Source organism: Stegodyphus dumicola, chromosome 4 (genome assembly GCF_044657685.1).
Source record: "Stegodyphus dumicola isolate Sdum_Otavi_A_Nest chromosome 4, ASM4465768v1".
Classification (NCBI taxonomy): Eukaryota; Metazoa; Arthropoda; class Arachnida; order Araneae; family Eresidae; genus Stegodyphus; species Stegodyphus dumicola.
This window is the reverse complement of record NC_140771.1, coordinates 234,637,309-234,709,397: the sequence shown is the minus strand read 5'-3', so window position 1 is coordinate 234,709,397 and position 72,089 is coordinate 234,637,309.

Below are 72,089 nucleotides of genomic sequence, written 5' to 3'. Positions count from 1 at the left end.
CGCTTGAAGATGTGTTTCGCAAAAGCATAAAAATTTCTTCTGATTCCTTAAGTTACATAAATTTACCTTTGTATGCATTTATAAATGAATTAATTTTCTCTTCGCAAATCGACATATATATATATATATATATATATATATATCGACATATATATATATATATTAAATGTTATATAAGATTTAATCTACTCTTTTAATTATTCTTTGCTATTTCTGTAATTTAATCTTTCAGTCTCTTGCCAACACTAAAATAAAATATCTGATGTAGACACCAAATGACTTGCACGGCTTGTCAAATTATGCACATTTTTTGCTGCATTTCTTTAAAATTATATCCCCGAATTTCATTAGAGATGTATTTTTCATTTCGCGGCAAGGACCAAATACATAAAATCTCGACATATATTCATTAAATATTGTAAAATATAGAAAAACCTCAAACACCAAATAGAGTTACAAACCGTTAAATAATTTTTCAAAATAAAATTAGAGTTTCTCTCAATTAAAATTTGGCAGAAAGACAAATTTTTCGGTGCACAAGTCTTTTGGCCCCAATCGGCAAATATACTTTAAAGTTAGTGCAGAAACTGAATTCAATTATCAGATGACTTAATTCTATTAAGTTTCAAATGTAAAAAAGCGGTGGCGTCGTTACGCTTAGCAGAACTTAAAAAACTTTTAAACTGGTGATAATTCTACAATTGTTGCATGCGGATTACCTAAAGCCATAAAAACGTTAACCGGAACATATGAACAATGTAATTCAATAACATTTAAAGCAAAAAATATATAATTTACTAACATATAAGAATAAAAATACTTAGCTCACTAAGCCGACTAACAGAGTGGATGCGTATATTACATATATAAAAATTGTCATGTTTACATTTTGTTTTCAAAAGAATTTTTATATATATATATATATACACATACATATATATATATATATATATATATATAAATTTAAACAAACATTTATATACGTAAAAAAGCAAATTTAAAGTTAAAATAATTAAAAAATGTGCAAACATATAAAAGATTTAATTTTAGGACTAATCTACAATATCATTTAAATTCAGATAGCATAAGTAAATCAAGTGCAAAACCAAACCATGAAAATGAATTCACCAATTTAGCAGTTTAAAATTAATCTAAAAAAATTTTTTTAAAATGCATATCTGAATGACTATTTAGCAGGTAGTACTTATCAAGGGTAAGTTGCCTCCACACCTAACTGTCCAATCATTCAATTCGTGTTTCGTCAAAAAAAAAAAAAAAAAAAATCTGATGTGTACACCACATGACTTCCTTGTATTGGAATATTAAATTATATGCATTTTTTCTTGCATTTCATTTAAACTTATTGGATTGAATTAAATCTACTTCCCCGACAGCGCATAAAGCACAATAGAATAAATGCATTCTTTAAAATTCACTCTAGTATTTGTTTACCATAGCGACACTCTGGCACTAGATTCACTTAACAATATTATTAATTATATAACATTCAACTTATATAATAATTATATAACGGAAACTAAGTTAACTATTATATAATCCAGTAATTGTATAACAGTTAACTTATATATTTCATTCATATCATAACTCATAATGCACAAAATTTATATCATTTAAAGAATAGAATTATCTTATCGTTGCCACATGTTCTATTCAAATACTATAATAAAGCTAGAAAGATGTATGAAAGAAGGAAGCAAACAAAACAAAAAAGAAACAGTTTTTCACAGACGATTGAGTATTTCTCATTCAATTAATTCAGTTCTCACTTCGCGAGAAGACAAAAATACATAAAAACTTAAAATATCTATAGTAAAAATTACGAAGTAAATCTCAAACACTTATTTCCTCGAAAATATTTCAGAAAGAATTAAGCATGATTTAATTGGCAATAATAAATGAATGCGTTATCTTTGTTGTTGGGAAGCTAAGTTTCTCTAGATTGGCAACAAATCCACTAGTCTCCTGTTTCAAATGTAAACATCAATGGCCGCCATTGGAAAAAGGCTTAGCGGCAATTAAACAACTATAAAATTGCTGATAATTCTAAAAATATTGCACACAGATTTATTAAAGGCATAAAATCCTTATGTCTTTAATGAATCTGTGTGCAATATTTTTAGAATAAACCGGAAGATAAAAACAACATAATTCAATCATTTTTAAAGCAAAAAATGTACAATTTACAAACATAAAAGAATAAAGAAACTGAGATCACTGAGCCGGGTAACAGAGTGGATATATATATAAATATATTTATATATGTTTGGGTGCGGCCGATTACAACCAAAATACGAGGTGCACATCTACATGTTATAGCAGTCCTATATACAAAATTTCAAAGTTCTGAGGCTACTCGTTTTTGAGTTATGCGAGATAGGTACATACGTTCGTACAGACGCCACGAAAAATTCCCTTCAGAATTAATTTTAAAGTAGTTTTATAATTTTTTTGAAGGAAACAAGTATTTTATTCTGTCCTTACGTACAGATATCACGCAAAAACATCGTTAAATTGCATTCGATAGCGGTCAAAATGGATATTTTCGTTGAAATATGCTGCGTGAAACTTTTCGCGATTACAATACTTCCTTTTTACTTCGTACAAGGAAGTAAAAAAAAAAAAATTTGATTAATTTTAATGTGCTAAATTGGTGAATTTATTTTCATGGTTTGGTTTTGCACTTGATTTATTTATGCTATCTGAATTTTTAAATGATATTGTAGATTAGTTCGAAAATTAAATCTTTTATGTGTTTGCACATTTTTTAATTATTTTAACTTTAAATTTGCTTTTTTACGTATATACATGCTTGTTAAAATTTAAATTTGTTTAAATTTAAATTTCATTCCTTGAAGCAATGGAACAAAGAAATAATTAAATTTGTATTTAAATTCAATTTATTTAAATTCAATTTATTCTTATATATATATATATACTTTCGGAGCTGCCAATTGCAACCAAAAAGGGAGGTGCACATCTACATGTTATAGCTGTTCCACATACAAAATTTCTGAGTTCCACATAAAAGAGTTATGCGAGATATATGAATACGTACGTAGAGATGTCACTAAAAAAGCATTTTACCATAAATTCGCTAAAAACCAGAGTTGATATGAATCTGTGCTTCTGGTTTCTGCCACGAAATTAGCAGTAGAAAGTTTATTATTGATTTTTCAGGATTAATGCCCAATTAAATTGTAAAATATATATCCATTCATAAATATAGATTTAAGAAATCTATATTTATGCACGCATGGGTGATTGCGCTACTACGTAAGTACCCAATTTTGTAATTAATCGAATGAAATAATGCAGTTACTACATTATCAGTTAAAACAAAAGAATGTTTCTTTTTTTTGCTTAGACAAAACATTACTAAATACAAAAAAAAAAAAATCAAGATTTTATGCATAACTTTACACACTTTGTTCCTTCATCTAATAAAATTCGTAGTTCAATTATTCAAGACACCATTTCAGCTATAAAGTTCTAGGTGTCTATAATATTTCTCCTCAGTATGGGTGATAATATTTGGTGGCAACAACTTAAAAAGTCATTCACCGTTTATAGTGAAATGCTAGAAAATGCCATTTTGATATTCATAGCCGTGCTGAGCTGACGCTCCTTTGAGCTAATAATAAATCACTAAGGTATAAAATTTAAAAACTAATGTAAACATTAATAGGTGCAAAATTTATCATTTCCTTTCCTAGATTTCAAAGATCCGATTTTTCATGACAGTTATTCTCTTCATATCCAATTCGCCTCCCAAGAATAATTTAGGAAGTTTTATGAGCGAGTTTGTGAGTGAACTTTCTATTATAAATGTTCAGAGTTGTTGCAATATAGCTTATGAGATCAAGGTGTAGACCTAATTTCGAATTCCTAGTAAAGGAAAAATGTTAGTCCTTATCTGGTATTTTGCAAGGAAAGAAGATTTTCTTAAATAACATTATTTTGGCCGTAATGGCTCGGAATAAAATGGCGTTAGGCAAAGACGTCAAATCTCCACAATTAGTGCTCGAAATCTGTGACCAACAAGAAACACACCCACTCAATCAGATTAGGATTCTAGATGGGTTTCTCGTTATATGAGCATGAGCTACTGCAGCAGTAAAAGCAGCAAAATTGTAATGCTGTAGTTATTTATTATTTGTTATTCTCTCCACTGCATTTAGGAAACGAAACCTCTATAGATTAGTGTTCAAGTTTTAACATCCTTACGTTACCGAATTATTTATCATACTAATAAATGAGTGGTGTTTCCGGCCGGCTTTTAAGTCGATACATTAACAGCCTTAATTTGTTTATAAGATCAAAACTAGGCATTGCTTAACAAACTCAGCGATTTAGAAGCAATTTACAATAGACATACAACTTATTATGCATTTGCTTTATTTTTTTTGAAACTATATGTAAATGATGTAATTGATAAATCATATAAATATAATAAAAAATTTATCTTATTTATGTTAATTTACAAGCATTTGTTTTTATGTTGATTAGTGAAATATTTTTAGAATAAAGTATATTATATATTTATAATTACAGTAATTTTTCGTTCGCCTGACACGACACAGGTTTTTATGTCAATAATTAATTCATAGTTAATTTGAAATTGTTAAATTTTCAGTTTATCTATAATTTGTAAATTATGTTAGCTTTTTACAGTATCATTTAAGTTTCTAACCAGTTATACCAAAGGGCATTAGCCCAGTAAGGCTATTAATTTCGTTTTGGCATTTTACGTTTTTTCACTGTAAGTGTCGGTTCCCTTTTCAAATTGTTGCTTTGTTGTTAATTTAAATCCTAGCTTTAAAACGTTTGCTTAACTTGTTTAGCAACTAGTTTACTAGTTTTTATCTAAATACAGTGTCTCAAAAAAGTGATGGGACACTTGTGCTTTAAAAAAGAAAACTACAATAAAATAAATTTAAAAAACATGTAAATTTTTTGTGGGTGTGTTTCATACTTAAATTTAGTAACAGTTATTACATATCATACATTTTCTCAAAATATTAAAATATTAATTTAATAAAAATACAATTGTTTAGAACGGAGCAGAAAATGGCTCACTTAAGTGATGGGACACTACGTACTATGCAACAAAAATCGTCTGAAGTAAGCAATAAAAATATCTTTTGGGGTATTTATTTTTACTCAAAAGCAATTGCCAATAATTTATAAAATCGTCTGCAGTATTTCTCTCCAGTTTGTTTTGGAATTTTTGTGTTTTTTAGCTCTGTGCAGCCATGAATGCTAAGCGAAAAGAAACTTTGCCTGGAATTCGAATATTAAAAATAAAATTAATTTGCATATTATAATATAAATTTAATTTGCATATTGAACGTAACATAACATATGAACATGCATATTATAATATAAATTTAATTTGCATATTGAACATAATATAAAATTAATTTCCATACTGAACGTGGAAAATCTATTAGAGAAACTACTGAAACAGTTAACTTCAGTCAATCAACAGTTTTCAATATCATTAAACGATATAAAAAGAATCATATGATTCAGGATAAAAGAAGACCAGTCCGACCATCAAAGCTATCCAATGGAATAAAGCGAATTATCGTTCGAAATATTTAAAAAAAATCCAAGAATGAGTGCTCCTAAAGTTGCTGCTGATTTACAAGCATTATATGGAGTAATTGTTAATTCTGAGACTATTAGAAGAGTAATTCGATCTACTGGATATCACGGTAGAGCAGCCAGGAAAAAATTCTTCGTAAGTGAAAAGAATAGAAAACTCAGACTGGCTTTCGCAAAATCCAACATAAATAAGAATTCTGATTACTGGAATGAAGTTATATTTGCTGAGAGTAAATTTAATATATTTGGTTCTGACGGTAGAATCTTGGTGTGGAGAAAACTCAGGGAAGAATTTCGCAAACAGAACTTGGTGCCAACAGTAAAACATGGTGGAGGAGGAGTTATGGTATGGGGGTGTATGTCGTCCGCTGGAGTTGGTAATCTTGTTTTTATTGACAGTATAATGGATCAGTACAAGTATATTGATATTTTAAATCAAAATTTGAAATCTTCAGCACGAAAATTGAACCTTCATAACGATTTTAAATTCTACCAGGACAATGACCCCAAGCACAGTGCTTTGAACGTTAGACTCTGGCTACTGTATAACTGTCCTGAAATAATAAAAACACCCCCACAATCTCCACAATTAAATCCCATAGAGAATATTTGGCAAGAATTGGAATCAAGAATTCACAAACACACCATTTCTTCAAAACAACAATTAAAATCGGTGCTTCAAGAAGAATGGGGTAAAATCACTCCAGAAATCACAAACAAATTAGTCGAATCCATCCCAAGAAGATTAAATCATGTTTTAAAAGTAAAAGGAAATCCAACAAAATATTAAAACCTTTTAAAAAGTAAAATTTTTGGATAAATATTTGATGGAAAAGTAAGTGTCCCATCACTTAAGTGGCCATTTTCTGCTCCGTTCTAAACAATTGTATTTTTATTAAATTAATATTTTAATATTTTGAGAAAATGTATGTTATGTAATAATTGTTACTAAATTTAAGTATAAAACACACCCACAAAAAAATTTACATGTTTTTTAAATTTATTTTATTGCAGTTTCCTTTTGTAAAGCACAAGTGTCCCGTCACTTTTTTGAGACACTGTATATAAAGATGAAAGTCTGTGCGTTTGGTTGTCTTTTAATAACTCAGTCACTACTACTATAGTTATCGTTACCAAACTTTCAAAAGTTCTTTTCTGGGTCCTGGAAAAGGTCAACGTCCCCGCTTTTTCAAAAAACGTGGCTAAAATCAGAGATATTAATAAAACACTCGGAGAAAACTCGCCCTCATGTTTCCGAGTGGCAACATTCTCGCAAGCTGGAGATGAAAATCTGCTTTATTTCGAAAGTTGTTGCCACTGCTCGCTTTCAAACCCTAAAGTTTGTTAATAATGAATTTCTAAGTTTTACGATGAAATAAAAATAGCATTCCCAAACATTAAATATATTATTACAGATTCCAAAAATTCGTTAGAAGCCATTTCGACTATTCCCATTTTTGTACAACTTTAATCAGCCGAAATATTAATTAAAAACTCCGAAAGCGCTAATTTTCGCACTCATTTTTCCGAGTGGCAACACTCTCGCGCGTTGGAGATAAAATGCTTTATTTCGAAAAGTGTTGCTACTGCTCGCTTTCAAATCGTAGAGGTTGTTAATCAAATTTTTTTTAGTTTTATAAAATCTATACATATAAAGAAGAATGTCTGTTTGTGTGTTTGTTCGCGTTACTCATTTCTGATCAATTATGATACATTTTTTGCCATTTTTATTCGATGATAAATTTTTTGCCACATTTAATCGACTAAAATTGAATGTAGGTGAAATATTGGATAAAACTTGAGCTTTTATGTCTATTCGATTAGAAAAACTAAAATCATTCAAAACTGCGTGCTATTTTTGCTGATATAATGAGAGAGAATTAGCTTATTTTACTATCGAATTTTTTTATGTGGGTTCCATTCGCATCGGACTGAAAAATATATAACTATGCATCGTATTTTTTGCATCTTTATTACAGAAAGATTGCAGTGGTATCGTTCGCTCTGTTGTTACATCCATTATTCTCAATCTAACCTACCTCTCATTGGGTACTTCCGCTAGTACTTATATAAAATTCAGAATGCGTTATTGTGAAATTTTAAATGATATAGGCGTAAAAGGTTTCTTTAAATTAAAATTTGCGTTACTCAGTTATACACTTTTATTTTAACGACACATCTATTTTCTAATTTGTTTCATATATTTTTGAATTACCTTCAGCTATACTCAGTTGGCTTTGTGATTGTAAAAATGGTCCTTCTACAATAAAGGTAATTTTAAATCAGAAATTTTAATTGACGATAGGAAAAAACAAAATAAAACTTCTTTCTAACTGATGACTAAAACGTTTCATTCCTGAAAAAAATTTAATATTTCACTCTCAATAATTCTGAAAAGTTTAGTACTTCTTGTTGCTTAGCACATATTTTTTTTTTTTTTTTTTTTTTTTTTTGAAAAAATTATCCCTCGGTAAAAGACAGAACGTAATGAAAGATTTAATTTTCAGTTCAAAGAAGTAAATTTTTATGAATGGTAAAATCACTATTGTATCAATGTAGGAAATCGTTTTCGACTCAAACTCAAACCGAGCGTGCGCCGACGTCAGCAAATGATCAGTTGAGCATGATGCTCCGTAATTTCTTGCCTCCCTTTACGATGGCCAGAACTCTTTGATTTTCGATTTTCTCCGTGGTAAGCGAAGGGTCACAGCAAATGGAAAGCAGAAAAACGCAAAATAAGTTGTTTCGTAAAACGTTCCATTTGTTTCTGTTACACGAAACGTGAATACATTGCTATTAGTTTATTGAACTGCATACTTCATTTTAAGTTGAATACAGTGTAATTTTGACGAGTGGGAGGAATGTTGTTCTTTTTGCATTTGCAAAGGAATGCCTTGCAAAATAAAAAAGCAGCTCTCAGTTAAAGATGTGTAAGACATTTCTTTCAAAACAATAAAATTTTATCTTTGCAGCAAAGGGAATCTGAAAAGTGACAATACAATTTTATCATCGTAACAAAGTAAATTTGAAAGTAACACAGTGTTAAAAGCAATTCCGTTTTATCAATGTAACAAAGCATTATTTGAAAGTGTCATGTATTTAATACTTTTCTGTTGTTTTCTTGATGGTATTAAAGAAACTAATACAGTCTTTGTTGCTCATCTGTATTCTCTCCTGCAAATGTAATAATGATGAATGATAATAATGCAGTAATGAAATAAAGTAGTAACGAAATGTAGTAATAAAATAAAGAGTTATTCTCATTTACAAATATACTCTGGTCACGTTTTATAACGGTTTCATAACAAATTATATTAATTACAAGACTTTTTAAAGCTTTGCATTACGTACGCGGGAACAGAATTTCCCTGTAACCGTTATCTATATCAGAAATGAAATCGAATAATAGCTATAAACACTGTAGCATTCTTTAGCTTCGATAACATATATAGACTGCAACCATCTAAATGTTTTTTTTATTTCATTCGTCTGCGTTGTGTTCTTTTATTTCCTTTAATTTAAAAGATCTGGTTTACTAACCAGACAGCGAAACAGTCAGCAAAACAATGAAACAGTCAGTTATTTTGATTGTTCCAAAGGGCACGGGTTCGAATCTCGGATAAGGCAATAAGGCATGGATGTAATTCGTTCGTCTCTATCATAGGAGGCAATGCTGGCTCACCTACTAGGTATCTCCGTCATCAAGAGACCTCCTCTTTTGGTCCTAGCAGTGGCCAACGCCTATAAGAGGCTAGACCCGCCTTTGGAAAATATGTGTATATATATATATATATATAAACAAAAACTGAAAAAAGGTTAAGATGATAACAGTAAATTACACAAAACTCTTCGAGAAATTTGTTGGCGTATACGTATGTGGAATTTACATAAATTACAGTCTATTTTTCTTCCCAGATAAAGTCAACAAAGATGATAGGAAATAGCATAATAAAGAAGAATTGCGTTAAAAATAAATATCATTTGTTCTTAGTAAAGTGCATTACTCGGCTCACCGGAACATTTAAATTATATCACCTTAGAGGTAATTTAGTTATGTATTATGCCATTGTCTAATTAAAATATTTTTGAAAATATGTTTATGGATTACATTTCGAAACAAGTTTGTTCTTGAAAAGGAGTATGTACAATGCTTTTGTATTTTCCCGTCCATCTGCACGTGGATTTTTCTCTGACATGTCCGTTACTCTGACTTAGTGAACAATTTAACTCATTCAAGAAGTTGTTACTTAGATAACTCATAAAAATTAAGAATGAATATAAATGGGTGCACATTCAATTAAATTGATTAACAGATCAAACATGTATAAGTATATGAATTCTCTATGTTAAAACTAAGGTCTATTATTTTGTCATCATCTGCGCTACCAACTTTGGATGAGTGGAAAAGTTCTGTGTTCTGAGCTTCATTTAACTTACACGGAAAAAAAAAACACAAGGAAAGATTTAAAATTTTTAAGATGCAAGGTAAAGACATTTTTATGCTTTAAGTTGAAAAATATGCCACTAAGTACCATTAGTAAATAAAGCACTATAAAGATAAAAAAATACTGGAAACAAGAAATAAATTTGTATTAAAATATGGAACTCATCCTTTGTACAATTTTTACGATAATGTGTAGGAAAAAAAATGGTTCTTCAAGAATTCGGAGAAGATGGGACTAATTTACTGTGAAAGCAAAATGATGTTTATGGTTTCCGTAAAATGTTTTAAAATCCCAGGTAATTTTCATTGTCAGATTTTTAACCCAACGTCTCCTATCTGGAAGTAATGCTTCTTAAAATCTTTGACGTTTAAGTCTTGTGGTCATTATAATTTGAAAAATTAACAGTTTTTGTACTAGATTTAATTTACAAATATCTTCAGAGAATGGTAAGCAATTTTAGCTCAAAGTTTGATTAAATTAGAATGTTATTTTACGGCAAGGCACCCCAAGGCTATCTGCTTAAGGAAAGTAATGCTTCGTGGATATCCTTCTATAGAAAACGGACTCACATTCACATTACACATGAGATCAACAGAAAACCTCCCATGCAGTAAGCTCATTCCCCAGAATTTGAACTTCAAGTCAACTATTAGTATTCAATGATTTTACAGCTTGGATTCTTGTGGGCTCCTTTAACTTAACGAACTGATTTCTAGACTAATCCAAGAACGTGAAACATTTTAGAAAAGCTATATTTCAGCGAATATACGAGTGCAATATTGTAGGCGACGAAGATGGAGATATCTGAAGTCTAACATAGATAAGCATATATTTATTCCACGTCTTTCGACAATCTAGACATCCCAACACCTCTCGTAAAGCCCCTAAGGACGCTCTTTGGGTAAGGTATGTATCTACTCCTAAAGACACTTTATTATTCACTTTTGATAAGCATATACAGTGGATGGACAAAAATATGGAAACACCTTGTGAAATGCATGTTTGAAAAGAAAGATTGATTTTAATGAAATATGTAGGTGGCGCTGGCGTTTTTGACTACTGACGCCACGTATACAACTTCGTAAATGTGCTAAACAGTTCAGTTGTTGTCGGAGTACTGTTATGTGAGGTTGTCATTGCATTATGTCAGAGTTAACAGACTTCGAACGTGGGCAAATTGTTGGAGCACGTATGGTAGGTGCTTCCGTAAACAAGCTAGCCGAGGTGTTTAGTGTTTCAAGAGGTACTGTATCGAAGATTTATTCCGCATATTTGAAAAGCGGAAAAACATCATCTGCTAAATCACAGCGCGGACGAAAGTGTGTCCTGAGTGATCCTGACAGACGATCATTAAGGGCAATTGTGACGAAAAATAAGAAGACCACAGCTGCAAAAGTTACTGCTGAAATGAATGTTGTGTTACCGAACCCTGTGAGTACCAAAACAATTAGAAGGGAGCTTCATAAACAGGGAATTGCTGGCCGTGCTGCAATTGAGAAGCCACTCATCAGCGATGCAAATGCCCGTAACAGGAAAAGGTGGTGCTTAAGTCATAAAGCCTTGACTATAGAGCAGTGGAAGAGAGTAATATGGTCTGACGAGTCTTCTTTCACATTGTTTCCCACTTCTGGCCGAGTTTACGTCTGGAGAACGCCATCTCAAGCCTATAATACAGACTGCTTGTTGCCAAGAGTGAAACATGGCGGGGGTTCTGTTATGGTTTGGGCAGCCATATCGTGGTTCTCTGCTAGCCCCATGATAACTGTGTCAGGGCACATGACTGCCAAGACTTATGTGAACATTTTGGCCGATCAAGTTCATCCCATGGTACAAACTTTGTTCCCCGGTGGTGATGGTGTCTTCCAAGACGACAAAGCCCCTGTTCACACAGCTCACATTGTCCAGGACTGGATTTCTGAGCACGAGGATGAGTTGTCCCATCTCCCCTGGCCACCACATTCAGCAGACCTGAATATTATCGAACCTTTGTGGTCTACATTGGAACGGAAAGTGCGTTCTCGTTATCCACCGCCAACATCGTTATCTGAAATTGCCACCGTTTTGCAGGAAGAATGGTATAATATTTCCTTGGCAAACATACAGGAACTGTATTTATCCATTTCGAGAAGACTGCAAGCTGTTTTGGCTGCCGACGGGTTTCCTACACCATATTAAGCAAAGAAACAAGTTTTTTTTAAAGGTGTTTCCATATTTTTGTCCAACCCCTGTATATACAGGATCAGAGAATCTGCTCATATGCAATATATTTTTTCTGTTCCGAGAGTAATGTCCAATAGTATATGTATAGCGATAAGATTTCTATACAATGTATGCAGTATAGAACATAAATATATATAGATAGATAAAATATATTTCTAAATTAAGCATTAAAAGTTTACATACCTCATCAATTTACAATAATTTAAATTAAAGTGTAACGCAGTGTCTAAAATGTATTGAAAGTTTTCATTCCAAACAGGTCGTCCACTTATACATTTATAAGGAGAATTATATCTAAAGATTGAAAATTATGTTTTAATTTACAAATGTTATAATAATTATAACATAATATAAAATCTGGATTATTCTGTTTGATAATCAGATATCACTGCCAGTTCTTTGAATGTCGTTTAAATTTCTTTGGATATTTAGAACGTGTACAATAACACAATTCACACACGTTTACAATCTAGCTTGAACAGTGAACTCTTCCTGATTTACTTATTTTACTGACTTTTCTAGCAATCGACATTTTCCTGCTCTGTGAAAGCAGCTGACTGAACTAAAGAGGCAGTACAGCGCTAATTAGTATTCATCTGCAAATGTATTTGAATATGGTCAGAGTATTCAAAGCGGAAGTATAAATGAATTTTTTTTAACAGTTGACTTAAACTTTTGAATTCATTTTTAATGCTTTCTCCCGAATTGCGTAGAACATATAGCTTATATAGTGAGAAGAGAAACAAGCCAAAGTAAAACATAAAATTGGGCAAAGAAGTAACATTGTGTCTGGTGTAGATTTTGGTTCAGATTCTATAGATTTCGAGGGCAAATAGGTACAGGTCCTTCTTCATCAGAAGCAAAAAATCGGCAATGACGGGAAAGCCATGACTTTTTAATGCCCAAAAGGAGTAAAGCAAACCAGAAGATAGCGCCATCTGCCGGCAGAAATAGTAACGGAAATTGAAAAATTAAATAACTTAATTTTAATTATTGAGTAACTTAATTCAGCAAGTTTCCAGACAGTTCCATTATCAGGTTCTTTGTTCCTCCTTACTTGCTTTGGGAACATTAAATATCCTGACTCTGAACAGGGAGCTTACTAAAGCTGTGTTCAATAAATTTGGGAAGTAGACAAAACACACAGGAAGGGTATACGAAACCCTTTATTTTTCTCTCTTTACAATGATTTCCGGACTTCGGAATACAGAGACCAACCACTTGTGGTCTGACCGTAAGAATATAAAAATATTAACTAAACTCTAACTAAATTTAACTTTGGATTAATCAAACAAGTGCCTACTCTAAGATTGGCCGTATATTAGCAAAAAGCCGTATGTACTACAGAGAACTGCTAACACTACGATACGTTTAAAATTATCAAGAGGATTAAACCTCTGGCCTTGAAGGCAATCAGCAACCGAGTAAAACTACTATGGCAAGCGGCCTGCTTCTAATAGCTCCTTCCTCTCTCTTGCTTGGCAAAAAGCCACAACTTAAGTACTTGGCGTTCGCAAGACAAATTTGCATAAATAAGTTAAAGCTTTTAATTCTGGCCGGAAGTAGAAAATAAGAAGTGATAGTAAAGATTTAAAACAAAATAAACGTTAGTAAAACTTAGGATCCTTACAGCATTAGTCCTTGAATAATATGTTATAAGACGCTGTGGGTCTCTATTTACTGGGACTCCACTCCCAGTAGAAGTCTAATGCGTCCCTATATGTGGAAATAGGGTCTTCCGCGTCACTTATACGAAATAACACAAAGTAACACCGTTCAACATCTATCAAGTTCATTACAAGTAGAGATTCTGGTTGAAACGATGTATATTACTGAAGGAATTAACGCATAAGTTCATCACTGACTAAAGATGTGATAAATTCATATAGTGCACATTTAGACTATGGAAGCCGGAATAAATGACGATCCCCAAGCGAAGAATAACTTCTTAGAAATCTTCAGACTTGACTATTTCTAGGCACATCTTTCACCGTTCGCAAAATCAGTAGTAGACTGGAATATGATATCATTTTGCTTTCCTCTGTCTATTTTTAGTTTTCTCTATTTTTTCTCTTGATCTGATTATTAGCTAAGCCAGTCCCGTCTCACATGATCTTACATTGGTTGAGGACTACATCACACCATTTTTTCTCAACCAGTTAGCATCAAAGGAAAAATTAAAACTCTGCAATGCTTTCCCTTCTTCGCCTCGAAGGAAAGACTATCGCAATTTTTACTCTTCCCGCCTATGGCATTAGGAAAAAAACCATAGACAAAAACGTCTCTTGAGAAGCAATAGGCCCGTAGACGGTTTGTCTACGTTTTATTCCCTTATTAGTCCAAATGTAATTCAAACAGTAAATGCTGCTGCCTGAAATAAAGGAAAGCGATTTTTCTCGGAACTACCGCTTATAGTTCCCCGCCCTTAAAGAATACCTTTCCTTATATTTCAGAACTTCACACTTTCAAACCTCTTTAGCTATTCGATTATGAGTCACATACTAGCATTTTCTTCTTTCTTTTCCTTTGTAATTTCTCCCCACAAATCTGAAACGCTGCGGGTCTTTAGAACTACGAGAAGTATCCTATCTTATGCTACGCGAATCACAAATAAAAAGGATCATTTTCTCTGACTCTTTAGTTTATCTGTTTGTCACCGACGTCTGCAAACACTTTTACTATCATACCAAAATTAAACAAATAGATACTGTTACTTCGCTTTCCCTGAAGTCAGATTGCTTCGTATATTAACAAAATATTGCATGGTTTTAGGTCTGGAAATGCGAATAAAAATCATCTTGAAAGTAACGCCATATTACTCTACTTTCTCCAAAAGTAAGAATTAAGAATTGATTACAGGGGAAGCAACGAACTATGATGCTCTGTCTAGAATAAATGTTACAGATCTAGTGTTCGTTCTTCTTTCAAATTTCAAATAATACGTCATAGATAGAAAGCACAACCATATGTCCAACATTCCTGAATACAGTTCAGTCTAGTGGGTGTAATCTAACTACACATTTATAAAATAATATTCTTAAAGCAAAAATTTGCATTTTTATGTGTTTCTGTATTAACTGTATTGGCGTATATTCTAAATACAGTAATAATATAAATATTGTAGACTTTTATTGACTTTCGAAGTAATATGTATTTTTAAACATTCTAAGTAAGCATGGTATATCGTTAATATTTAGAAGAAATATTATGCATTTTTAATATGCAAGCTTTGTTTGATTGGTAATAAAAAAGTTCTGGTTAGGAAATTATATTGGACCTGGAAGAATTAAAACATCGCCCCTTATTAAGACATAAAGGTAATAATTTTAAAACACTTAAGAAACATTCTAAATGAACAAGAAAATACGTTTTTTGTTATTTAGTGTTCTAACGAAAATTTTAGAGATGTGGATGAAATTATACTGCATAAACTGATTAACCTTTACGGAAAAATCAAAGGACAAATTCTTATGCAGACTGCACGCTTCAAGAAATTTTATAGCATTTTTTTTAAATGGCGGAGCGCTTTATTTAATAGTCATTAGCCTAGCGCCACTGCATGAGCCGGAAGTGGAGGCCATATCATCATGGAAGCACCTAATAGGTGGCCACCTTTACCTCCTATGAAGAGCCGGAAATTTACAACCATGCCTTCTCCGGAATATAAATCCAGGCTAATCGTTACGGCAGTCAGTGTCACTAACCACGATATATCCTCTGGTCGGCTTTATAATATTGTTTACTTAATTAATTTGAATTAGTCCGATACCTTTAATAGAATAATTACTCTTGACCAAAAAAATATTTAAAAAAATTAATTCAGTTCACTAAAAATAAATCTGCCTTTTATTTTAGACTGAAAGATTTCAAACATTTTATGATATCTATGCATCTTTAACTTCGAGTAAAGAAAATAAAAGCACTTCTCAAAGCTCACATTTCGAAGCAGCTCTCAACTGATCTCATGAAAAGCTTTTCTTCATCTGTAACTGGAGACTGCCTCGATCTTTATTTGGGAAAGAAATTTTTCCCATGAATATAAATCAACAATAAATACATTCCTCTGCTGGCATATCACACATTTCCTCTAGTTTATTATGATTTATTAAATTATCCAATGGAACAGAAATGACGCTAAATTTGTCACGGTATTTTTAAACTGAATACACACGCATTTGCTCTTCGCAGACACTTGGGCGTCAGAGCACTACGTTAGTAACGCCTGTTGGATCGATGTATTCAGAGTCCACGTTCTTCGATTGTTTCCCATTTCACTTAAAAGTACAGTCCTTCTCTCCCCTTTCCCCATGCCATATGCATTTGACAGGCTTATTACCGATTGGGCCATTAGTTTTCTAGTCTATCCATATACATTTATATATGCATATATCATTGCAAACGGAAACTGAATCGTTAAAACAGGTACTTAAAGAGAGTATTAGACGTAGTGTATTCGACATTGATTCCCCCCCCCCCATTTAAGTTGGGGGTAAGTGTTTCATACAAAATTGGAAAGAACATGAGAGGAGAGAACATGTATACTTTTACAAAGTGGTCGTACGTGGTCATGAAGGTCTCACAATTTGCTAAATTCGTGTTATCTGAGGAGTTAAAATAAAAAAAAAATATATTGTTTTCTGATATTTATCTAATTTAGTTTTTCACGTAATCTTTGCTTTATTTATTTCATTTTTTGCGTGACGTTACACTTTCAAGCCCTATCCATTTACTCAGCCGTATTACAAAGCTTATTTCAGAGCTGTTGCCAGTCTACCCATCTCAAGATCTTTGATTTGTCTTTAAATTATTACTAGAACATAATTAAAACGTAAATTAATAAAAATACTAGAAACAAATTTTAGATTTTTAAAAATGCTATTTGCACTGTTTAATGATGATATTTTCATTTAATACTATAATCATTACTATTATTAAAAGAAGTGTTTAATACCATGTACTATGCACTTCTACAGATAGTCAGACTTAAAAACATATTTGCTCATAGTCATCGCAGAAACAAGGATTTTGATTTCAGAGCAAATCTTAATTAAGTTTTAATTAACAGATATATTTCAGTTAAATACCATCCTTTTCTTTTTAGCTATTATTACAATATTCACTCGGACAAAAAAAAATAGCTTGTTGGCTTAAAGGTTATCCAAGCTTTTCAAAGAGTGGTATAACTTGAATTCGATTATTTTTTCCCTTCTTGGCATTTGACTGCACAAAACTGAGAAAGAACCATGTAGTCACATGTAGCTTGAGAGCTGCAATTTAGGCATCCCTGCAAAAACCATAAATTATCTACGCCAATATTCGAAGTCTAGGCCTTCTGATCGCTAGTTGGATGTACTATCACTTACAAAATGACAAAACGCAACGGACTTCTTAGATTCTCACCTAATTTTATTGCATCCTCCGATTGACCGTATGATCATGTTAGAGCCAGTCATGCGTTCTCCAGTCACTCTACTACTCACTGTAATTGACAATGAATGAAATTCTGTTCACTAATATTTAAATACGTCGCTAATATTAAGGATAACAAAATAAAAATTCTGACATTGTTGAATAATGAATATGGGTACTCATTTTCAATGGGAATAAACTGTAATGTTGTATCATCGGTGATCTCACAAAATCTCGGAAACCAAGTGAAAAATATGAGTTGTCTGCGACAATTGGAATTCTGTTTTGTAAGAAATTTTGTTTCATACTACAATGATCTTCTACATGTGGGTTAAATTCTATATCTGGTGTCGAACTGATTTGCTTTTGAAACATATATGTCATGGCATGCAGCTAAAGTCAAATCGGAGATACGTCAAGATTTATGCTGCATTGTGTTGCATAATCTAAACCTTTACTCACAAGCGTCATTTAGAATGAAGAAACCTGTCATTCCATTTCAAGTGTTAACAATAAGCAATGGAATGCCAGGTTCTTTGCCACAGCAATAATTTAAATAAAATTGCCGTAGCAATGAACCTTGCTACGTTCATTGGAACTTCGTTCATCTTTATCAATGGCAGCATTTTGATAAAGATGGACTAAGGTACAAACAAACATCAATCAGCAAAACGTTTATTCTTTGAATTTCTTTGCTATTAAATCCTAGTCATTGGAGAACGCACAGAATCGTAATTATACTTTAATGAATTTTTTGCTCGTTTATAACTGGAAATCAGTGATGATACTAATGGCAATCAGTCTCTGAAATATATCTCTTGCATTAATGAAGAAAAATATTCACTAGGTGAATATTCACATTTAAAATATTGTTCATTTCTTATCATTCGGAATTCCAATTAGCAAAAGATTATTTTCTCCAAGCTTGAACAGTCATGTCAATACGTTTTAAAGATCTTAAGTCGAGGTGTTTAAATTTTTCCAGCTATTATATCACTTTGGTTCCAGGTAAATACAATTTACTAGCGGAAGCAAAAAATACGATTCATAGCCTTTTTCATTCTGATGAGATATAGAACCTACATAAAAAATTTCGACAGAAAAATAAACTAATTCTCTCTCATTATACCAGCAACAATGGCATGCAGCTTTTTGATAATTTTCGTCTTCCTAATCAAAAGGTCGTAAGGACTCAAGCGTTCCTTCCAATATTTCACCTATATTCAATTTTAGTCGATTAAATGAGGCAAAAAATTTATTATAATTGATCATAAATCAGTAATGTGAACTTTATATTCGTTCTTTTTTATACAGATAGATTTCGTAATTTCGTAAAACGAGTGAAGAAATTAGTGTTTTCAGAGTTTTTAATTACTACCTCGGCTGATTAAAGTCGTACGAAGGTGAGAACAGTCGAAATGGCTCCCACTAAATTTTTGAATCGAGAATAATGTATTTAATATTTGGCAATGCTATTTTTATTTCATTGTAAATCTTAGAAATTTTTTTAAGAAACTCTACGATTTGAAAGGGAGCACCGGCAACACTTTTTCGAAATAAAGCAGATTTTTATCTCCAGCATGCGAGATTCTTGTCGCTCGGAAAAATGAGGGCGAAAATTAACGTTTTCGAAAATAATTGCAGAAATTTGGGTGACAGTAGCTATATTAGTGACTGAGTTAGTCGCGAAGAAAAACACGAACACACAGATATTCTTCTTTATATATATATATAGATTACCCATTTACTTTGGAAAGTGTTGTCATAAAGTTCATTCGCAGAACAAATTGGGAGGTTTAAAAGCCATAAACTCATTTTTTTAAAACGCGTATTGAAATATTATTTTTAATGACAGTTTGGAATACATTGACATAATATATCATAACATTTTGATGTAATTAGCACGACATATACAAAACACATTTTTACAATCACTTACATTTTTTTTCATTAATAAAATTGTAACCACTTAATTTTTTGTGATTAGTAACGGCGCTTTATTAATTACAAATGCGACTTTATATTAATGATTTATTCCATTATTTTGGCCATGATTTAATTGCAGATGCCTTTACTATGTAAAATTTTCCGTTACACAGTAAATATATGAATATATATCCTCTCAAACGTGAATACAAGAAGTTATGCATCAAACCTTTGTGTTTCAGGTTCAGTATATTTTCATCGAAAATGTAAGCTAGAAATCATAGTTTACGACCATGTCTAGATCCTACTCGGCAGTTTTATCTATAGCTTTGAAATGTAGTATTGGGAGAAAAATAAAACTTCGATTGCTAAAGAAACTTCTACCGCAAGAACACAGTTTTATACTTAGGTCCGATGTATTTATTTACTCCTAATCCGCAACATATTTTTCCATGATACTCTTGTCAAAAAAAAAAGAACCAGAAGGACTATGTGCTTTTCTTTCATGTTAGTAATGAATGATTCGCAAAAAGCTTTACCAAGCTAAGTAAATATTTATTTCTAATTCTAAATTAATCCGTAAACGAATATAGTGAAGCAAATTTATCCAAGTTTTTTAATAAAAATAAAAAAAAGACATGAAAATATCCATGCATCAAACATTCTTTTCAGAACGAAATTTCTGTTCCCTTGTTTTTCAGAAATTCGAATTCCAGCTCATTTCGAAATGGCTACGGTTTATTTTCCAACTCACAAAGCTGTAGAAAAACCGATTTAAAATCAATTTCCCTTAGATCTTATTTTTTTTACCCATTTCCCTCTGAACTTCCACATACTGTTATCGACTCAAATTTAGAAACTTTCTTTCATAAACGAACGCCACGGTAGAGTCTGATTTTCTATTTTAAGTTTTAAAGGCATTTTCAAAAATCTCTCCGGCACTGAGCTCTTTGATGTCCCATGGGACACCTAAGAAGGAAAGAGATTTACGATACACGCTCAACCCCAACTCGACATTGAAGTGTCTTTGAAACCTTTCTAAAGTTTACATGTTAGAGCTGTTTTTTCCCCTTTTCTTTTGACAAGATGGTTTTTATTTTAGTATGTGTGTGTATTAAAGGTGAATGAGATCTAAAACCCCCTTTTCATAAAAATACGAAATTCCAATGTCACGTGACATATTTTGAAAAATAATGACTGTGCGTTTCCGAAACTTCTCGTCTCCCAAGTTTATAAAACTCTTTAATTAGTAATTAATTTATTCTCGAAATTCGAACGTCTTCTTTAGACATTCTAGAAATTTAAAAGCAAATATAACGAAGCAATTTTTTTTTCAGTAAGGAAACAAATCTTATGTACACACCAAATGACGTCCTTGTACAGAATATTAAATTATAGGCATTTTTTGCACTTCATTTAAACGTATTTCGTCCAATTTCATTACAGATACAATACTCATTCAATTAATTCAGTTCTCACTTCCCGGCGAGGTAAAAATACATAAAAACTCAAAATATCTTCATTAAAAATTGAAAGATATAGAAAAACACATAACACCAAGTAGAGCAATTTTTACAATTAAAATTACAGTTTATACGCAAAAACAAGCAATTCGGCCGGCGGGCAACAAGGCAGATTTTTCGGTGCACAAAACTAAAAGTTTCCTTTTCATCCCACTAGGTGAAAAGACACTGAAAGTGCAGAAACTGACTTAATTCACTATTCTGCTAAGCTTCAAATGTAAACAAATATGGCTGATATGGTAAAAACAATTAGGCTTAAAGGCACTTAAACGAATTTTAAATTAATTCAGAAGTTAAACAATAAAAATCAACGTTATATTTTCAAATTTTCACAGGTCTAGTTTCGATGGCTTTACCGAACCACCATCGAAACTAGTCTTGTGAAAATTTGAAAATATAACGCTGACCTTCGTTGTTTGACTTCTGAATTAGTATTTGTTTGGCGTGTTGTTGTATCTAAATTTTAAATTGTTGATAATTCTACAACTATTGCATGCAGATTAACTAAAGGCATAGAAACATTAATCGGAAGATATGAACAACATAATTCAACCATTTTTAAGAAAAATACAGAATTTACCAACATATAAGATTGAGAAAACTGAGCTCAGTGAGCCGGGTAACAGAGCGGGTATGTATATATTTATATACTTTCGATTCGACCGATCGCAACCAAAAAGGGGAGTCCTCAACTACATCTTATAGCAGTTCTAGATTTAAGCGTTCTGAGGCTAATCGTTTTTGAGTTATGCGAGATACATACGTATAAATGTATGTACAGACGTACGTACAGACATACGTAGAGACGCTAAGAAAAAATCTCTTCTGAATCCATTTTAAATCAGTTTCATAATTCGTTTGGGAATAAACCAGCCCTTTGTTCTGTCCTTTCATACATATGTCACGCAAAAACATCGTTAAATTGCTTTCGATAGCGGTCAAAATGGATATTTTCGTTGGAATATGATATCCGGAAATTTTCGTGAATACAATACTTCCTTTATTTTGTACAAGGAAATAAAAATGAGGCAGCAAAACACATAAAAATACAGCAGGAAGTATTTGGCTGAATTACATACTTAGTTCATCCTCAGTTACTAAAATGATAATAATATTCATTTCAACATCTCTGACAGTTCTTTCTTGACTATGTTTCCAAGGTAAAGTGAATGAGTAGTTTTATGTGATAAAAGGAAACAGTGCTCTTTTCAGCATTCCATTTCCACTTTCATGTACAGTTATAATCGTGAAAATCCTTATAACAGTAAAACCACTCTAATGTCGACAGATCTTTGCTTTGAAAATGCGTGGGTGTTTGAAATTCTCTTCCACTCTTCTCGTGTGTCTTTTCTGTGTCCCAATTCTGTGTGATAACAGATAAATGAGATCACCTTCCGTTGCACCTCAAAAGAAATGTTTTTCATTTTAAAATAATCATCAATTAAATTTCATATCACTTCATTCCAAGAATCTCAATCGGAAGTCATCACACCAAACATACATTATCTGATTTAATGTCTCGCCTTTCGGCGTTTTTCTGATGTTCCATTTTAATTAGTTAATTGTTTCCATATTATGAGTCTGTAGGTCATTGCAAGTTGTTTGATGACATCAATACTTTCACAATTTAAGTTATTTATGGTAATAATCAATAATTTTATGCTACGAATCTTTACTATCATTTCTTCCTTTCAGTTTTTCTGCCAGAATGCAAATTTTAGCTCGCGTGTATTTAAACGAGAGTTTGAGTGTTTCAATCAAAGCGTGTTCCGTCTGCTGAAGTCCACGCTACTAGTTGTTAGCCTACGATAATCATTCCTGCCTACGGCGTTGCTTGAGCACCATACAGGTGACAGTACGACTCTGCTCTTCCACTCTCAACTTTGATGGAGAGTACTCTGGGAAAGACGGTTCCGAAGTGTTCCTACCCCTTCTATCTCTACCACCAATCTCTCAAGAGGACATACGGCTCGCCACATATTTAGGGTTCCATGCCGCAAAGACGATATTCATTTACAAACATACATGCCTTCTCCGGGATTCGAACCCGGGGCCTTCGGTACCGCAGTAGGCTTCCCTAACCACTATACCGGCTGGGCGGCTACAATACAAGTGAGAATCTACAATATTTAAGAAGAAAACAATAAAAATTAAGAAATCACAATTTGTCAGCTGAGAGGAAATAATTCCTTTCGAATTCCCCGGTTTTCTTTGAATTACTTTCGAGAACCAGGAATGTGAAGACATAAAAGAAACGGTTCCTAAGAATTAAAACTCGAATATTTCTTGCGAAAACATGGAAATTTCTCATGACAAGATATTTCAGCACAATCGGTATTTAAGCGCTTAGAAATTCAACTGCAGTTAGATTTTACGATTCCTCTAGTATTTTGTACCGCATTATCATTTAAAGGGGAAATTATTTATCTTTAGAGAAAATATTTGCATAAATGTTTGAGGTCGTGTAGAAGAGTTATATTGATATCGGAATATCCACATCTGTATAAGATATATCGTTTTACAAATGAGTTCATTTGCACCGAACAATCATAAGTCTAAAATACCAAATTTAACAAAATAAAAAACACGGTGATATTAAATCACCAATTTTATCATTTACGGTTCTGAGTTTTATGTTTCAAGAAAGTCACGAATGTCCGAAAACATTTGTATACTATAAATAACAGCATGTTATTTATTGTTCCCGAATATATCAATATATCGTAAGTAACAGTATGTCATTTATTCTCTTAGAGAAATTGTTTAAAAAATCAGCTGTATTTACGCGGCGAGTCAAATAAATGGTATTTTGCTTAAAATATGAAACAAAATAACATAAATATTTTTAATGTTCCATGTTAATTTATTATACATATCTTTGCGAAATGATACGTTGGGCACATTCGGTTCACTTTTTAAAATCGTTGTTGCCAAAAATGCAAATTAAGTTTGTTTTAGTCCAAAGGCACTTTAGGACTATTGTTTTCGTTTTGCGATTTTGAGTTGAATCACTATAAATAAATGTCCGTTTCACTTTTCAAACTGTTGCCACCCAATGTTAGAGTCTTGCATTATATTTGAAAAAATTAAATAATGACAACTCTGCATAAATGTATGTCTATTTCTCGCATTGTGATAAAACTACGGTACCTAGAGCCATCAAATTTTGAATGACGTAATCCTCCTACAAATATGGGCATGTGGAAGACGAAATTTTAAATTTGGAATTTGTTTTATTATCGATTTCATATTTTGTAAACATATAATAATAAAAACCTGAGCTCACGGAGCCAAGTAACAGAGTGGGTATATATATATATATATATATATATTTAGATATTTTTGATGAGGTCGATTGCCACGAAAAGGGGAGGTGCACAATTACATGCTATAGCAGTCCTATACAAAATGTCAACGCTGTGAGGCTACTCGTGTTTGAGTTTCGCGAGATGCATACATACGCACACGTCACGAAAAAAATCTCTTCTGAAACCATTTTGAATTAGTTTTCTAATTACTTTTGGGAAAAAGAGTCTTCATTCTGTCCTTACCTATATATGTCACTCAAACACATGGTTAAATTGCATTCAATAGCGGTCAAAATGGATATTTTCTTTGAAATATGGCACCCGGAATTTTTCGTGCTCTTGCCGCACGTTTTACAGTGCTTTTTATACTTGTACAAGGAGGTAAAAATCTGTTTTTCTCGCACAATTGCCAGTTACGTCCCAAGTATTTAATTATGCAGTAGAGAGCACTCTTTTGTGCGTTTATTATATTAACTGTGTCATTTGTCTCTGAATTATTTTTTACCTGTATCTGTCTGTATACATTTTAAAACTCAAATGGATTTCTGTTTTTATATTTAAATGAACGAAATAGAAATTATATTTTGAATATTGATGATTTCATCTTAATACACATTTGTGTAATTGAGGGAAACTGTTTAACGAAACAATCGAAACCACTACTCTAGAAAACTGTTCTTCGTAATTTTTTTCATTAAACATGAAGATACAAAATCCAGATGCTTACGACCTATTCGTAAAGAACATTGGCAAATATATGCCTACAACGAAAATTGTTGCAACGTGACCAACGAAACAACTTAGATTATGGCAACATGCGATGAAGAGACGACATTCCATGTCTCGTGAAGATTATTGTCCATTTTGTCTGTATTAATGTTTCATATTTATCAACATCGAGCAACATGTTTTAGAAACCAGTTTTGGATGATTTAATCCTTTATAGGAACTTATTCTTCAATGGTCTTTACTATTAATCATTAATATGGACATTTTATTTAACTGAGTGTAAATAATTTAATTAATTTTGTTTGCATCATCCAGTTAATCGTATTATTGCTGTGACTTATCTCTTATATTGTTGTGTCTTACAATATCATCAGAAAAAGCCCGCGAGTGCAAGATTAGGCCTGTCTTTGGCAAGAGCCTTGGACACCAGAGAGAAGAGAGTACGAATTTGCTCAATAGCACACCTAATTTTGAGGAAGAGCATCCCGGGGAACAGGTTCAAGGGTTTACCACTCCTCTTTCTCTATCACTAACCTCTTGAAAAGAGAGGCCCCCGACATTTTACGCTTGGGAATATTTAAAATGTCTTCTTGCCGCACAGACATTTTACATTCACAAAAATCCGTGCCTTCTCCTCGATTCGAACCCGGGCTCTTCGGTACGGCAGTTAGCATCGCTAACCATTATTCCAATTGAACGGCAGTTCAATTGTTAAACATTAAATGGAATTAGTATTCTGCACTTCAGATATATTAGTATTTTTCTTGTGTTATATTCCACTTAGCTAATTTTGCATTTCACAAATGTTTCAAAAATATTCTAACATAAAGTATATATACAGTGGTGACCAAAATTGTGGACACCTTTGGAAATTTTTATGTTTTTGAACTTTGTATGCTTATAGAAAATGTTACGCTTCGCAAAATGCAAACTTGTGTATATCATTTTAAAGAGAAGTTATTACTGAATGCAATACAAAACACAAAATTCAATTATTTGCAACGCAAAAACGTTATATGTACTTTAATACAAATAGAAAACACAGTTATGAAGTGGTTTGTAATCACTAGCTTTCCTGGCCAATCACTGTTCTTGTTCTGAGAACCAATCAAATGTTAGTAACTGCCAGTAGAAGCTGACATCATGTTTACACTTGAAACAATTCATTATTTTGCTTTGTTCTGTAGAAGGAGGACCTGTGTCTTATACACTGCAATTACAAGTAGGAATTTTTGTAAAAATTTTTAATATTTAGTCAAGAAGAAATGACATCAAATAAAAGAGTAGATTGGACACCTAGAAAGAGATGCAATATTATTGTGTTACGAGAAAGTGGTCTTTCCTATGCTGAAATTCCAAGACAGGTGGTTGGTTCAGTGACTACATCTGGAGTCCGAAAGTTTTGTTTACGATATAAGGAGACAAATTCAATAAAAAACAAAGAAGAAAAAGGTGCACCAGATCTATTGATGACAAAAGAATAAAACGACTATGTCTCCAGGATAGAAAAATGTCATCAACGGCCATCAGAAGTGATCTGAATGATGCTGGTGTTTCTATCAGTTCAAGAACAATCAGGAGAAGATTAACAGATGTTGGACTGAGAGGTAGAATTCCACGAAAAAAGCGTTATCTTAATTTTCAACAACGAAAAAAAAGACTACAGTAGGCAAAGGAACACATTAATTGGACAGAGGATCAGCGGTTACAAGTTATATGGAGTGATGAAACTATGACATCGTTATTCGGTAGTGATGGGCGAAAATACGTAAGACGTAGAATAGGTATATTGGTATATTAGATTACGGCAAAGCACTCTAGGGCTATCTGCCATTAAGGGAGGGATGCCTTCGTGGAGGACTTCTTAAAGGAAACTGGCTCGTATACACGTTACACATGGGGAAAACCACGAAAACACCCATGCAGCCAGCCCGTTCGCGGGATTCGAAACTAGGACCAAACTGCCAGTGTTTAGCGACGTTACCGCTCGGCCGCTGGTGGGCCGACGTAGAATAGGAGAAGAACTACATCCTGACTGCATTCAAGCAACTGTGAAGAACCCAGTTAGTGTTATGATTTGGTCATGCATGTCAGCAGATGGGACACTGAATGCCAGAAACACTATTCTAGAACCAAAACTTCTACCTTCCATCAGAGATCTCTTTCCCGACAATGCTTCGTTTATTTTTCAGCAGGATTCTTCTCCTTGCCAAACGGCCAAAATATCGAAAGAGTGGTTTCGTACAAAGAGCATTAAATTGTTGTCATGGCCTGGAAACAGTCCTGACCTCAATCCTATCGAAAATTTGTGGCGCCGTTTGAAACCTCTTGTCCGAATGAGGCGCCTATCAAATAAAAGGGAACTAATTGAGGCTATAATTGTTTCCTGGCATCATGTAATAACGAAAGAAGAGCTTAAAACTCTTATCAGCTCAATCAAACGTCGATGTGAAGCTGTAATCAAAAATAAAGGGTACCCTACTAAGTACTGATAACTCATTGCAACCATCACTATCTAATGTATATCGATAACTATTATCGTTAAACTTTTTTTGTATTGCAAATAATTGAATTTTGTGTTTTGTATTGAATTTAGTAATAAATTCTCTTTAAAATGATATATACAAGTTTGCATTTTGTGAAACGTAACGTTTTCTATTAGCATACAAAGTTCAAAAACATAAAAATTTCCAAAAGTGTCCACAATTTTGGCCACCACTGTATATATATATTAGAAATATCTCGTAACATAAGATATATCTTTTCTAAATATCTTGTAACATAGATAAAGCTTTAGAAAAGACCACACCAAAAGCTTTCATTGCTTCAAGATTGATACTAAAACGTTATTCGTAACTATTCCAATCGAGTTCATTGATAAGATTTTGACAGCGTATTTCTAATTCCTTTCTCGTATATTAAGAGTAAAGGAGCTTGGAAAATCAATTTTCATTAACAAGAGAGTTAACGTTCTCTTCTACCATTTTAGTTTTACTTGGAGTAATGATTTCTCGCTCTCATTTATAACTACGTACGACATAAAATTTAGTAATGAAGAGGTAATGACAGCATAAGACATTTTAGTCATTTCCTGTGTGCGTAACGATTCCTTTCATTTTGCTATTTTCCTTTCTAGTATTTCTTACACTGGATGAATCAAACTTTTATTAATAGTTGAGACTCGTGCATGTTTTTATTTAATTATTTATATATAACTGTTTTTAATACATTTTAACTATTTTTCTTTGAGTTTAAAGTTAGATTTAAACTTCCTGTGCTTCAGATGCCACTCTAACTAGCTGCATCAAATTTTCCTGTCTTTTCTATGTAATTTCTATTAGAGCTAAATATTCTTGACAGCTTTGTTTTCGTGATTGAAAACAGTAGATTAATAAGTATGCAAATAAACAAACTCAATTCAAGTATGAAAGATTTTATTTCTGTAGAACTTTACATCAGTGTCCTTCAGACACTTCTAGTCTGACAATCAAATTGTCGCTCCATTTCAATTAATATGACAAAATTCTGAGAAGGTTAAAATGAACATTTTATTAAGTCACTAAATTAAACAGATGTCCTCATTTATGCAGGTATTTAAAATGAAATAAGTTAAAACGCAAATTCGAGATGTGTAGTCGGAGATTATGCAGAATGGCATGATAACGGTGGCTCAAATATTTTAACCCTTTGTGATGCACTGTAATTTAAAGTCGGAATTTCAACAAAAAAAGTTGTATGCAGTCTATCTAGGCCTAAAGGTGTATACAAATAACATTTTGTACAAATTGCACTTAACGTTTTAAGTCTGTGGGTGTTCCATGAGTTGGAACACTGCGCCGCCAGGTATCTTAAAAGTGCGACTAAGCGAGCATTGCAGTGAAGCACGGAAATGCGTCGGAGCGTTTTTATAGTAATGATAAAACACTGTATTATGGCTGTATACATGGTTTTCTGGATATACACAACATTCTTGAATAAATATGGATAAATGAGATAAATATATGTATATACACAAGTCCTATATACAAAGACATTTACAAATTTTTCGATTTCTTAGCTTTTCGAAATTGTTCAAAGCACCTTTTTGATAGAAGCACAAACCAACTTTGCAGGTTTTGAACACAAAACTTGTTTTGTGCGGCTTCTTGTTCCGTGCAACAATATTTTTAGAATTCCAAGTAAAACCTTGAGGCCGCGAAAAGGGGCCTGCGTGAGATAGATCATCAACCTTCTCATCAAATAAATTAGTTTCGTCCGACATATCAACATCGGATTACACAAGTGCTTCAGGAGCATATATCTCAGTATCGCTGCTATCTTCATATGGCTCTGATTCATAATAAAAGGGTAATTCATGAAGTACTTTTAGTGGTTCGGAAAGAGTTAGACCTCTCCGCGCCATTTATGAAAAATGAATAATAAAAAATTAACTACAATTAATACTAACAACGAAGTAAAATAAGCTATAAGATATACATACACAAAAATATATCTACACAATATTGAAAATAAACGGGAATGAGACTAAAAAGCGACAACAAAACATTCGCGCATCTCTAAGTAAAGATGACTCGAGCTACTGATAAAAATCCAGAGTGAACATTACTCACAAAAATTTCAAGATGACCATATTAGGGCATTCCGAACACAAACCTCACATCACACTTCAAGACTGCTTTGTTTGAATTATTCCCCCAAAACAACGGAAATAGACAACATATGACAACAGATGTTTTCTCCTAAGACAGATGTTGTGACGCGTAATAGCATCTTGGTGTAATAGCATGAGATCGCCAAAGGCGCAGTGTTCCCTCTAATGGAACACGCAGTTTTATTCAATGATTCTGCGCATGCTTTTTGTATAAAAAATGTAAAAAATATATAACAAATAATATAAAGTACAGCCTTCAAAATTATACAGGAATTGTTTTTCAAACATTTTTTCTTTGTATCACCAAAATATATAGAAAACAAGTGTATTTTAATAACACATCATAAATGAAAATTCTGGATGTTTGTGATATGATGCCACGACTATTTAAAAAGAGAAGTTCGAAGTATAATATAAAGGCATTTTTATCCATTTACGGTTGAATTTAACAGTTTCAGAAGCGATTCAGGTTGGGTATTCGATGTAGTGGAACACTGAGCAACAAAGGATTTAACAGAGCGTTTTCAACGTCGGCTAGCAAAATTGCAAGAGTTGGAAAAGCCAACGGCAGAGCTGGGAGGTAGGATGTAACCGCCAAGCGAAACAGTTAAAAGCTCTAACAGTAAAATGCCCAAACGCCTCGACTTAAATACATAAACTGATGAGGACCTGGTGACATTCTGTTGAGACTACAGAAGAACAAAAATACATAAAACGTTTTAAATTGTAATAATTGGTTAATTAACATTACATACCTTATAAGTGTATGCAAAATTAAAAATTTATAACAAAGGCTCAACAATCATTATTATTCAGATGTTAACATGCATGCCATGCTAAAGTCATGTTTTATTTGTTCAAAGTTTCTAGTTCGTCTTCTTTATTATTTGAAATTGTTATTTATATGACGTTATCAATTTATTCGTTTATAAGATTATTTTACTGTTCATAACTTGTGTATGTCTTGTTCATCTGGAATCTATAAAATAAATGTTTCAGCATTAAAGTTATATAAAATGACATGCTAAAACAATAACGAATTTCAGTTATAAGATATTTTATAAAATGGCATGCTTAGAACAATACCAGATTTCAGTTATACGGTATTTTCTCCGTCCCTTCTATATGCCTTCGTGGTGTAATTGGATTCATATTCGAAGCGTATTTGAGAAGGCTCGAATGCTCGAGCCCCGGCCAAGGAATAGCACATTTCTTACGCCTCGAGCTTCAAAACCACCTAATGCCTCTCCATAGCAAAATTATTAAGTAATCGAATATTCATTAAAATCTTGTAATCTCGGTGAAAAAACTTTTCATGCCTATATTTATATTTTTCTAAATTATCAGATCATGTCATATTGAAAATTTTCAAAATTATGGTGTAATAGTAAAATACGGCATGGTTAAAATTATGTCTAAAATTAAGTTAAAGCGGTAGTTGCATTTTACGTATTTTTCGATAGCATCGCCCATTTTTTCTGTTTCAGTAAATAAATAAATTTTGTTAATTTGATTATTATTAACAAAATGTTCATCTGTTTTAGTTATATTACTAAAAAATTAATTTTTATAGCATGTGTGTTCGCATTCACCAAATATGATTCAAGAAATCTTAATTTTTTTCCGTGCATTCAGGATAAAACTTCTGTATATTAAAAACTATTAAATGTAGCAAATGATAAAATGTAGTTTTCTCATTTTTCCTTCAGACACTACTACTATTATTTCAATTGTATTCGAAGCAAATACATTTCATGATACAGAAAATAAACTTATCGATTTTTTCGAGCAGTTGTTTTTCGAAATACAACTGCTCGCTGTTTTCAATGTTCGGAAAAAAGAATAATTGTCGGAAGACTATAACTTCCTGTTATCTGCAGCCAAAATTACTTAAGAAATAAACTTCTGAAAGGAAATTTTAAATGTAGAATTTCGCACGGTAAAATCCAAATATGAACAGATGCATTGATATTACTGCATTCTGTGTTTTTAAGAAATCACTAAAATAAGAACACTAAAATTGATATTTATAATTTTTTATATTAGCCTATACTAGAAGCTGATATTTCTTTTCACTTCAATTTGCATCCTTTTCTGTGCGATTACTTTGCATAGTTGCTAAAAATGATAAGTTTATATATACATTTCTAGAAATGCCGTACGGGCTTATAAGAGGGTAAATACGGTACAAATCAGAAAGGTCTCTTAATTTAATAATTTTCCAGTACACTGAAAAGGTATACTTTTCTCGACTCTAAGTGTATGTATGTAATAAATCATATTTCTCTAAACATCGTAGCTTCAGATCATAAAAAAGGGCATCTTCCAAATCGCAAAATATAAAACCCAGAAATTATATCGATTGCTATAACTGTAAAACTGTTTTCTCCTCAGAGTTGTAATGCGCGCAGAGAAGTGCTCTTCTAGGCGATCGTTAGAGAAATTAACTGTCGAAGACTTGACGTTCGAGGTTTCTTCCCAAAAATTTATTGAACTTCTTAACCATTTCTAACTCGCTACGAAAGCCATAGTTAAAGGTGATAAATATTTTGATAGCATGTACTGAGATATAATATATTTTCTTGTGAGCATCAAAAAATTGATGAAGGAATTTAATTTACTGTATAAATCTGCACTAGAAGCTGAAAGACAATAAGAACTTAAATATATATGTATTATGTATATGATATATATATAAATCTGAAAGCATTCAGATTTTACATTATGCCCGAAGAGGCGGTTTTTAAACGTTTTGTGTGTTTCCTTTATTTATTAAATATCATGTTCTTCGCACATAAACCAAAAAATTCAGTTCCACAGCAATATCGCAAAATAATTTTAAAATGAGCCTACCTTTAGAATTTCCGATACACAGTCTCGCAAACTGAGGATAAAAATGCTTTTTGTTCGTCGCAAGTGTTCCATTGCCTGCTTTAAACAGTTGAGTTTGTTAATCAAAATTCGTTAAAGTTTTATAACATATGAAATAGATAATAAAACAAATTCCAAATTTGGGTTTCCAAATGCCCTTATTCGGATGCGAAGGTGCTTTGTTCAAAGTTTCATGGCTCTAGGTACCGTTGTGTTATCCCAATGCGGAAAGAATTCATACATTTATGCAGATTCGTCATTACTTAATTCCTTTGAATATAATACAGAGCTGTAATATTTGGTGGCAACAATTTGAAAAGTGAACCGACTTTTTAAACGCAAAATGACAAAACGAAATTCCTTCCCGGCAAAGTGCTCTTTGGACTAAAAAAAATTGAAAAACATTTAAAAAAACGTTTTTATTAAAAAGGATTCAAGTTCATCGTTTTCAAAGCTAAAAACACTACTTAATTTTGTATTTTAAAGCTTGTTTTAAAAAGGGAAGATAGCAAAACGTACACACGAAAAAAGTAATATCGTTCAGGAATGATTTCCAAAATGGGAAGAAATGGTCAAGAAATATAAAAGCAGTAGATTACTTTCATATCGATAAAAAAGAGTAAATAAAGTTTACTGAATCTTCTTATTTGATTTCTCTATTCCGTTTTCCTGATAAATATTCAAATATATTCCTGATAAACCCTGATCTATCATGCAGGAATCAACTATACGTTACTGAGCTTCGTCACGCTTTAAATACCAAATTATTTTGTCAATCTGTTGTAGAGTCATTAGGTTATTTTGAAGCAGGAGACATGGAAAAATAGCAATACCTTCTCCAGAATTCGAACCCGGACCTCCCGAATACCCACCGAGTGTGCTGCTGTTACACCACGAAGACATACAGAAAGAAGGGATAAAATATCTTATATACTCCTCCTTTTAAAGAGTGACTGATGATTAGGGCACCCAGTAGCCAAATCGGTGGTAAAGAATCATCATCCACCACCTGTGTCACTGTACATTCATTAGTTTATTTTGAAGCAGGAAACATGTCAAATGAGCAATGCCCTCACTGGAACTCGAACCTGTACTTCTCGAATACGCGCGGAATGTGCTGTTGTTACACCACAAAAGCATACAGAAAGGAGAGAGAAAATATATTATAACTTTATATTTAAAAACTTGCTTAGAACAAATATTTTTCTGCAGGAAATCTGCATTCCTTTTACATCTGCTTAGTTCTGAAAATCCAACTAATGAATATGGCACATGAAAAGGAAACACAGAAGTCTTCTGTTGTTCAACATTGTTGGTCCGAAAATCACACTTTCAATTTTTCTGCTGCCAAAATTATTCAAAAAACATCTTCCATTCGAGAACTGGATTTTCTAGAGGCATTTCACATTCAAAAAAATCTTTCTGTTCTAGTTAACGATCCTAATTCCAATCCATCTTTGCCTTCGGCCTTTAAAGAAATTATGTTTTAGTTCTGGTTTCATCAACAGATGGCGCCACTTGCTTATTCTTGTCCAGGCTTTCTTATCTTATCTGATCAATATTTCCTATCTCGTTCATTTGCGCTTTTGTAGCTGACGATGGTGTTTCGGTAAAACCATCGAAATTAGTCCTGTGAAAATTTTGAAAATATAAAGCTGATGTTTGTTGTTTGACTTCTGAATTAGTATTTATTCGGAGTGTTATTGTGTCATAATTAATGAATATGGGTGTAAAGGTTAGAGAAAGCCTGGGTTCGCTAGATTCTCACTAAATGCTACAGATGCGCATTAGGTGCTGTAAATACTCGCTGAATGCAGTAGACAATTTGCATTTACCGTTCACCAATGCATCGAATGTCAGTTTTATGAAGTGATTAGGCCTGCTGAAGAAAGCTGCTATTTTGTCGGCTATCTGATTGTTCTTTGTTAATCGCTTCCTCATGAAACAACGTCCTGTTTCTCAAGAGTGAAGTATAGTCTACTTAAATATTTTCCATCCTCATATGTATGCTCGCCTTTGTGAAAACATACTTTCCCTCCAACTTCAACATAAAAAAAATCTCTTATAAAGATTTCTACTTACTCTGTCGACTTTGTAAACGCCTCCTGCTACAACTTCTCATTTTTAATTTAGTTAAAAGTAAAAACGTTACATTACTTTACTAATAACTATCTTCTTACCCTATGAATAGAATCTGAAATATTTATATGATCGAAGTTTATTTCTGAAGTGTCCAGATCACTCGAGGACCATTTCTAAAATATTGCAACATTTAAAACTCCTCAGTTTTCTTTTCCGACTGGCTTTAACATGAAATAATGGATAAAATACTCCTGAATTTTGTTTACTAAAGAAACAAATACTGTAAGACAAATAAATTAAAACTTTTTCGAAAGATATAACTGAACTGAACATTTAAACTTTTATAAAATTCATTCTTCATGTAATATCAGGTTTCAATTAAAAGGCTAAAGCATTTCTGGAGGTTTTAGAGTTCACGTTTAAATTTCTAATCATTATTTTATGTTAATTTATTTTCCTATTGCCCTTCTTTCCTTTTCGTGCCAGAATGTAAGTTTCTAGCTCGCGTGATATTTAAATGAGGTAGAAAGAAGAAATTATTAAAAGGATGGTTTTAGAGTATAGAATCAAAGCGTGTTTTGCCTGCTCGAAGGCAACGTTACTAACTTGATTCTTTTGTGAATAGCATTCTGCGGTGTTGAGGCAATATAGCCAATAGGCTTGTTACGCCGACCTTAAAACAAGGTCAGAGCTAGCCTGCGCGTTATTCTAAGTGCAGCAGTTAAGCTAACTTATGTTTTTAGTTTTAGTTAATCCATTATCATTGATTTAAAGTCATAACAGCTTACATCTGTAATCAGGAGTTAGTGCTGTCTGGTAAACTTTAATTCGAGTCCTTTACACACTTTCCCTATCACTGTGGACACATAGAGACATAATGAAAATTATTGCTTACAAGATACAGTGGATGGACAAAAATATGGAAACACCTTGTGAAATGCATGTTTGAAAAGAAAGATTGATTTTAATGAAATATGTAGGTGACGCTGGCGTTTTTGACTACTGACGCCACCTATTCAACTTCGTAAATGTGCTAAACAGTTCAGTTGTTGTCGGAGTACTGTTATGTGAGGTTGTCATTGCATTATGTCAGAGTTAACAGACTTCGAACGTGGGCAAATTGTTTCAGCACGTATGGTAGGTGCTTCCGTAAGCAAGGTAGCCCAGGTCTTTAGTGTTTCAAGAGGTACTGTATCGAAGATTTATTCCGCATATTTGAAAAGCGGAAAAACATCTTCTGCTAAATCACAACGCGGACGAAAGTGTGTCCCGAGTGATCGTGACAGACGATCATTAAGGGCAATTGTGACGAAAAATAAGAAGACCACAGCTGCAAATGTTACTGCCGAAATGAATGTTGTGTTACCGAACCCTATGAGTACCAAAAAATTAGAAGGGAGCTTCATAAACAGGGAATTGCTGGCCGTGCTGCAATTGAGAAGCCACTCATCAGTGATGTTTTATTCCGTATAGTGTTGCAACTGGGCGCTATTAAATGATTGAGTTTATTAATCAAAAATTCATTCAAGTTTTGAAAAATATGAAATAAATAATAAAAATATGTAACGTCATTCTATGAAAGTATTGAATGTTTTAATTAGATAGATCATCCGTTAAATAAATTTCCATTGTTTATATTAATCCAACTCAAAAGTAAGAAACGAATATTCTTAAGAACTGCATCTATTGCTTTCAGACAGATTAGTTTGTTAATCCACATCAGATATCACGTGACTTATTTACAGATAACATAAACAAACAAGGTAGATAGCCTCAAAGATTGTATGACTACGTAGCTAATATAAGCACCAAAGGTCCTTCTTGGTGTTCTTCTCTTGAGGAATGATTCTTATTTGGAACATACATAATCTTACATTTCGCCGAATGGCAAAAACTCGAATGGAAAGTGAAACGACGCATTTATAATGATTCGATGCAAAGTAGCGTTTCTTAACTAATAGCCCTTTTAGGTTAATAAAATCAAACTGGAGTATATCGTTGACTTTCGAGGTATTTTTGCTCTCGTTTCTGCATGCCATCGTGGTGTAACAGTAGCATACTCGGCGCGTATTCGAGATGTCCAATCTCGAGCCCCGGCCAGGACATTGCTTATTTTTCTTGTATCCTGGCTCAAAATAAAAAATAACCTAATATCTCCACCCTGGCGCCCGAATAAAAGGTTGTGAATGCTGATTCTTCACCACCAGGATTTGGGGATTGGGCTCCCTAATTCCCAGTCGCTTTTAAAAGGGGTTATATGCAGTATTTTCTTCCTCCTTACCGCAGGCCTTGGTGGTGTAACGGTAGCACATTCAGTGAGTATTCGAGAGATCCAGGTTCGAGTCCCGGCGAGTGCTTAGCTCACTCCATATATCCTGCTTCAAAATAGCCTGATGTCTCTACAGACTCTGAAATCTTAAGGGGCTGGTGTGATACAATACATTAAATTATCAAGAAGTGAGCTTGTTGTTTTTAAATCTCTCAAATTTTTAAGCATTTACAGCAATGAACAGTGCAATAACAGTAATGTACAGTACAATGAAGTAATAGATAAAGGACTTTACGCTTTAAATATTAATATTATGAGAACTGCCTATTGGCATATACAGTGGATGGACAAAAATATGGAAACACGTTGTGAAATGCATGTTTGAAAAGAAAGATTGATTTTAATGAAATATGTAGGTGGCGCTGGCGTTTTTGACTACTGATGCCACCTATACAACTTCGTAAATGTACTAAACAGTTCAGTTGTTGTCGGAGTACTGTTATGTGAGGTTGTCATTGCATTATGTCAGAGTTAACAGACTTCGAACGTGGGCAAATTGTTTCAGCACGTATGGTAGGTGCTTCCGTAAGCAAGGTAGCCGAGGTGTTTAGTGTTTCAAGAGGTACTGTATCGAATATTTATTTCGCATATTTGAAAAGCGGAAAAACATCATCTGCTAAATCACAGCGCAGACGAAAGTGTGTCCCGAGTGATCGTGACAGACGATCATTAAGGGCAATTGTGACGAAACATGTGAAGACCACAGCTGCAAAAGTTACTGTCGAAATGAATGTTGTGTTACCGAACCCTATGAGTACCAAAACAATTAGAAGGGAGCTTCATAAACAGGAATTGCTGGCCGTGCTGCAATTGAGAAGCCACTCATCAGTGATGCTAATGCCCGTAACAGGAAAAGGTGGTGTTTAAGTCATAAAGCCTGGAGTATAGAGCAGTGGAAGCCAGTAATATGATCTGACGAGTCTTCTTTCACATTGTTTCCCCACTTCTGGCCGAGTTTACGTCTGGAGAACGCCATCTCAAGCCTATAATAGAGACTGCATGTTGCCAAGAGTGAAACATGGCGGGGGTTCTGTTATGGTTTGGGCAGCCATATCGTGGTTCTCTGCTAGCTCTATGATAACTGTGTCAGGGCACTTGACTGCCAAGACTTATGTGAACATTTTGGCCGATCAAGTTCATCCGATGGTACAAACTTTGTTCCCCGATGGTGATGGTGTCTTCCAAAAGACGACAAAACCCCTGTTCACACAGCTCACATTGTCCAGGATTGGTTTTCTGAGCACGATGATGAGTTGTCCCATCTCTCCTGGCCACCACAGTCACCAGACCTGAATATTATCGAAGCTTTGTGGTCTACATTGGAACGGAAAGTGCGTTCTCGTTATCCACCGCCAACATCGTTATTTAAACTTGCCACCGTTTTGCAGGAAGAATGGTATAATATTCCCTTGGCAAACATACAGGAACTGTATTTATCCATTCCGAGAAGACTGCAAGCTGTTTTGGATGCCAACGGGTTTCCTACACCATATTAAGCAAAGAAACATGTTTTTTAAAGGTGTTTCCATATTTTTGTCCAACCCCTGTATATAAAAATTTACTTATGTCTTTTAGAATTCTCACTTAGTTTATATTATCTAATAGACCCGAACTCCGTAAGATTAATGTAGAACTTCCTCATTCAATAGTAAATAACTCATCGTTTCCAAAAAATGTGTTAAATAGTTTTACTTATTGAAAATTCAGGATCAGTTTTATAAATTTTAGCAACAGAAATTTCAAAAATTTGTGTATAAGGGGATTATGTAGTACACTAGCACCCATGCCATTTTTCAAGTGAATAAATAATATGTATATGCATATATGCCTGTTTAAGGTATTTGAGAAAATATATGAATTTCTTTATATCATGAATAATTTTCCCTCCTCATATTCCTATATATATATTTAAATAATTTTAAATACATTTGATATATGTTTTATAGACATATCTTGACCGCATTTCTTTGGCTATTCCGATGTACACGTATACATTTATACATTATTTATGTAAATTTTTAAAGATCCGTTAGAATTCTCTGTTTTACATCTTTTTGAATTTGTGGTAAAACATCTACCTTTTTTTAATAAAACAAAAAAGGCTCAGAAATAGTATATCCAGTATTTTATCTAACTTCCATTCACATACATACATGGTACATAGAATGAATAATTTAGTTATAAGAAGTTTAGTTTCTACATAAAAAGAAGCAAAAATGAAATATTTCATAAAGAACATTAAATGCAAATTAGCCAGTTATCTTCTTATTGGTGTAACAAAGATCTTTTCAGGAGTATATGTGCAGGCCAAGATAGATTTCTGTTTACTGTATAAAGTAGCATTTGAGATGATCAGGATAATAAAATACTAAATTTGAAACAGAAACGGAAAATGAAAGCAGCATTTACCGGATTTTACAACCAAATCATTTCGAACATGTAGAACACTTAACATTATTACACGAAAGCCCTCATAAATTTAACAATTTCGGTGTTAAATTACATATAAATACATAAATCATTAATGTACAATATGTATGAATTCAGTTTATATACAACTGAATACAATATGTATGTAATTCAGTTTCATACAAATTTTATAAAACTAAATTTGTTGAAACTCTTAATTTCCTTCTTCTACATCAGATAATTAATAACTCTTACATTTCTGTTTATTTATCCTAAAACATAAAATGATATAAATACAACTAGAAACTTACCACAGAGAAAAGGAACAAACAGAAATTTGATGTGTAAATAAGACCTCCATAATTATTTGTGTTTCAAAATGGCCGACGTGACTCGGTATTTCTTTTCGTCTATTATTCTTTATAATCAAAAACCCTGAGAACGAATTCTAAATCATTGGAAAATTTTATTTTTTTCCTTCTTAATATTATAAAAGATAAGCTGGAATACTTTGATTTAAAATCTCGTATTTCAAGTAATGTAGAATTTCACGTTTTGTGCAATATTGGACACATTTTCGAAAGTAATTCAGCTTACGCTTATAGAATATACATGTTTTGCTCGCTTTAAATTTTTATATGTTTTGTATGCAGTTCTGTTTGAAGTGCAATTTACGGCACTCAGTGGGGAAAGCATTGCCACAGAATACTTAAATAAGCAGAATTGTATCATAAACAACATTCAGAATTCCGAATACGAGTTCAATGATAATGTTTTATTTTTAAAGTGTTTCGTAATTATAAGCAAGCATCTAGTTAGGAAGAGTTTAAAATTTTCCGTATTTTATTAAAGTATTTAGTTTTATGGTTCAAAATATTCCACACACGACATACCATCCTCTTTGCATTACTGGGCAAGAGATAAAACAATACGATATAATGAATAAAAAAATATCTAAATGTTTCAGATTTTAAATCACGTCAAGGGGCGCTTATTTAACGTTTTGTGTGTTACCTTTATTTATTAAATATCATGTTCTTTGCACTTAAACCATAAAATTCAGTTCAATAGCAATGTCGCAAAATATTTATAATGAGCATGTCTTTAGAATTTCCGATACACAGTTTTGCGCACTGGAGATAAAAAGGTTTTTTTCCCCGTAAAATGTTGCCATTTCTCGCTTTGAACTTCTTGAGTTTACTCAACAATTCGTTAAAGTTTTAGAAAGTGTGAAATCGATCATAAAACAAATTCCAAATTTCAAATTTGGTCTTCCACATGCCCATATTCGTAGGAGGATTACGTCAATCAAAATTCGATGGCTCTAGGTACCGTTGATTTATCACAATGCGAGAAATATACATACATTTATGCAGATTTTTCATTATTAATTTCTTCAAATATAATACAGGACTCTAACATTTGGTGGCAACAGTATGAAAAGTAAAACGGACATTTATAGTGATTCAACGCAAAATTGCAAAACAAAAACAATAGTCTTTCAAGGAGAAAGCCTCTTTGGACTAATAAGAAATTAAATACATATGTACTTTTTTAATATATCATAGTCCACTTCTTCATTTTTTGGTTCTCATCACACTATTTGTATCAAAAAACATTAACGCTCGAATATAAAGTTTTAAATAAGGTTGGAAAGAATGTTATTTTAAAATAATGGAATACATATCAAAATATATTGTTTTACATAAGGCGTTATAAGGTATTTTCTCACTCTTTCCCAGCATGCCTTCTTGGTGTAAAGATAGTAACCTCGGCGCCTATTCTATATATCCAGGCTCGAGTGCCGGAGAGGGCATTTCTCATTTTTCGTGTTTACCGCTTCAGAATAACCTAATGACTCTGCAGTGGCGCCCAAACTAAAATGTGGTGGATGATGATTCTTCACCACCAGGATTTGGCGATTGGGTCTCCTAATCCCCAGTCGCCATTTAATAGAGGAGGAAATAAGGTATTTTCTCAGTTCTTTCCGCATGTCTTCGCGGTGTAACGTATTAGACCCGGGGCGTATTCTAGAAGTCCAGGTTCGCGTCCCGGTGAAGACAGTGCACATTTTTCACCAAAATATCATTTTGCATCAAAACAATTTGCATCAAAATAACCTAATCTCTCTAAAGCGCAATTATGTACATATATACAAATAAAAACCAGAAAGAACAAAAACAGAAAAGTTTTAAAGAAGAAGCATTTTATAATATATATGATAATTACCAATGATATATAATTACCAATAATTACCAATGATATTGATTTCTATTCCTTTTCCATTATTTTCCAGAGTCCATCCATCGTGATGGGTTTGGCTTAGAAACAGCTCTGTCCAAGAGACCAAAGGCACAATATCCATAGGGTAAAGTTTAAAGAAGAAGAATTTTTATAATATATATGATGTTTGCACATTTTATAACGATTTTGGAGCCCTTTAATTAATATTTAAAATGTAAAGACTACTTTTAAATGTTCGATCTGATTGACTGTTTCCTGGAATAAAAGTCACTTTTTCTGGACTAAAAGTTTACATTGTAATTTACATAATGGAAGAGAGTTTTGTAAAATGTCCAATGGTTTTGATTTCTATTCCTCTTCCATTATTTTCCAGAGTCCATCCATCGTGGTGGGTTTTGGGCTTAGAAACAGCTCTGTCCAAAAGACCAAAGGCACAATATCCGTAGGTATCCATCAAGGGACTTGACAGGAATACGTCAAAAGTTATATTTGGGACACCTGTATCGGTCTTAATATTTTAAAAGGAATGCAATGGTACGTTTCTAAGTATGACTTGTTGCTTTGTCTTTGAAACATTTCACGTTTAGAAAGTCATTGGGATAAAGAAATAAAAGTTGTTCTGTAAATACTGGGTTAAAATTTCTCTTGATAGCACGCTGAGTTGATTTTTTATCACTCTTCCTGCTTTTAATGCTTCGTTGTAAGAGTATCCTGCGGCAATCAAACTCCCTATTGGAATTTCCATTGCATTGACAAAAACCAGGATTCTACTTTTTTCTCTTCGTTTTCGGTACTAAATAGACCTCTTCGTCCTGTAGTTAATTATGTAAAATCTGTGTTTTATTAGGATCACGTGTATTTCCCTTTATCTCCTGCTTAAAGTTCTGCAAATTGTTTTATCTTGAACTCCATGCTTCATAAAAAGCTGGTGAACATTTTTTATCTTGAGCCCCATGGTTCATCAAAAGCCGGTGAAGATTGTGTTTTTTAGCCTTTTTAAATTGTGAATCTTGATTTATTTTATTAGTCTGTAGGTTCCAGTAAATAAACTTCTGTATGAAAACTGGAGTAGCAGGAAACTACACAAAAGAAGGGTTAAAGTACCCTTTATTAAATCTTTAGACAATTATAAAGCGTCAACTCGACGCTAACAAACTTCGCCTCTGCTTGGGAGGTAACTGAAAAACCACGTAACGAAACTAAAATCTGAAGATATTAACTAATAAAACAAACCTACAGGGCTCAGTGAGATCCCGTAAATTAAACCCCCTTAAAAACTAGTGGAAGCAAATAAATGCAATTAATCCACTTGAACCAGCAATAAGCAAACGTACCTACGGCAGAGACGGCAGCTAGAGCCCAACTCCCTCTAACTCCTACCGAAACTCGGCTTTAAAATATTTCCTGCAAAGTAGAAATTTGCATTCCTTCACGCGTTCTACAAAATTTAACTCTTCTGGCACTGACAATTAGGGAAATGAAGGCTTATAGGAAAGTTTTAAACTTTAACTTGTTAGCTAAAATAAATATCAATTCCTACAAGTCCAAAGGGACAGTTTTCCCAGAGTTACTATTAATTTCGTTTTGGTATTTCGTTTGGTTCACTATAAATGTCGTTTCACTTTTCAACTAGTTGTCGCCAAATATAAGAGCCCTGTATTATATTTAAAGAAATTAAATGATGAAGAATCTGCGTAAATGTAAGTATGTTTCTCACATTGTGATCAAACGACGGTACCTAGAGCCATCAAATTTTGAATAACGTAATATTGCTCATTTGAAAATTATTTTGCGATATTGCTATTGAACTGAATTTTATGGTTTATGTGCGAAGAACATGATATTTAATAAATAAAGGTAACACACAAAATGTTAAAAAACGCCCCATTTTTTTATTCGGGTTTTTTTATTTATTGCTGTTACGAATGTATTAAGTAATTCGCATTTTGTTAGAGGACAACAAAAGTCTGTTATCCGATCAAGCCTTTTCTGATCTGATATTACGAATTCTTTCTAGAAATCGGGTTTTTTCTTTATTAAAAATGATCTTTATTATCTACATTTTCAAGCGAATTCTTGGTAAAATACTTCCTGCTAGTAAGCAAATCTGAAATGTATTCTTTATTCAAACTTTCTAAATGTAAATTCCTTTGGCCGATGCAAATTTTTCTTACCCAAGCAGATGTTTGTCTATTGTCTGTAGGTTGCAAAAAAGGACCTAATTTTGTCACTAGGTATGATTTGTTTTACAAAATATAAGATAAAACTCTGCCATTTCAATCATATTCTGATCGCTTTTCGTTTTATACTCTTTCAATCAGAAACAATAGGGAACTGTCGCAGAAATCCAATGTACGATCCGTTGTTAAAAATAGTGGACTGTAAATTGACTTGATATTACTTCAGTATAGAACCCAAGAAACCTCAGAGTCATAATGTCGACCGAAACTTCTTTATTGGCTTTCAAACAGTAGGTTGGTTGAGGAACGGCGAAGACCACACTGCAAACTCAGTAGCGGCTTACCAACACAAACTCAAAAGAACCTCTGCTTAGTTGAAACTCCAGTAATTCACAGCAACCTCAAAGCTCTAAACGCGAGCTTTAAAAACCTAACAAATTTTCGTCTGCGCCGCTCCTCGGTACAAAGAAAGAAATACAATTTGCATAACATCGAACATCCAAATAAATATTTCCTTAAATATTTATCCTTAAAGTAAGAAGGAATAAAGATTTTAATGAAGAAGCAATTAAGTAATCATTGCCGCTAGTTTATTTGACAGTTATTCTGCGACTGATTTAACATGTTAACTTGTAAACTTATGCAGAAATGTTATGAATATGTATCTCTTTATCACTCTATCCTTTTCTTTCTTGTTATAAACGTATATCTTTTTAACTCATTAAAGAGAAAAATTTCATATACTTGTACTCACTCACACCTTTTTACTCTTCAAAACAAAATATTAAAAAAATAATTCTGAGGTACCAGCTTGTAATACCTCATTTACTTAAATGACATACCTAGATAATTATAAATATATTTTATTCCATTAAAAAAGAAACTTATTATTTCAGATCTATTCTGCAAACTGTTTAGCTTTTTCCTTAAAATATAAAAGTATACTATTCGAATATAATTAGTTTTTAGACTGAAATTTAAGCTGCACAGTTTACGAAAGTTTGTTCCTTACACATTTTTTGCTGTATGCGTCATTTACTACCTATAACACAAATATTCAAAATTTATTGCAAATATTTTTTGAATCTTTAATAATTTTTAAAATTAGTTTACCAAATTGATTTAAGTTCTTGAAATTCATTTATTATGTAAATTGGAGAATTCCTGCGTCATCAGCAAACATTCCAAGCAGTGACCTTCTCCAATAACTGATATTATTTTTCTGTCATTTTTTACAGTTCTTTCTCAGTTAAGGTTTTATTTTAATACATTCCTAAATTTCAATTCCATTATCCGATACTGCAACTTAATTACCGAATAGAATAAATTATTATACTTTAGTATTTATGAGAGGATGTGCCGCATTTACATATTTATTTTGCAAACGCTCTACAATAATAAACAAAAGGATGGCCATCATCTGTGTATGAAATATATTGATCCAATATATTCGATTTTAGAAATATAAATGTAATTCTAATAATTGATTATTTATGTGAATAAATATTTAAATGAAATGGTAATTGATATAAGAATAATTAATAATTAAACGAAGTCGGGTTTTTCCCTTTTTAAGTTTAGTTTTTGATTATAATTAAATTCATAGATTCTTTTTTATTGGACTGTAGTAAATATCGCCATCAGCAAACATTCCAAGCAATGACAGTTTTCAACAACTAATATTATTTTTCTGTCAATTTTTATTCTTTCTCAGTTAAGGTTTTATTTTAATGCATTCCTAAATTTCAATTCCATTAGTCCAGTGGCGCAGTGGCTAGCACGTCGCTCAGCAGCACCATCGGTCAGGGGTTCAACCCCCGGGCTGGGCAAGTTTGACTCAGCCTTTCATTCCGTGAGTGGTTCGATAAAATAAGCACCAATTTCGCTTGGGGACTAAACACCGGTGGATCTTGCAACAAGCTGACCACTTGTCTAGGGTAGATGGTCATGTACCCCGGAGCCCACGGTCTAGAAAGCAGATATCAGGGCACTGACGGTTATGGTTCTCTAAGGACTGTAGAGCCATGAGTTTAGTTTTTAGTGCCTGTTAGATATAATATTAATAGAAGCTATTATAAAAATTAAAATATTACTCAAGTTTATATTGGTCTTTCTATCCTGGGTTCAACGGTGACCGCGCCTGGTGAACTATTTTTTCCACTGGCGGGCACTTGCCTATAACGACAATGGCCACTCCTAAGGCCAGAAGTGGTGGCTATTTTATTGTGGAGGCACCTAATAGGCGGCCCCCGTTACCTCCTATGAAGGGACAGCTTCTCCGCGATTCGAATCCGAGCCCTTCGATATCGCAGTCAGGCTCCCCTAACACTATACCATCGGGGCGACCTGGTGAACTGTTTTATCCCATGTTTCCTCCAGTATAATCTTGAACACGAACTAGTTTCCATTGGACAGTCTATCATCGAGAAGTCTCTCTCTTTTCGTTAAGTGGCAGAAACAAAGCTTATGGCACAAAAGAGAACAAGCAAACTTAACACCAATAGAGAAAAAAACGAAAGATAGAAATGCTTATTATTTCGAATGATATTTTTTTCTGAAGGAAAGCATTAACTGAAACTGTACATGGCAAGTTCATCTGCGTTTAAAGCACACGTAAGATATTTTACATAAACATAGAGATAATGTATTTTATATCCGAAAATCAAGAGTTTTCACTCTCGGTAATTAGTCATTCCATCTAATCTTTCAATCCTGGAGAAATTTTGTTCGTTAGAGAATTTTAAAAAGTATTATTAAGCTCAGTCTCTAAACCTTTATTTTTAACTAGTGCTCTTACATTTATACAAGTAAAAATAACGGTAAATAAAAAAGTTCTACTACTTGCAATCTGACATGAACCATTTACAATTAGCAAGACTGCAGTTACTGCAATCTAAATCATTTCTAAATTTAGCGCAATTTCTAATTTTCTGACTTCGCATGGAGAAAAACGTACTTTAGAATTCTTATCACAAAGAATGTGTTTATTTACTAGTCTCAAAACAATCCTTTTCGCAGCTAGTTGGCTGCAAGGCATAGAGCAGTTGGGTAAAAATTTAGCAACAGTCACAGTTACAAGCTACTGTCATTGTTACATTCTTAATCACACTGTCTATTTCTTTACACTTAATTCCTTTTGTATGCTGCAAGAGTTATTTATATCAGTCCAAACGAATACGACCAATGTCGACATAGCAACACAAAATGTTAATAATTGTTGATTAATTAACACAAATAAACTATTTTGAAAACTTAAAAAATAGTTAATGAATATAAAATATTAACTAGTAGATGAAAACAAAATTTAACTTCGAATAGAAAATTAAACTGAATGTTGGAATCAAATTAAAAGCAAAACTTTGTTAAAGCAATCTTATTATCTTAGTTAAACCTTCCTCTGACCGACATCTGACAGAGAGTTTGGTAACAGCCGAAGAGGGATCGAATGTCTAAAACAGGGAATTTTTATGAGTTTTTCAGCATTTTTCTTTTTATTTTATGAAACAGTGTGGATAGTACGTTAGGTTGTTTCCCAGATAATTGGGATGAAGCCCTTGATTGCTATCTGCCTAAGAAGAGCAATAACTTTGTAGGCAGAGTTTTAAGGAATTAGCTCTTATTTAAATTACACGTGAAAAAATAAATTACTCGTGATAAGTAAATTAAAACCGTTCCTGAAAGAACGAAACAACTTTAATGGCAATTTTATTGGCAATTATTTACTGTTATTTATTGGTAATTATTTATTATTTATTGGCAATCGTTTATTATTTATTGGCGGTTATTTATTACATTAATTGATTTATTGTTAGCAATTTTATTACCTCCTTGGTGGCAAATTGGGATTCGTTCCTAGAAGAACGAAACCTCTTTGGTAGCAGACCTTTCAAACTCCAAACTCCAAAACATTAGCCCGATAAGAGCTACTTTCGTTCCAGAGAGCTTTAGCCATTTGGGTACTGAGTATCATATTCTATATTCATTCCAAACATGGAGCACAAAAATTTGGATATAAGGTAAATATTAATTTTAATATCATCTAAATTAATGTGGAAGAATAAGACATGAATAATGGGTCCTTTTAAAAAATTCAGTGTTATGTTCCACGGTTCATCAACAGTTTCAAAATGGTTGAACATCAACGTATGGATTTAACATTTTAACATACTCGAAACAGATTCGAGAGTACTGAATGTTTGTCTGTCTTTAAATTCGAAACGTCGTCATATCTATGTAACTCGGAAGGAATTTATTAAGCAAACGTCTGCGGTAAGCGACGTTCCTGTTGAATTATTCAAAATTTATGCCGAAGAGAACAACTTAACGAAATTCGCGTTTCTCGCGTTTTGTGAGTGACGAAAATGCAAGCGAATTCCCCTTCCTGCTTCGTCAGCACATCCTGAACCGCAAAGCTTTTGTGCCGCGCGGAATGAAAAAGAGGCGATCTATTCAGTTTGTATCAGTACGGCCGCCAGAGACTTGCGATAAATAAAGTGGTGATATATTCGCCGTACGTTTACCAAACCGTTTTAGGAGTTTCCTTATATTAAAAGAATCGAATATCATATTTAACGAAGTATAACTACAAAACGGTAATTATGATAACTAACTTCCGTTCGTTCTAAGAAAACGAACTTACATGAAACAGGTCAGTACTGTAAAAAGAATTATATCTTTCATTGTCATCCAACAAATATTAAAATGTCTCGCTTAGATCAGCTTCCTTAACTCAAAAACAACCAGAAAAATCATGATAACTCGCCTAAAAATAGCGCGGTCTACATCAAATTCATTAAACAGGTCAGAAAAGGAATATCACATCAACGCATTAAGTCTAATCTAGGTTTTTTTTTTGTCCAACAAGTAGGCATATTGTGTAGAGACATTAATTTTTTGGTAACAGGAGTGACGAAAAATAAGCAAAGCCCTAGCCAAGAATCGAACCACGGACCTCTGGAACACGCGCCCAGCATGCAGACCACTACACTACGAAGGCATGCTAAACAGTCGGGAGGAATTCCTTATATACTCCCCCTTTTAAAGAGCGACTGGGGTTTTTAGGGGACCCAATCGCCAAATCTTGGGCATGGAGAATCATTATCCACCCTTTTACTTCGGCCGCCACTGTAGAGACATTAGGAACTTTTGGGAAATAGGAATGATGAACAATAACTCCGTCGCCGGGAATCAAACACGGACCTCTGGAATACGCGTCCAGCGTGCAGACCAATACACTACGAAGGCATGCTAAGAAGGCGGGAGAAATACCTTATAATCGGAGTCGAGCATAACTTCGTATTTTAACATAGCTATAAAATATTAAGCAGCCATTTTGTAAAAAGGTCTATGATGCCTCATTTTCCCGAAAACCTACAGTGTAACGCCATCAGTTGACTTCAGACACTCCAGACACTTTCAGATGTGATTCAGTAATGAATAATAAACTTTTCCTTTTTTCTCTATTTATATGATTCGCCTTTAAGCAGGGAAGTTTCATCCCAGAGGTTCAAGTAAGATCTAGATTTCAGATTCTTATACAAGATTAGTGTAGGTGAAGAAACTTGAGGATGGCACAGAATATTTACTTGAACTCGGCTACCATTTTCTGTCATAGCAGCGACCATTACATACGAGTTTCACTGTGAATGTATAAGGTACTCTATCTATGAACAGGGTCTCAACCAAGAGGACATTAATTTACATATCTCTCATTTAATGGCACAGGAGATAGCGATAGAACTGAGCACGCGATCACGTAAAACAGATTAAAGATCATTCAAGGTATATATTCTCACTGATGAGACCAGATGCTGGTTGGAGAGCATTATCCGGTAGATTCAATATGGAGAGAATCTGGCAAAATCAAGTACCAACTAACATCAAAACAACTCACTTGAAAAAATGTTATTAGGGAAAGGTCCAGGTATAAGGTCTATAGGCTGCCGCCTAGGACGTCAGCTAAGTTTTCTAATAAGCGACAGCTAAATAAAGATATATTTCATTTCCATTTATGAACAGGTTTAATTTATACGGGTGTATAATTCGGTGGGTGGATGTTAGGATATAAATCGCATTTATTTTCGAAGTGACACTTTTTCAAGACGGGGTTAATTCTTATTGTACTGTAGATACATTAGGTTATTTCGAAGCAGGAGTGATGAAATATGAGCATCGCCCTCGCCGGAAATCGAACCACGGACCTCTGGAATACGCGCCGAGTGTGCTGACCACTGCACTACGAAGGCATGCTAAGAAGGCGGGAGAAATACCTTATAGTACTGACAAAAGAGAACTTCCTTGTTCTAAAGTAAAGATGTGGGGCCTGGGCGGTTGTTGGGACTGTCTTTCGTGGGCATTTGGTCTGTTGGACTGCCCCCGGGTTGAATTTGGCTTTGGGTTTGGGAGCCCGGTGCGTGGCGTCTTGTGATTCCTCTTTAGGCTCTAGATATAGGTGGACGTGGTGCTATACCGATCAACCTTTTGGTAAAGGGACAGTGCCCACGTCCTCCGTTGCTTATCGCTTATCTAAAGTAAAGATAAACTAAATGGGACCGTTATGACCTAAGCCGAATAAAAGAAACATTCATATTATGCAACTTTCTGATTAGTGGAATGCCTTCAGGAAGAGACCATTTTCCACATTGCCTCACAACTCGACTCTCAGATATATAAAAAATTCAGCGCATGCTTTGTATGGTATGGAAAGACCTAACTATATTTTCAGACCTTATTTTGACTCTACTTTGCTAAAACTTTGCCTTAGTTCGTATTGAAATACTCTTCCGTTGTATTATCACATCTAACTTTTAAGCATGTTTAAGCTAATATTTCAAAAAATGTTTACATGTGAATGTTTTATGATATTTTACGACTCATATTTTTATTTGGATTCATTCTAAATTTTATAAAATGTTTCATGTAATTTTTTGTTTAGTGCAATATATATTTCTCAATTTATAATACTGATATCATTTTCTTTAAGTAAATGATATCAGTACAGAAAGAGTTCAGTGTTCAAAAGACAACTCTAGAATATTTATTTTGCTATAGATTATTGCAGGGCAGTTACTTCACTTGGGAAGGTTTAAGGTAAGAACGTTCCCTGCTTATTGTAGCAGATCGTAGCACTGATAAAAACGTAAAGTCCTTTTGAAGTCAACAAAATCAGATTCTTTTACTTTATCAGTATACTTTCGTGCACGAAAATTTAAATAATACCTGTAATGTTATAGATTTTAACTCCAAAATTATCAAACTTTATATTTCATGATACAAAATGGAACAAGTCTAAACAGTAAATTGCAAATCGAATCAATCGGTTTAAATTTATAACTGAAATTCTTCGAAAGATTTATCAAAAGCTGAAATTCTCTGGATATTACTAATGTCAAAGTCAAAAATAGGAGATTTTAAAATGCTTGTAATGTCACTAATTTTAAAACAGGAAACGTAAAAAATGGGTAACGTCTTTGCCAGGATTTGAACTCCCGGCCTTCCAGTGCTAGTCGAAGGTGCTACCAATTACACCACGAAGACACGCCGTAAAGTAGAACAAACGTTTTATATTCACCCTTACTTAAAGGTCATTTGGGGAGGGAAGAACGCAGTCGCCAAATCTGGATGATAGCGATCCTAAGGATCGTTGATCGCACTGGGGGTCAATTCTAGAGTCATTACGTTTCTTTCGGAGCAGGAAGCACAAAATTCATTGACGGCATTATAGAGATTTACACTCTAGCTTTCTAGCCGGGCATACTACTAATTACACCATGAAGCCTCACGGTAGGAAAGGACAAAATTCGTTATTTGTTTTGAATTTGGCAATGTATTTGGAGAAAAATTAGTATTGTCAGGAAACACACTAAATGTTATGATATTTCGAAATATTTCAAACCTTTAAGATAATATTCCTCTGTTGTCAATAAAGAAGGAAGATATAGATATCTTTTAAGCTTCTCCTTTTGTCCTCAGATGTTCTTATATGAGCAAATCAAACGCCGTCAGATTTAAGTGAAGGCGCATTAGATTCTTCCTAAATTTAGTGCTAAATTTAGTGCACTTCATTATTTTATGCAAATTCTTCTGTCAGGCACTAGTAACTTTTTCAAGGTAAATTTCTGAGCGCTTTTAACTTTGGAAATCTCGACTTATAACACACAATTTGAAAACAAATTTTTACATTACATAGAACATAATCTAGTTGCTAGAAATGTAGCTTTAAGCAAACTGAATGCATGACCTAAGTTTTATACATATGGTTTTATTTTTTGATCTAATTTCATTGAACATGCAAAGCCCCAATAAAAGTGATTTTTACCGTTCTTTTTTCTGAACTCTTCGTTTTAAAAACTCAGCATAAATCTGTAAGGTTACTATTATTTTGCATTTACCAGTTATTTTATGTTTGGGATATTTACTGTCACTTCTCTCTTCCGTTTCCTCACCAGAATGCAAGTTAGACTCAGTATTTAAACTGATATTGTTAGATTCTAAAATAAAGCATGTTTCTTACAACCCTCACTATTAAGTTAGTTACCGCAGATAAGATTGTATTTTAGGCTTCCATTATAGTAGCTAACATTTAAATTGTTACGCCTGCTTGAAGTCTGAGCCTACTTCGCGTTAAATTGTTTGTATAGCCGTTGCCTAATAATTTACTTTTACTTTAAGTGTACAATCACTAAAGACCTTCACTTTCGTCCTTCCACAAGTGAAAGATGGTTCAAACATCTACTAAATTAAGGCTTCACAATTCCACATCAGCATTATTTTGACATAATTAGCTTCACTTCAAGGTAGCACAACTTCAGTCAACAAATATGAAACTTACTCCTAGACTAACTATAAATTTTATCAGAACTTACTTCAGACTAACTATTAACTTCAACAGATAAATAAACTTTAACAGATTTATGAACTGTGAACTTTTATGAATAGTGAACAATTTATGAATTATAAACTCTTTATGAACTGTGAACTATTATTACATTTCAACAAATCATAAAAATCCTATATTATTTATTATGTATATAACCAAAATTTTGTATCTAACTCTTTATTTGTATTCTACATTATGCATTCTATACTCTATGTACGTACCATCAAAATTTCTGTTAACAGTTGTATGAATTCTGTCAATGTATGTCAAAAATATGTATACATCAAAATTAATTTTTATTGTAATATAAAATTTTAAATAAACGTGGTCCCACTGAGTGAGCAATGAAGCTGAAAATCTTCGTGGCGGCACAGCTGCTCACCCAGTGGTCTCCTGCTACTTTGAGTTTCACCGCCACTCGGTTTGGTGGCTTATGTGAACATGAGAAATACCTTTATGTTCAAGTTCTGGTTTTAAAGCTCTTTTATGACTTTGTAGTTCTTTTCAGATGACACAATAATTCGTTCGAAGTCTGTTAGTTATTAGGACTTTGGAGTTAGTTTATGCTACCAAAGAAGACCAAACTTTATAATTCAAATAGCAACTTTATAACATCATCCCATATTTTATACCCATAGAAAAATCATAATTTTTGCAAACATATTTCAAAGCAAATAACTTATTCTTACAAAGTAAGTGGCACCGTATAGTTTCATAAAACCTGATTTCAAAGGCATTTCTGTTGAAGAATATGCATAAACTTTGCATTTATGTATGTATAACGTATATTTAGTCTTTTTTTATGTTTAATTAAATATATAAGCTTTTAAGATGCTTACTTTTTAAAATGCAAACATCTAGGATACATGAATAAGCGTATATTATCAGCAGATAAATTTATTGTTTCCACGTAAGCCCCTCAAATAATTATTAAAAATTATTATAATACACTAGCTTTCAAATTTAGATTGTTTTAGTACAGAATCACTTTCTATTACTTTATCGCCTTCTTTGAAAACTGTGATATTCACTTATTACTTAAAATCACTTAACATTTTTAATTACGTGAAAGATCAGCCTTTGACAATGTATTGTTTCATAATTAGTGCAAATTTTACATAGTTTAATTACAATGTTAATAATACAAGGAAATAGTTTGTGAAGTTTTCTTATGCTGTTAAAGAACAAAGCAATTGATACCATTAACTCTCGATTATTAGAAAGGAAAATAGTTCTCCATGTTTATTTAATTAAGATTTCTCTTATGAAACAGATGGAAACGATAGCATAATGTAAGTTTTTTCTTATCAAAATCAAGCTAATTGCCTAAAACATTAATGTAAGCAAACTGTATGAGTCGATAATTGCTTATTTAAATGTTTGCATGTTACATATTTGTAGAGTGCGGAACTGGATTTTATTTTCGCAGTAGTCGGTCATTGTAATTTTTCTAATCCTTACAATCATAAAAATATTTTAAGCGATATAAATATGCATGTTTCAGCACTTTTAGGTTTAAAAAAATAATTCTGAAAAAATTAAGTGCGTGTGTGTGATTATGGCAAAGCCTCGAGGGCTATCTGCCTAAGGGGAGGGATGCCTTCGTGGAGGACTTTCTAAGGGAAACCGGCTCGTACACACGTTACACATGGGGAAAACCACGATAACGCCCATGCAGCCAGCCCGTTCGCGGGATTCGAACCCCGGACCGAACTACCAGTGTTCAGCGGCTTTACCGCTCGGCCGCTGGTGGGCCTGAAAAAACTAAGAAATCTAGGGTTTTTTACCATTCGAAAAAAATAGGAAAACACAAAAATGATAAAAAGGTACCTTTTTTAACACAAAAACACACACAAAAAAGCTGAAATGTAATAAAAGCAATGTGTAAACTAGGACTTTTTTTTAATCCAATGGCAGACTCTGAACACTTACAGTGTAACCCAGTCCATTAAACCTATACAAGGCCAGATGTGGTGGTCTTTTATTATGGAGGCACCTAATAGGTGGGCTATCATCGCCTCCTATGAAAGGACAGACAGTTAACCATGCCTTCTCCAGGATTTGAACCCAGGCCCTTTGGTATCGCAGTCAGCTTCCCTAACCACTATACCGACTGGGCGGACCAAACTACGACTTAAACAGGCATGGTTTACGTAAAACGTAAAAACATTTCAATTATAAAACATTTTTCATTGCGTTAAAATGGGTGCCCCAGCAGTCGAGCGGTAAATTCGTTGAATACTGGTAGTTCGTTTCGGGGTTCAAAGCTTGGCAAACGAGCTAGCTGCATGAGTGCTTTCGTAGCTTTCCCCATGTGTAACGTGTATACCAGCCGGTTCCCTTTAGAAAGTCCTCCATGAAGGCATCACTCCCCTTAGGCATATAACTCTTGTATGTTATGCCGTAATCAGATAAACCGAAATCAATGTGTCCAAATGTAATGCCTTTCAATGTCTGAGTGAAAAAGACAACTGAGCACAGGTATTTCGTCTCAGGTTATCTTCTATGCGAATGATGTGCTAGCTTCATTGAAATATACTGCTTTTCTCATTGCAAAGCATATACAGAATCCAGTTTTCCTCGAAAATTTTTTATGAAGACATCCGTCGTAAGCTAGTAGGTCTCCAATTTTTATGAAGACATCCGTCGTAAGCTAGTAGGTCTCCAATTTTTATGAAGACATCCGTCGTAAGCTAGTAGGTCTCCAATTTTTATGAAGACATCCGTCGTAAGCTAGTAGGTCTCCAATTTTTATGAAGACATCCGTCGTAAGCTAGTAGGTCTCCAATTTTTATGAAGACATCCGTCGTAAGCTAGTAGGTCTCCAATTTTTATGAAGACATCCGTCGTAAGCTAGTAGGTCTCCAATTTTTATGAAGACATCCGTCGTAAGCTAGTAGGTCTCCAATTTTTATGAAGACATCCGTCGTAAGCTAGTAGGTCTCCAATTTTCTAGGTTTTTATCATTCCAGGTAGAAGTTTTATACTCCTATTAATGTTCCCCCTTAACTGAATCAAAAGAAACTACAAAAGCTACCAGACATTAATTTTGTAATATATTCAATCCTTTCAAACATGATTTGTATTGAACATATTTTGTACTAATATATTAATATTTACACTAAACATAAATCTAATGTGATTATCAGTAAAAAACTTTGCAAAGAGTGTACCTTTTGCTGAAAGTAACTTGTTGCAATATCTCAACAGGACTGTAAGTGACCTTTCGCCATGTCTCAGATGAAAAAGAAACATATAAAAGACACTTTTATTTAAAACTAAGTAAGCTAAATTGAAGCCACACTTGGTTCTTGAAATTCAGGCAGAATATATAGCGAGACCCAAATCCGAATTTTAAATTTAAACTAAATCTAAGAGTCTATTAACCCAATGCCACGCGGTGTCCGCCGATAACATCGCGGCAAAAACATCGCGAACGAAAACGTCGCGGAGAAAACAACGCAAGGCGAAAACCTCGTGCTACAAAACATCGTGGGAGAAAACATCGCAAAGAGAAAAATATCGCAGTTCTAAAACATCGTGGTACAAAACATCGTCGTCGAAAATAATGCGGTTCAAAAACTTCGTAGTTTAAAAACATCGTCGTCGAAAATACCGTGGTAAAAAATAAAGTATCTACAAATCATCGCATGACGATAACATCGCAGACATGCTTTTTTTCAGGTTTTTAATAACTGTAAATGCATATTCCCATAATGATTTGTGAGCCCCAGATGTAAAGAAGGATAATTTTTACTTTCACACTTTTTTATTAACTAATAAATTTTTGCTGAAAAAGTAAGAAGGAAACTTAAGCACAAAAAATTAAATGTAACTTATAGATTATACTTTTCATGAAAAATTACCAGTGAAAGCTTTATAAAAAATTATTTATTATTGGACTTTGTAAGTTAACTATGTCGGTTTAAAATTCTATTAAGTGCTATAAGTTGCATTAATTTTTTATGCTTAATTTTCCTTCTTATTTTCTCAGCAAAAATTCACTAGTTAATTAAAAGTATAAAAGTAAATATTATCCTTCTTTCCATCTTTCGCTCACAAATCATTATGATAATATCGATTTACAGTTATTAAAGGATGAAAAAAGCATGTCTGCGATGTTATCGTCATGCGATGATTTGTAGATACTTTATTTTTTACCACGATATTTTCGTTGACGGTGTTTTTAAACTGAGAAGTTTTTGAACCGCTTTATTTTCGACGACGATGTTTTGTACCACGATGTTTTAGAATTGCGATATTTTCTCTTTGCGATGTTTTCTCCCACGATGTTTTGTAGCACGACGTTTTTGCCTTGCGTTATTTTCTAAACGACGTTTTCGTCCGCGATGTTTTCGGCTGTAACCATGCCACGCAGAGAAATTTAAACGCAAAAGTTGGCACTTCCACGCTTGCATCGGTTTGGAAGCATTATCAGCAAGAATGAAGCAACGCCTAAGACAGGAACTCTTAGAATAACAAGCAAATAAAGTGACCTTCAGCAGGCAGAAGACGCTCTGTCTAAACAAACTCAAACTCTCACTTAAATACGCACGAGCTAATTTGCATTCTGGCAGGAAACCGGAAAGAGAGAATTGACAGTACAGTTCCAGAATATAAGATAACCAGTTTGTCAACATAAATAAACCCTACAACCTGATTTATATCTAATGTAAACGTAATCTAAACAAACTGAAAAAGTTCAAGATGAAAATTATGTTTGCTTAGATAGATGCTACGACATTCATTTTTTCTTTCTGGTTTAAAATTACGTATGCAGTTTTATGGCCGAATAATTTTTCGACACTTTGAATGATATTGTATTTATTTTTGCAAATAATGGTACCTCCTTTTCAGCGATCTTCATGTTTACAGTGTACAAATATTTTTCAGATTATATAAAAAAGCATTTTCTTTGCATTGCGAAAATCTGAAAGTAGCACAACTGTCAGACATTACGCGAATTGGATCTTTCCGTGTTTATTGCATAAGTTTCTTTTGCAAAAGTGTAAGCACAGTGTTCATTAACATATAATATAAAACTTCATTCAATATAATACGGACATAAATGTTTCCATTTCGTGAAAGCAATAATAAAAGCTTTTATAAGAGTATTGATTTCTTACCTATATTTTAATACATGTTTCGTGCATTCATTTGAATCCCATTTTTTTTAGTTTAGTATAAAATTAGGTTATGAGATGCTACCATATTATCATATACATGTAAAGAAAATAAGAACTTCTCCAATAAATCCGAAATCAATAAAAAAGCAATAAGAATTTTATTCACGAAGGTACAACTCATGAAGGTTCTTTTTATTCTTTGACTCAATAATCTGAATCGAAAATGATGTTAAATGCAAATGCAAAATGATCTAATATTTACAGAACTTACTAATTCACTAACTCTGTAATTCTGCTAGATCTTATGAAACTGGCGATTTATCCCCCAGACAGTGAGTATCAATAGGAAAAGAACATCACAGATTAAAAATCGAAATTTATAATTACGATTTAGATTTGGGGATATTAAGAATTAAATTACGTCTTAAGACCTTCGCTACATCTTGTGAATATTTACCGGAAAACACACTGAAAAAGGAATTAAAACGCTCTTTCATTTTAATAGCGTCTTACAACTTCGGCAAGATATTATTCTATCTTAATTTTTGCCTGTCTGTACATGCCAAGCATATTAAAACATAGAAATTAATCATTCATGTAGTTTGTAAATAAGAAGCTTTAGGGCCACCTACTACATCAACGCGAACAGCTATTTTAATTCAATCCAAATATTTTTATTTAAGCTTCCTTTTCTATTCCTTTGTAATCTTCAGCCCCACTAATTTTATTTATCTATTTATTTTATTTTTTGAGCCCTTGTCTGGCCATGTATTTGTTGAACTTTGACTCAGTAAATACTAGGCCCGGGCGGTTGGTGTGAACATGCTTCTGGGGGCTTCTTTGGTCTTTTGGACTGCCACCTGGATGGCCTGGTCGCTGGGTTTCGGTGTATGGTGCGAGGCGCCTGTGTGGCCCATCTGGCTCAAGATAGAGGTGGACGTGTTGCATATGCCAATTAACCATTACGGTAAAGGGATGGTGCACACGTCCCCCGTCAACTATCAGCTATCAACTATCAGCCCTACTAAAATCATGACTTTTTACGAAATGATATTTGTTCGAATTTTGAAACAAAATATGTAAATATATAATATATATAATTTTTATTCAAATATTTTGTGAGGCATATTTTTCAAATATGAAATAAAAGTAATTATTAGAGCAAACTTTAGCCTTATTTTCCTATAAAAATTTCATTATTTAATATGGCAATTTGGAAACATCATCCTTTTATAAAAGCGGGATCTCTCTTAATGTTTTCCATATCAAATGCTTATCATATTTTATATAAGCTTTTTAAATTATACAGCACACTGTAAAAATTTTAATAGAAAATGCTTCCAATCTCTAAATTTAAATCGTTAGAAACTGCAGTCGTCGAAAAAGCAACGAAATGTAAAGTTGGTGTTTCTGCATTTAGAGTAGGACAGCAGTAAATACCGTTTTACAAAATTTATCACAAATAAGAAGACTCAGATATTGAAAAGTTATTTTACTTAAAACTAATAAACATACATAATACATTTAAACTTAAATTTTAATAATTTACAAAGTTTAACTTTTATTTTTATTAATAAAAAGGCACATTTCATTCATTATGTGACAAAATTAAAAGGAAAACATATACAGATAAATATATATATATACTTCCTCTGGCATTTTAACTAACAACATAGAAATTACAAATGAACCTTAATGTAAACTAAAAAATCTTCCATTACTAATGAACGCTACTAATAAATGCTTCTTTTCTTTAAGTAACAAACATTCTAAATGTAACATACTTTGACATAATGGCTCAAATTCTTACGAATGTTTCGTGCTTAAAATAAATCCATTTCTTTTTAGGTTTTAATTTTGAATAGAAAACCAGTCGGATTTTATAACTTAAGACAAACTTTCTGTTAATGCAGAATCGACTCACGTCTTTGCAACTAAATTTTAAGAACAAATTTTAACTCGCAGCTAACTTAACAGAGCAACTTAACTTTGATACAATCTGAGAATTTGAACTGGAAAAAATACAACTAATACATTTTGCGAAAGACCTTAAAAATTTTTCTCTTAACTAGTTTGCTTTAAACTCTCACTTTAATTCATTAAAGTGAAAGATTTAGTTTCTTTCCTATTTCAAAATGTCATAAATTTTAATACGTTTCTTCTGTTAATTTTTACTTAGTTTATTCGGCGCATGAGCACAAATTAATTCTGACTTCGTTTATAGAATTATACAGTACTCTGTATTCATTCCTTTGACACAATATTATAATATATCAGATTTAATATATGTCATTCCTGCGAAGATTCTCATAGCTGTTGGTTTCGTTTCGTTTCGTTTATTTAATTATTGCAAAGCACACTAGTGCTATCTGCCTAAAGGGAGGGATGCCTTCGTGGAGGACTTTCTAAGGGAAACTGTTATACATGGTTACACATGGGGAAAACCACGAAAATGCCCATGCAGCCAGCCCGTTCTCGGGATTCGAACCTCGGACCGAACTACCAGTGTTCAGCGACTTTACCGCTCGGCTGCTGGTGGGCCTCATAGCTGTTGGAAATAACTATCTAATTTGTGCAAAAATAACATATTCGTGAAATATTATGACCAGCTATCAACCGTTTATTTGTTATTTTAATATGACAAAGCATATGAGTGTGATTTTGGTAGGATAAAGGATGCTTTCGTGGAGGATTTTTCTAAGCGACTTTCACTTGTATTTCTACTACAACGAATAAAAATTCATACAGGTAGTCCGTTTACTGGCATACGAATACAAGAACGCTTTAACATCTCATCAAGTTAACCTGAAAAAAATACTAACAATAAAAATTCCAACAAAAAAAAGTTTGAAAGATTTCAGATTTTGTATTACGCCCAAAAAGGCGTAATATATATATATATATATATATATATATATATTTCATTTGCAAACACATATATGTTTTTCGAGCATTCCCGTTGGCACTCTTTTGAGCTAAAAATATTTAAAAACAGCATATCTTTAGAATTTCCGATAGACATCTGGATATAAAAACGTTTTATTCCGTACAGTGTTGCCACTGCTCGCTTTGAAGTCGTTGAGTTATTTAATCAAAAATGTTTCAAAGTTTTACAAAATATGAGATAGGTAATACATGAATTTCGAAATTTAAAATTTGGGCTTCTAAGCGCCCATATTCGAGTAGAGGAGTACGTTATTCAAAGTTTGATAACTCTGGATACCGTTGTTTTTTCATAATGCGAGAAACATTCATGCAAATGATTCATTATAATCATATTATTATAATTAATTCCTTTAAATATAATACATGGCGATAATATTTGATGGCGTTTAGAGATTCGACGCAAATATTCCGTTTCGAGACAAATAGTTCGCCTGGGTTTATGCCCATTTGGGCTATCAAAATGCTAAAAAGATTTCCAAAAAATGTTTAAGAAGATTCCAGATCCAAATTTTGTTTCCATTTGCATAAATATTATCCATAACATAAAATAAGAGATTAAAATTCAGGTGTGGATGTCATAAAACATTGCACCTGCATCATCAAACCTTAGCCTAATGCAGCTCTTAGAGAATTATTTAAAAATAAAGCCGTCCTACAACCGTTTCAAGAATCTGATGAAATTTAAATTTAGCGAGATTCAGGTGATCGTTGCTTCCATTAAGATATCTGGCATCGTAATTGACTGTATGGCGAGAAGGTGAAAAGAATGCATTCAGTCTGAGGAGGAAAAATTCTGCATTCGCGTCTACGTTGGAATTATTCAGTGGGAAGGGCATATATTTTATCCCGTCTCAATTCAAATCATTTTTCAAAAAAATATTATTATGTTGTTTGAAAGAGTATTCCAAAGGAAAACAAAATAATCCGTCGCAAAATGTTCATGTATCTCAGTTTTAATGCTGTTATTCTGAGGTATTACTCCTCGCAAACAAAAGTTTTACGTTTGTTCTGCATTTAAAGAATGTAGTGTATACTTCTCACAGAATGCAAGGGATTTGATTTGACTTCTTAAAATGAGAAGCAGTCTCAAATCCTCTCATTTGCTGTTTTCGGAATTTAATTTGCAATCATTTGTAATTTGCAGTTGTTCTTTGATCTGTTATTGACTGAAAAATCTCGCAACAAATTATAAAATACTGCAGTCACATGTTTTATCTGTAAATACAACTTAAGATTTTAACATGAGTTTTATCACATCTGCTGTACTATATTGCAGTTTGTTTCAATTTATCTAATATGTCACACATTTAATTCATATTTATTTATGCTTTTACAGTAAAACATGTACAAGGAATTTCCTTCCTTCGAACCATTAAATACGACTTTTACATTGCAAAGACCTTATTTTATTCTAACCAATTATTTTTAATTTGACTTTCGTTTCCCTCCTGATTACAATTTCCTGCCGGAATGTAAATTTCAATGACGTAGTGTGTAAAACCTAAGTGCATTAAGCTGCGTTTCAGGAGTTCGTGAGCAATGGTAGCGGAGTTAGTTTCGAGTTTATGCTGCGTGATTGAGATAGCTTTTTAGTCGATGTTAGCCATCCTCTTCAGACTATATTGATATTCTAGGCTCGGGCTTGCTGCCTGCAGAAGATTTAGAGGTTTAGACAAATACGTTAGTCAGTCGTTTAGCCATCCCAATTTAATGTGATTTTACATTCTTATTTTCTCTTTAATTTTATTGGTGAATTGAGAGCACCCAGTGATTGCATCTTGCTAAATTAAGTTCAAATAAAAATGTTATTTAAAACCTTCTTCTGCAGTATTTGTTCTTCAAAGACATAGAAAGAATCCGCTACGCACTCTTCTACGTAGGGTCTACCGTGAATACTCCCAAAAAGGCAGATACTCTACAATATAATCAAATTAATACATTTAACACGCTTACCTACTTCCCCTGTTTTGATATCTAAAATAGTTATTATTATTCCTTTATTTACAAAGGTTTTTCAGTTAAAATTATTTCCCCCTTCGTATATATCAATGCCTGTTAACTTTGGTTTGATCCAAAGCATTAATTTATATTGAAAATGGCAGTTGTTTTTATTAGTGGTGTTTGAAATATCACTTTATCACACCTGATGACACATACATAGATAAGATATGCACCATGCATAGCAGCCATTTATGATTTGCAGATTAATGAAAGCTTAAAATGTAAGAGTTTTTTTTATCCCGACTCGTGAAAATTCTCTTTATGAATTAGGTAATCCACTTAAGTTATCAAAACATTTTATTCATGCTGAGGAAAACCAAAATAGAAATAATTACTATTTAATTTAGTTGCATATGAACTTAACATTTCTTCTTCCTTTGATAGTTTACTTTTATATTATTTTATGTGTTCCATTTCCAAAATTCTTTACTGTAACATTATGAAAGAACGCCTCCATGAACTCCGCGAAAAATTTACAGTCTTGTGTCATTGACAATGTTACTTTCGTTTAAACACTAACAAATGCATTCTTCTCTGAATATGTAAGTTATTTTCGTTTCAGTACTAATGATAGTAAATTATAAATCCTACCCCAACGGGTGACGATTATTTAAAGGCTTTGTATTCTGGGTTCACATAAGAAGGAATAATCTCTTAATAAGTTAGAATTCATTAGTAACTAGGCAAAGTAAGAATACGAACAATCTTTTGAAGGCATGCGGGAGAACCTGTAGTTATATTACCTGTAGCAGTTTCACATGTTACTGTATTCATCTCACACTTGTCTGATTGCCTTTCATAGCAAATGAATGGTCTTTCATGCCGCTTTTATATCAGCATAAGTATCCTAATAAATAAATACGTTGAGAATTGTGTGATTCAAATTATTTAAAACATTTTCTATTACATGAGTCTAGTCTCAGCTTTGAGACTTTGCTAACGTTCCCTTTGAAAATGGAGTATAATATTTCCTTTGATATTTATTAAATACATAATGTTAAACCCTGTTTATTATGATCTAACGTTAACCAAAAAGTCAAATTTTCAAACTATTTATCTAACGAGCGTCAGCCCTCGTTTGTAAATTCAGTAAACTAAATCTTCTGTTTTACAAATATTTTTTTTGTTCGCTACTAACGCAAATATAACTAGTTACGAATATCTGCAGAATAATTGTAAACATAAAAATTTCACGTTACTCTCAAATAATTGGGACACCGTGCTCCTTCTTTATATAGAAGAATGAATAAATAACAATTCTAAAATATACTGTTTAAATGCAGCAAATATTAGTACAACCTTACTACTTTTTGTGTAGACTGATGTTTAAAAATTTAATGATTGCACAATATTAAAAGCTGGAGGAAATAAATGCATTTATATCAACATAAATGGAAAACCAGAAAATACAAAATTAACTTTTTTTCCTTTCCTTAAAATATATTCTCTGCTACCAAAAATCTGAAATCTGACATCATAAATTTAAATGCATTAAAAATTTATTTCTGTTGTTTAGCTTTGAAATATTAAATTACTCGGTATTGAGAATTCTTAGAAAGAATAATGAGACAATTAAAATGCACAGGTACCTGATCTTAATTAACGTTCGCTTTACGAAATGGTTTTTAAGGAACAAATAAAATTGTGCCCTTTTTCCCGGATAGAAAAAGAAACCCGACTTTTTTCTCTTTTACGAAGAAAGGTGAAAACGAAAGTGTACCTCAGCGATTTTATGCAAGATTGCCGAAAGATGCAATTACTCAAGCAGCGTAAGGATTTACGACATTTTTTGCCTGATGTTCTGACTGCCTACAAAGAGTATATTTTGGAAAACGATGTATCAGTCACAGCAGTCATACATACAATTTTATTGGTTCTAGGAAAAAAGGCCCACAGGAATAATGCTCACAGAATAATGTTCACAGGTATAAATACTCACAGGAAAAAAGCCCACATAGAAATATGCCCACACAGGAAAAAGCTCACATGGAAAAATACTCACTTAGAAATATGCTCGCACGGAAAAAAGCTCGCATAGATATACGCTCACATAGAAATATGCTCACAAAGAAAAAAGCTCACAAGGGAAAATGCTCACTTAGAAATATACTCTCATGGAAAAAAGCTCACATAGATATATTCTCACATGGAAATATGCCCACTGATAAAAAAAATACGTAGAAATAGCCTTGCATTAATCAATCAATAATTAATCGATCGTACACCTACTTAATTTTAAGAGAAAAATTATTTAATCATTTGAAACAATTATTGGACAAATGCTCACATTAAAACTTTTTAGAGGCAGTGTATAAAAGGATGAAAACTATAGCAAATTTTTGCATGTACTATAATATTTTATACCACTGCCCCTGTACGATATTTTTATTCTTTTAACTGCCAATGGTTTATTTTGTTTATTCTATTTTTGCATACTCTCGATGTGTATCTATAGGAATTGATGTTTGAATGTAGTTCTTTACGTTTGTATCCAAAAAAGTTCTAGAAGATCACAATTTCCAATCGAAGTGTGGAATCATTATGAAGCAGCCTTCGAAAAATCTCCTAAAACCACAAATCGTTACGAAAGCTTTCATAACGTTCTAAATTCATTATTTAATTGTAGCCATCCCAGTATGTGGTTTTTATATGACGAACTGAAAAAAGATTTAGCCTCCCAACGTTTATTATTAGCTATTCTAAATACAAGGTGTATTGCAGTTTAAAAAAAAAAAAAAGAAAGTATGAAAACATTTGGTAATCGCGAATCATGTAAGATACTCTGATGAAATAGATGACAAAATTAGATATTTACATGTATTGGCTAATATTCAGTAATTGATGCATTTATAACTTTTTGATATATATATTTATGATTTATGTATAATCAGGTATTTTAGGCAATTAAAATAAATTAATTATTTATATTTGCTATTCTTCTAAAGATTTATATTCATACGTTATACAGTTATATATATATATACCATAGATGTTTTGGTAATTTAAATAATTTTTCTTTGAAAAATTCAAGTAGGCGTACGATGTTCAAATCGATTAATTATTGATTGATTAATGTAAGGATATTTCTACGTATTTTGCTTGAGCATATTTCTAAGTGGGCATTTTCCGTGTGAGTTTTTTTTTTTTTTTTCTGTGTGGGCTGTTTTTCTGTGAGCATTTATACCTGTGAGCATTATTCCTGTGGGCGTTTTTCCTGTGGGCATTTTTCCGGTCACCGATTTTATTATAAGCTTTTTGTAACAAAAGGAACCCCGAAATTTCACTTTGGTAAGGCAGAATTCAAAACTATAGACACTAATAGTATGCAAAATATTAATAACCTATCCTTGTATCTTTTCCTCTCTTTACCACTATGCAGGTACGGGTACAGGTAAAAGTATGGAGGACACCAGCGAGGTACCATGAGTCAACTGGTAGTGTCTTCCCTACCAACTAACTCCAAACAAAATGGAGTGTTTGTAAAAATTTACAAAGAATGGTTTACGAAATGGCAACTGAAACTTTCTAAATGATTTACAGTTTACCTATTATGGTACATTGTGATATCCCACCGTACGCCCCACACCCAGAATTTATTGAAAATAATGATTCAATTAAAGAAATTACAATCTAGTCCGAGTACAATCTGAAATTCACAAATTAAATTGAACATCTGTTTTGGTTTAACAAAAATAATTCCTACGATATTTCAAACAACTCATCGCATTATCAAAATTGCATCAACTTAACTCTTTCAATCCATTCAGGTGGCGTTTACCACCTTTGCATTATAGAGATCTATTTTACTATAGGAGACCGTTTTATTATACGCAGCCGAAGGTTTCATGTGGTGTCTTGTCCGCATGTAGGTTTCTACTCGTCTTGCGGATATTTGCTTTTGAATATTGTGGAACTATTCGGAAATAAGAACAAATAAAATAGAACTTTTTAATATGTTGCAAGGGAGTTCTTCTAATAGCTATAAACATTATTTTGTGGACTCTTTTCTTTTTCCGGGTCTTAAAATCTCCAGGATTTAAAGAGTTATGCCTTCCAGAGTATTGTCCACCTTCACTCTTTGGCGACTGACAGTAAATTGCACGTATGTTATTTTTATTAGTACAGCACTTTTATTTACATTATTAATATTTTTAGCACAAAGGGGCAATTTTCTCAGAAGGACTATTATTTCGTTTTCGCATTTTGCGTTTATTCACTTCAAAAGGTGAATCACTTTTAAATTGTTTCCACCAAATATTAGAGCCCTGCATTACAGTTAAAGAAATAAAATAATGAAGAATATGCATAAAAGCATGTATGTTTCTCACACTGTGATAAAACAATGGTACCTAGAGCCATTAAATTTTGAATAACGAATGCCTCCACACAAATATGAGCATCTGGAAGCCCAAATTTGGAATTTGTTTCATATATTTTAAGGGATTTAGGAGTTTTTGATTAAGAAACTGTACGATTTCAAAGCGAGCAATGGCTACACTGTACGAAAACAAAAAACATTATCTCCAGGGCGCGAAATTGTGTATCTGGAAATCTAAAGATATGCTCTTTTAACTACTTTGCGATACTGCTATTGAACTGAATTTTATGGTTTAAGTGCGACTAACATGATATTTAATAAATAAAGATAACACACGAAAAAGTTTAAAAAAAGACTCTTTGTGCGTAATATAAAAGCTGAAAGCTTTCAGACTTTTTTTTAAATTTTTTAGTATCCTTTTTATTTAAAGTCGGAAATAGTTTGGTATATTTCAATATGTTTCTCAAAATTTTAGTATCATTCGTAACCTTTTTTTCAACTCAATTAATAATGACTACTTCTTCTCTTTATATCGTTTTGGCTTAAGAAAGATTTCCCAGGAACGTTTTATTTTTTAATGAGTGATAAAAACCTGTATCCCAATATTTTTATGCCTTATCCGTCAGCTTAAAGATATATGAACAACAAAAACAAGCGAATAGATATAAGTATAATTCCTTATTGCAACCAAATTCAATTGTAAACTGTAGCATGTTTTCGTTATGAGTTAGATTAAATCCTCATAACATAAAAAGGATAAAAGCATTGTATATGATATCTATTATGATAAAAATATCCCTAGGCACTATAGTTAAATATGCTTCTTCTAGATGTTATAAATGACGGGAAATTTAGTATTATATTTAACTTAGTTTTAAATTTAACTTTTTTGTTTAATTAGAACCCGCCAGTATCACGTTGAAGTTCAGTTGGTTTTTTAGAATAAAAGTAATTCAATTATATTTAATGTGATTCCCCTTTTAGGTTTTAGAGTCATGCAACTCTTTTCTTCCCGAGAATTCTCATGGAAAGCAAAATCACATAAAAATCAGCGCAAGAAATACCAAAAGGCTAACAGAAGATAAGATAACTGACAAAAATTACAATACATAGTGTGAGATAAACATTCCAAAGGGAAGAATTTGGCAAAAATATTTACCAGACTTATTTAATCTGTTTCAGGAAAACAATGCTTGTTATGACTAATTAATAAATCGTAATGTAATGAGATAATGTACGGTTGTTTATATGCTATCATAAATGCATTTCCATTAATGTTTACAGAGTACTACCAGAACCGTAACATTGAGGGCCAGTCTTCATACTTATCTAGATTAATTCCGTAGCTTCTGTTACAATATTTACAGTAGTACGCTATGTTTATATTGATTAATCAAATGTGTTTTTCCTTCATGAAATCAATGAAACATGAAAATTCAAAAAAGATTTAAAGTTTCCAGATTTTAACGGTCGTCCAAAAGGGTTAGCTAAGTTTTTCTTTACCCTCTCTCTGAGCTCGCAGTTTACTAGTCGACTATTACGCTCACTTCTACTAACACATTTTTTTTTGTCTTTATAGCATTATTATTAAGCATTATATTCTTCTCACTTACGCCATACACAATTCAACAACAAAATTACAAAAATTTTAAAAGCAGCATAGCAGTATACGTTTAGAATTTCTAACCCAACATTAAGTGTTGGCATATATATGAATAAATAAACTGGTGAAGAATCATAGTCGTAGTTGAAGCTCAAATTATCAGACGATAAGTTTAAAAAACAGGATCAGGTTATTATTATTCAGGAGAAATAGCAGTTACAAAATCAGATCTCCGGAGCAAATAAAAAAGAACTACTAATAACTTTTTGTATGAAGTTTACTGCATCGTTACATTAAAGAAAAGACCCCGATATTCCTTTGCGAGTCGCTTTAAAATCTCCAGAACATTCTATAACTGTACGTGTAGAAAAGGCGGGAAAAACAACTTGACTACGGGGCTGCGGATTTAATACCACGTACTTTCAAATAAGAGACCGTCGCCATTAAAAAATGAAAAGAACATAGAACATACAGTTAGAATTTTAAGTGTATTCTTGATTTTATTATGACATATATATATATATTTTTTTCAGTCTTCTCTCAGTTCATCATATCAATGTTCCATTTTATTACTAAGATGGCTTTGCAAAACTTTTTTGTTGTTTATTATTAACGTTCTGTCTGTTACCTTAATTATTAAATATCTCGTTCTTAGAGCTTACGCCACACAGAATTCGATTCCACAGCAAAATCATAAAATATTTTCAAACAGCATGTCTTTAGAAATTCCGATAGAACGTCTTGCGAGCTGGAGATAAAAATGCTTTATTCCGTATAGCGTTCGTTCAGCTCGCTTTGAAATCGTTGAGCTTGTTAATCAATAGAAAATATGGAATAGGTAAAAAAAAAAAATTGGAAATTGAAATTTTGAGCTTCCAGATGGTCGTGCTTGGGTACTGAACTACGTTATTCAAAATTTGATGGCTCCAGGTACCGTTCTTTTTGCACAGTGTGAGTAACATACATACATTCATGCAGATTCTTTATTATTTAGTTTCTTTAAATATAATAGAGGTGGATTATACTTTGTTGTGGCAACAATCTGAAAAGCGATACTCCATTTACAATGATTCAACGCACAATACTGTTTCGAGACTAATACCGCATTCGAAATGAACGTCCCTTTTGGGCTAACAATCACATTTTCCAATCATTTTACAACAGCTTTAAAACGTGAGATTCTGCATACTGCTTTTGCTCGTATTTATTCTGGTATACAATAAACAGTTTCTACGTGAAACCCAAAATATTTATGAAATATTCAAACGCCATACCTGAAAAGTAAAGCTTCACCGATAGCTTGGTATAATTTTAGCAGAATTTGAAGGAAACTAAATTTGCCATTTCTGTTCCTCCTCTCAGAAAGGAACTAGCTTCGTTGAATTCTCTAGCGTTGAACTATTTCAAGTGAAATCTCATTGCCATATTTCAATGCAAACTAGCATTTAAATCAGCTGATATGTATTTGATCTTTATATTCACTATTTTATATTTAACATCTGCAATACATAATACAGAATATATACAAAAGGCACACAACTTCACCATACATACATGACCCTCTTTAATATAAAATTTCCAATTAATAGGCCCTTTTAATTTTGACATATAAAATCTAACTTGATAACCTATTATGGATGAATTTGATATTACAATAACACTACTTCTTAGGAGTGTAGAGTCATTAGGTTAATTGGAAGCAGAAAAGATGAAAAATATGCAACCACCTTCGCCGGGAATCGAACCATGGCCACGGACCTCTGGAATACCAGCCCAGAGTGCTACCGTTACACCACGAAGGCGCGCTAGGGAAGTGGGAGAAATACCTTACATGCTTCCCTTTTTAAAGGGCGACTAGTGTTTTAGGGGACCTAGTCGACAAATCCTGGGCGCGGAGAATCATCATCCACAACTCTTTTAGTTCGGGCGCCACTTGTAGAGACATTAGGATTTATTTGGAGGCCGGAGATATGAAAAATTAACAATTCCTTCGCCGGGAATCGAGCCACAGACCTCTGGAATACCGGCCCAGTATGCAGAACCACTACACCACGAAGGCACGCTAGGGAAGTGGGAGAAATACCTTATAGGAGTATGTTACAGATTTAATATTTTCATAGGAATTTTACGCTAAAAATCTTCTGACTTTGCATTTCTCGATTACTACAGAGGCTGTTCGCGAATATTTTAGACGATTTTCCTTGCCTATACAGAAATATTTTATCAAAAACTTTATAAGTCATTTCTTCCACCTTCTTCGCATGCCTTCGTGGTGCGGTGGTCTGCACGCTGTGCGCGTATTCCAGAGGTCCACGGTTCGATTCCCGGCGAACGCATTGTCAATTTTTCATCTTGCCTGCTTCCAAAACATCCTAATGGCTCTATAACTTTTACGTTTTAACTGCTCTGTTTAATAATCGTTCTGTTTGATAATCCTTACTCTTCCCTATCTATCCACATCGTAACTTCAAAAACAATCGAGCCTTTTTTAGCGTCGAATGAAGTATTTTATCCCATTCCTCTAGAACATCTTTCCTAAGACGAAGGAGTGTTGTAGTGTTGATGTATGAGTAATCCGCTCTTTTAAATCCAAAAGAGAGAAAATCCATCAGAATGTTTGTATTTGTATTTGTATGGGCGCAGCCCCGGCCCCCCCCCAGCCGATTTAAATCGGCCACATGGCCAGCATCATCATCATCAGAATGTTTAGCAGAGATATGAATGAAGGGTAGGGCTTGATACCCGTTTTTGTTCCATTTTTGCCAGGAAATTTATACTGAATTTTGACATGTGGCTGCCTGTTTCGTCTAGATGCAGTTCTACTGATTAATTTCACTGTGGCAAAAGAGAAGGTCGTACTTGAAAAGTGGTTATCAGACATATTACTGATAATATGGTGAACCTAAGCTTAACATTTTTCTCTACTCACTTTATTTTTAATTTGCTGTTATATCAAAAACCAGCTACAATCATAAATCCCTTAGAAAAACTTTCTTTAGATTCTTTGAACCCTATTTTAAGATTTAAGGATTTTTTTCCTCTTTTTTGATGAACGTAAATGAACCACTTTTTATTGCAGTCATTCAAATACACCCAAGATTCGTCTATTACGAGAACATTTTTCCATTTTTGTCCGGATAAATGTTTCCCATAAAGAATTCTGCAGCATGTTCTGATTTCCACTAAATGTCGTTGAGAAAGAAGTGCATTATGCTTTTTCGCATTTTGAAGATTCAAATCAGCATTAATCATTCTTTTACAGT